General features: G+C 37.8%; 1 pseudogene; it reads right to left on the bottom strand.

The window, feature by feature from the left end:
• Positions 1-30,571: 30,571 nt before the first annotated feature.
• Positions 30,572-31,778, bottom strand: LOC149174088 (diacylglycerol O-acyltransferase 3-like; annotated as a pseudogene).
• Between the last annotated feature and the right edge of the window lie 40,311 nt (positions 31,779-72,089).

The following is a 72,089-nucleotide window of genomic DNA, read 5'->3' as shown; positions in this document are numbered from 1 at the left end:
TGCCATACCCTCAACAACAACAACCTCCTCCACAAAATCAAAATTCTCAACTCTCCCAGCAGAAGTCAAATCAACTTCCCTCTCAGCCATTACCAAATCCGAATAATAGGAACCCTCAAAATGCTTACATGATGGAAGGTCAACCATTCCCTACCTATATGGTTGTTCCTCTCAATGAAGTACAACTCAGATCAGGTAGAATCCTAGACCAACCTTCTACAAGTGTTCAACAACCAAGCATTTTTGAGGAAGAATCTCTCAAAGCCAATAAAGGTTCTGAAGTATCACTTCAAAACCAAAATATCCAAAAAGAAAAAGAAAAAGAATCACCTCTACAACTCCCATAGTTGAGCAACCTACATCTTTAGCTACACCTCCTTTTCCTGAAAGGTTACAAATTGACAAAGGAGTGGAAAAGCAAATTTGGTTGCCTGACTATAGCTTTCTAGATGAATTGAAGAATGTCTGTATCAAGATCCCCTTGTTACAAGCCATTAAGGAAATTCCCATTCTAGCAAAGACAATAAAGGAGTTGAGTTTGAAGAAAACAGTAAAAAGAACCAGAGATACCAAAAGGATACATCTAGTTGGAAAAATTGCAGACATTATGATGGGTAAGATTACCATGCAAAAGTATGTGGATCTCGGTAGCCCTATTGTCAAAACTCATATTAATGGGGTTGAAATCCCAAATACTTTGATTGACTTAGGAGCCGCTATCAACATCATGAGTAGACAGACCATGGATCAGTTAAAGCTTCCTAACCTTCTCTTTACACCTACTTTGCTGCAACTTGTAGATAGATCAATCATTAAACCTGATGGTGTATTGGAAGACATTCCAGTCTCTCTAGATTCTTGGGAATATCCAGTTGATTTTATGATTTTAACTCCCAAGAACAATCTAGGAGGACATCCTCTTATCTTAGGAAGACCTTGGCTAGCAACAACTGATGCCTTCATCAGTTGTAGGTCTGGAGACATGTATATATCAGATGGTAATTCTACCAAGAAATTCAACTTGTATCCTCCAGCAAAGGCAATAACAGAAATAGGAGAAGATGAGTGGGTTGATGATGAGGATACTATTCAACTTGTTCTAACCATCTCTGAAATTAGTGAGGATAGTCAAATTCTAAATACATTAGAAAATTTTGAAATACCTTTAGAATATGACTCTACACAGTTTCAGTTAGATGCAGACATTGAATATCTCTCCTCTAGACAGATGTCTCTCTTCTCAATGGAAGAGTTTGGTAGTTCTACAGTTGAAATCCTCCCAGGAAAAACATTGAACATTAACAAAAACTTGGGAAGACCACAACAAGAAGAATTAACTAAACTGTTGCAAAAACATTCCACTGCCTTTGCATGGGAATACACTGACATGAAAGGAATCGATCCTAAGACTTGTATTCATCACATCTATATTGAAGAAAACAACAGACCTATTAGGCAACCACAAAGAAGGATGAATCCAAACCTTAGGGAAATCGTGAAAGAAGAACTCCAGAAATTGCTCAAGGTAAACTTCATTTACCCCATTTCAGATAGCCAATGGGTTTCTCCCTTGGTTATAGTGCCCAAAAAGAATGGTAAATGGAGAGTTTGCATTGATTATCGAGAATTGAACAAGGCAACCTTAAAGGATCATTTCCCTCTACCTTTTATTGATCAGGTACTAGACACTTTAGCAGGTAAAAAGTATTTCTCATTCTTGGATGGTTTTAGTGGGTATAATCAAATTCAGGTAGCACCTGAAGATCAAGACAAAACCACATTTACTTGTCCTTGGGGAACTTTTGCCTACCGAGTACTCCCTTTTGGATTGTGCAATGCACCCGCTACATTTCAAAGGGCTCTACTAGGAATCTTTTCAGATCTGATTCATGATTGTGTAGAGGTATACATGGACGATTTCACAGTTTATGGTAATACATTTGAAGAAGCTTTGGAAAATTTGGAAAAAGTACTGGTAAGATGTAAGGAAACAAATCTTTCTTTAAGTCATGAAAAGTGTTTTATGATGTTTACTGAAGGGATTGTTTTAGGACATCATATTTCAGGAGATGGGATTAAGGTTGATAGATCCAAAGTTGAAGTCATCTCTAAGTTACCTGTTCCAAATTGCCAGAAGGATGTTAGAAGTTTTCTTGGGTTTACTGGGTATTACAGAAGATTTATTGAAAACTTCACTAAGATAGCATCCCCTCTTTTCAAATTGCTTACCAAGGACTGTGAGTTCAAATGGGATCCTGAGTGTCAATCTGCCTTTGAAGCTTTAAAGACTAGAATGTCTGAAGCACCCATCTTAAGGGGGCCAAATTGGAAACTCCCTTTCCACATTTCTACTGATGCTTCAGATACAGCTCTAGGAGCTGTTTTGGGACAAAAGGATTTGATCCCTTATGCCATTTATTACACAAGTAAAAATTTGACTCCCACTGAGTTAAATTATACTGTTACAGAAAAAGAGTTCTTAGCTGTGGTACATGCAATCAACAAGTTTAGACACTACATAACCGGCTATGAAACCTTTGTCCATACTGATCACTCTGCCATAAGATATTTAAAGAACAAACCCGTCACTAATGGTAGAGTTACAAGATGGCTTTTACTTTTACAAGAATTCAACATTACTGTGTTAGATAGACCTGGAAAGTAGAACACAGTAGCTGATTTCTTGTCTAGAATCCAAAACACTAATGAAGATTCTCCAGTAGAAGATAAGTTTCCAGATGAATACTTGTTTGCAGTGACTACCAAGAATCCTTGGTATGCAGATATGGCTAATTATCTTGTTACAGGGAAGCTTCCTCTACACTTATTTCCTAATGAGAAAAGGAAAATCATTCAGGAGAGTGCACATTATTCTTGGATTTCTAATGAATTGTTCAAAACAGGGCCGGATTGTATAATCAGAAGGTGTGTTCGGGAAGATGAAATGCCTGACATCCTTAAGGCATGTCATGATGAACCATGCGACGGGCACTTTGCTGACAAGAGGACAGCCTATAAAATCCTCTCTCTAGGATATTATTGGCCTTCTCTCTTTAAAGATGCAAAGCAGTATGTTAGAAGGTGTGACAGCTGCCAAAGAGTTGGGAAACCAACTCCTTCAAATGAAATGCCTCTACAGCCTCAGGTATGCATCGAACCCTTTGAGAAATGGGCTCTAGATTTTGTTGGACCAATTAATCCACCATCAAAGCAAAAGAAGTATATACTGGTTTGTACTGATTATGTTACTAAGTGGGTAGAAGCGAAAGCATTGCCTTCTGCCACTGAAAATTCAGTTGTTCAATTTCTTTTTGAGGATATTTTCACTCGTTTTGGTGTCCCAAGGGAAATTGTAACAGATCAGGGCAGCCAATTTACATCTAAATTGATGGAGAAGCTGATGGAGGAATATAAGATCAAGCACAGAACATCTACTCCATATCATCCACAGTCAAATGGCCAAGTGGAATCTACCAATAAAGTTCTTGAAGGCATTATCACCAAGACTGTTCATCTTCATAGAAGAGATTGGGCGGAAAGGCTCCCTGAAGCCTTATGGGCCTATAGAACTACATGGAAGAACACAACAGGACATTCTCCCTATGAACTTGTTTATGGGAAGGAAGTCCTGCTTCCTATTGAGTTCCAAATCAAGACCTTCAAGATGGCAGTCCAATTGGGAATGAGCCTCTCAGAAGCCCAAAAACACAGAATGGACCAGCTAAATGAGCTAGATGAAATAAGACAAGATGCAATTCTAAGGACCGATCTAGTTCAGCACCAAAGATCTAAATGGCATGATCATCATATCAAAGAAAGAAAGTTTCAGAAAGGAGATTGGGCTTTATTGTTTGATTCAAAGTTCAAAGACTTCAAAGGAAAGTTTCAAACTCATTGGCTTGGGCCATATGAGATTGATGAAGTCTTTAGCAATGGAGCAGTTCGAGTGAAAACTATTGATGAATTTCATACTCCTCTTATTGTGAATGGCCATCGCTTGAAAATCTACCAAAAGCCATTCTCAAAAGAAGAGTTTGTCAAGTTGTTTAAAGAAGATTCTGCAATCAGGTTGGTGGAGAAGGATTCTTCTCCTCCATCAGCCTAATCTTTGGTTTTTGAAAAAAAAAAAAAAAAAAAAAAAAAAAAAAAAGAAAGAAAGAAAGAAAAAAAAAGAAGAAAAAATGTATGAGCCTGAAAACCAATCTCTGATTGGCAGTCTCATGCAAAAAACCTGAGGTGAAAATCAGGGTCACCTGACACCTCATGTTTTCCAAAAGAAAAAATTCTCTTTCTCTCCTTATTCCATCTCATTTTCATCATTACCACCATTTCATCCACCATTTCATTCATTTTCACTCCACTTCATTTTTTCATCCATCCATCCGTTCACTACATTCCATTCCATCAATAAAGTCATTTTTAGATAGCTAAAGTTGTTTTTGTGCAGCTGGAGGTTACCACTGCAGTTTCCGCAGCTGTTTGGCAATTCTGCAGCCATTCAGCCATTCCGCAGCCCTCTGCACCTGCATAAGAAAAACACAGTCTGTTTGAAATTTTTTTTTACAGTTCAGAAGTCATCAACAATAAATGGGAAAGAGTCATGCAACAACAATAAATCAATGAAGGGTTAGTGGCAAATCATCAAAAGCAAATCCAAGCACGGATCTGAGGTATGATTTAAATCCTAAACTTACGGTTATCTCATTTTGCAAAGTTTTCTGGGTTATGTTTTTTGCCACTAAATGTAATGATTACCAGTTTTCCCTATCATGCGACCATACATCCACGTATTTCCCAAATCTATCAGTCCTTGATTACCACGATTTTGAAATTCACTTGCGGCTGCTTCTTTCATTAAGGCTTTCGTACCTAAGTGACGTAGCCTACTGTACTACGTCTCTCAATGACATAATCCCGTAGCCAAGTGTAAATCTACGCCCGAAACCTAAGGACCTAGCCGTTTCTACTCATCATTTCATAACCCTTCTACCCTCCTACGCTCATATCATTCCATTCACGCTGTTTCATTTCCACGCTGTGCTCACTATGCTGCCACCATTAACCATACTCTGTTTTATTCCTCTCTGCTAATTCTGATCACCAGTGAAAGTTTGTTACGGCTGTATCAAGAGTCAAGAGCCATAATCCTCTATGTTAAGGCCGTAAATCCACTGTGTCAAGGCCGTAAATTTACTGTGTTAAGGCTATTGCTGAAGCCGTGTAACCTCCTTTTCCACAAAGTTCTAGAACAGAGCCGTGAATTTACTGTGTTAAGGCCACTATTGAAGCCGTGTTTTAGAACAGAGCCGTAGAGCCAATGGGGAAACTCTTAAGGGCAGAACCAGAGGGTTCAAAATTTCTGGAGGGATATCCTCAGGTTAAAGAAGCGTTGCAAAAAGCAAACTGGCTACAATGCATCCAGAAGTTCAGAGGTTACCACAAAGAGGTTACGAAGGCCTTTGCACGGTCCTTTAGAGATAAAGATAATCAAGTGGAGATAGGGGATTTAAAGTTCACAGTCACTGAGAGCAGCATAGCACAAGCTACCTCACTCCCACAGACTGGAGAAAGATGGTTTAAGAACCGGTCAGTTCAAGATCAACAGTGGAAGCAAATCTTAAAGAACCCAGGTATGGATACCAGCATCTTTACAAAAGGGATTCCTGTTTCTTATGTTAAGGAAGAATGGACAACTTTACTCTTATTAGTGCAAAAATTCTTCACTTGTGAGGGAAGATTTGGAGTCTTATATGTTTACCATGCAAAGGTCATGATGCATTTCCTAGGAGATGATATTAACCTTCCATATTTTCTACTCTCAAGTCTTAGAAAAATGTGTTCAATTGTCCAAAGGAACCCAAGAAACATTGAATCACATCTGTATCATCATGGTCTTATTAAGATGCTAGTTGAAGAACAGTTGAAAGCAAAAAGAGATACCTGGGAGAGATTTCTTGTGAGAAACCATTTTGAAGAAGCAGGAGAAACCTCTGTGCCTAGAAATAGTAGAAGAAAAAGAAAAGAGGCTACCCCTGAAACTGTTGTCCAAGAGGAAACTGTCCAAGAACAGATTGAAGAAGAAATTGATGTACATCATTCTGAACATGAAATTGATCTTGAGCCTGCTGTGGACATTGATCAAACAGCTCAAAGAGTCATCACAGAAACCCTTTCAGAACTTGCCAAAGAAGTTGCTCAAAAGAGAATAGAGAGAAGGAAGAAACAAAAGAAAGATAAAGGCAAAGCTGTAGTCCAAGAAACCTACCTCACTCCTGAGCATTCTAGTGAGGAAGACACTCAGCCCTTAGCTCAAAGAATGGCCAAACTCCATGAAACTACCCTTTCCAAAAAGGTGGAAAAACAGAAGCAAAAGGTACAAAAAGAAAAACAGAGCACTACCACCGTGAGAAGGTGCAGAAGGATACAAGATAAAGTAGGGGCCACAAAAGGTAAAAAGTCACTCATCATTGACTTGAGCACACCTGAAAAGGTTGTGACAAGCCCTCCACACGCTGAGTATGTTGAGACTAGTCCTCCACGTGAGGAGAGTCCTTTTGAGCATGAACCTGAGCATGAACATGGATCTGAATTTGAGTATGAACCGAGTCCAAAGAAGTCACCTGAGGTTGACCCGGATCAGCAGAAAGTTTATAATTATCTGGAGACGTTGGAGCAAGCAGCTGCTGGCCCAAGCAATGTTCAACCTTTGGAGCAACAAGTTCACTCATTAAAACAGGAAATTTTTGAGATTGAGGTTCTAAATCGCCATATCATGCAAGAAAATGAAAAATTGAAAGAGCAAGCTAAAATGGATAAGATGATCCAAGATAACACCATGCTTCATATGGGTCTGTGGCAAAAGGAAAACAAAAAGCTCAAGAAAAGATGCAGGAAATTAAACAGAGCTTTGATCAATTTAAAATTCAGATGTCTGATGAAAAGACCAAGAGTCAATGTGGCCACACAGAGGAAGAAGAGGAGATTAGATGTCTTGGCAGAGGCATCACAGCAGGTTGATTAAGCAGTGTTTTTGCATGAGGACATGCAATGCCCTCGTAGTGGGGGTATGTAGAGCCTCTAACTTACACCTCATCATCCACTATTACCTACTATTTTTCATCACTTACCTCTCTCTTTTGCCTCATTTTCATTGTAAAACCACCCAGATCATTACATTAGATGCCATTAAGCATGATCAAGTGAGCTTTGCTAATGTGTGACTGTTTTGTTTAGATTTTGACATATTTACAGGCATTCCGTAGCCATCTGCTGATTCCGCAGACATCTGATGATCCTGCAGCCTTTTTGTTAATCTCAAGGTTCCACGTGTCATTTTGCCAAATGAGTCACATGGGCACTTAGGAATCAAGGTGCTCGAGGTTCCTGTGCTATTTGTTCAGCCATCCACGTCATCTGTACCTCCGGTCAACAAGGGTCAAGTTACGGTCAACAAAGGCAGCTTAACGGTGATGCGTAAGCTGTTGGGTCACGTCAGTTCAAACGGTGACTTGTCCGTGTTACGCGGGTTGTGGGGGACATAACCCAACTCTGGATTCAATGCCCATAACGACCAGAACCTCCAGCTCATCCACGCAGGCTTATGACGTGTTATTGAACCTTAATTACGCATGACAGTTAGTTTATTTTTCAGTTTTAGCTGTACGCATTAGGCTATCTTTCAGATGCCTATAAAAACTTGCGTCTGCGTACGCTTATGTTACTTTTTAGTTGCTGTGTTTTATGAACTTGTTATAATTTTAGTGCATTCCAAGACTCTGTTTTAATAGTGCTGTTCTAGCACTCTTGACTGTAATTTTCTGCACATGGAGTAATAGAAGCAGTGCTGTTCTGAAGTTTTCAATTCCTTGAGTCTTCTTTGGGTTATATGAATGGAGGGCCCCTGTTCATGTTAGCCTTGTATAGTATTTTATGTTCAGCATTTCCTTATTTCCATTCAGCATTTCCTTTTCCTGACACATGTACAGCGTAATTTACTTTCATGTTATTTCATTTCCAGCCTTTATTTTAAGCTGATCAGCATTGTTCTTTTGCAGGTTTTTAACCCGGGATTGCTTTTGTGTTTGTGTATTTGCTTTATATCTAGTGGTAGTTTCAGTTGACAGATTCAAAGTTGCTGCCTTTACTTTATTTTCATAGCTGATTTTTAGTTTTATTTCTCAAATCTGTCTGCTAACATATGAATGGTCTCTTTATTATAAATTGTCTATCTTTTAGAGATCAGAATACTAATAACTTGCAGCTGGCTTTGGGTACTTTTTAGACTAATCTTTAACTACTTTCTAATCGTGCTTTACACAGTACTATGTGTTAGAGGCAGAGAGTTAGAAAGAGCAAAACATTATAACTAGTCTTTAAAGTAGATTTTTCTCATTTTTTTATCATTTCTTAGACTTATCTTTAGCTACTTCCTAATCGTGTCTTACACAGTACTATGTGTTAGAGGTAGAGAGTTAGGAAGAGATAAACATTATCATTGGTCTTTTAAGTGATTTTCTTACCTTTTATTTGCAGCAGCATGAATGGTGTCTAATGCCATTAGAAAGTGGTTCTCTGCTTTCAGTTCATTTTAATTTATTTATTTCCTTCAAGCTTTTCCTTTTCAGCAAGTAGTTAGAAACCACTAATCACACACCTTTACTCATCTAGAATTCACCTTACACACACCATCACTCATCTGTTTATAAATACATCACTCCATCTTAGGAAGATAAATTAACCACAAACAACACCCCAAACGACAAAAAGCTCTAAGAGGTTGCTTAAGTACATATAGTACACCTTCACTTCATCAGCTTACGAGCCCCGGGTTGACAATTAATGACATCAATTTAGGAACACTAAATTGACTAAACACATTGTGCATTGATTTCAGTGTAAGCACAAAAACTTTTTGACAATGTACATTGATTTTTGTGTTATAGTAATTCAACCTATTAATTTTGGAGAGAAAGAGAGAAAAGGTATGATGTTTACTACAATAGCTCGAGCTAAATATTTAAATGGTTTACAATTTAACTTGTCCTTTTCATATACTCGATATAAAAAGATGACAAAAGTAACAAGGGTGACAGTAAGAATAGTAGAAGAAAATAGTTTGAGATTAATCACAATGAATACTATTTGTAATTAAAAATATTTTTATTATTCACATTTTCTATCATTCAACACTATTACATTGTCACTTTACATTCAAAATTTTTATTTCATCATTTTTCATCATTAAAATTATTAACAATATTTATAAGCAAATTTAAAATTAAAATGACCAGATTAATCCGAGACATATTTAGGATATTTAAAATGATTATATCAATATTAGATGAATTTACATATTATTTATAAAATTGATCATGTGTTCGTTAGATTTTCTTTGGCCGCACACTACTAAAACCAGCGTAGATCCATCTTAACTTCGGATCTATCAAGTGCCGAGATATATCAAATCTCTCGAGGTGCAAACCTTTCGTCAAGTTTTGCACTGAAAAAAATAGGTTTGCACCTTGATATATTTGATCCCTCTCGGTGCTTGATAGATCCAGAGTTAGGATGGATCTAGGCTAGTTCTTACCTCCATTTATGAGCTAAAACCGTTTAACCAGTATAGGATGGTTTTGAGGTGTCAAAAGGAGAAAAATGGAGTAGGATATAATGAAAAGTAGCAGGATAAGGTTTCAAAAAGGGTGACAAAAATAGGGCCCAACAAACTTGTTTTTTTCTTTTTGAAAACATTTAAAGTTTGCATTTTAAACATATTCAGTCAACTCAATATGTGAGTGCAAGTTTGTTGGAATTGGCCACTCTAATAAATGCTTCTTTGTGAAGACGAGAAAACTCCAAGGTAAAGATTGAACCATATAGACAATTGTTGACCTGTGCTAAGGAGGGAAATCGTGACTTGTCTATGCCTGGATGACAACTAATAGTTTGATGATTATTAAGTTTATAGTTGTGAAATATCTTTGTCAAGTAGTTTTTGATGTCTTCCAGTTTTGGTTATAAATGTAGAAATTCCTTGTAGATTCAAACTGCTTATATAATTTTCTAAACAAAAGACGTGAATCTACTCTACTCATAAACGGAAACAATTAATCAATCAAGAAATCACAAAGAATACAAGAGAAAGAATTCAATCAACACATTGCACAATGATTTCCTAGGGGAATCCATAGCTAAAAACCCCTGCAATATGTATATTGCATTAGTAATAAAATATGAGAAGATGGCAATGCTTTGCTCGATCCCGAATAACCTCTGCACTATCTCTATCTGTCTCACAACTTCCTAGACAAGCCTAGCCCAATACTTAACTAAATTTTTGTTTGCACAAGTCCCTATTGCGTTTTTTCCTTGGGAATTAGCCCCCTATTAATTAAGGAAATTCCTCAATATGAATTATGCAATCCTCATAGGCCTTCCTTTGACTGCTTTCACCATATGTACAATTCAGATAATTATACAACTGATAGTACACTTACCTGAACTCCAATCTCAACTGGGTAACTCTCAGAACTCACATGCATGAGTTATTTATGAGTGAATCATCAGTTAACTGGTTGAACACATGAAACAACACCCCATTATCTGACCTCCTACTAGTTCCTCCATAAGTTGGAACTAGTTTAACATACATTAACTCAATTAAACTGAATTAATTAATTACAACTCAAAATAAACTCAACTAGGGCTCCTATAAAGTAGGAGACACTCTACATGACTCTAGTTAGACCCTCAACTCGAATTAATTAAGCCAAATAAGTCAATTTAACTTAGTTACTTCTATAATTTTTCTTGTGATGTGGAATTACAATTTTATTCCTAATTTAATTCAAGGGCAAAATTAAATTAGCGTTTTCTTGTTGCATTTTCAATACTTGCTCTCAACAAGAAAGGGATTACCAAATACCCCATTCGTGCATCTATGGAACTCGAATTTTCCTCTTGACAGTGCCTTAGTCAATATTTCTGCATCCTATTCCTTTGTAGGAATGTACTCCAACAACATAATTCTCCTTTATACACAATCTTGTAGATGGTGATACTGGATGTTAATATGCTTGGACCAATCATGAAAAATTGGATTCTCAGAGAGTTTGATACAACTTTGATTGTCACAGTAAGTCACTGTAGGATCCGTCTGTTGAACAAACAACCCAACAAGGATCTTCCTCATCTAGATAGCCTCACAAGCTGCTTGACTAGCATCCATGTACTCTGCTTATGTTGAACTGAGTGCAATTTATCTCCGCTTCCTGTTGTACCAAGAAATTGTTGCTGACCCAATACTGAAGATTCCCCCTAAAGTGCTCTACTTGACGGATGGACTCCCAGATCAATCTACATCTATGAAGCCTTGCAACTTCACTCTCTCTGTCCATCTGTACCAAAGACCAAACTGAGTGGTGCCTCCGAGGTATCTCAACACATGTTTAGTTGCCTTCCAATAGAGTTTGGTTGGCTTAACCATTTCTTGACTAAGATAGTTTACTGAAAAACATATGTCCCATAGTGTGTTCACCAAATACATAAGTGAACCCACAATTTTCCTGTAAATAGTAGCCTCCACTACTTCTCTTTAAGTAGCATCTTCCTTCCTCCAATTCCCTACTAGAGGAGTCTCTATGGGTTTGCTGCTCTCCATGTGGAATATCTTCAGTATCTCGTTGGCATACTAGCCCCGAGAGATAAACAGTTCCTCATCTCCTTGCCATACTTCCATACCAAGGAAATAATGCATGAGCTCCAGGTCCTTCATCTTGAATTCTCTTGTAAGATCCTTTTTGCAAGATTTTACCAACTTCTCATCACCTGTTAGAATTAAATCATTAACATATAATACTATAATCAACAATTTACCTTCAACCACAATATGGTAAATATCTGCATCTGCTTCACTTTTGGTGAAGCCTAACAAGGTGAAATAACTGTTAATCCTGGTGTACCAAGCACGGGGTGCTTGTTTCAATACATACAATGCTCGCTTGATTCTGCACACACGTGACTCTCTGTTGAAGGTCTCAAATCCTTCTGGCTGCTCAATGTACACCTCTTCCTCAATCACTATGTTGGGGAATGTTGTCTTCACATCCACCTGATGTATATTCCATCCCATATGTGCTAAAAGTGCTAGAATAGATTTGATTGAAGAGTGCCTTGTTTTTGGAGCAAAGGTCTTCTCGCAATCAATTCCCTCCACCTGAGAGAACCCTCTAGCCACAAATCTGGCCTTGTGTTTCTTCACACTCCCATCTGTTGCTTGCTTTACCTTGTAAATCCATCTGGAACTCACCACTGACTTGTCTGATGGTCTTGGGACCACTTCCAAAACATTGTTTCTGATAATGGAGTCTACCATGGCATTAACCCATACTGATTACTGCACTTCTTCCTCGAATGAGGATGGTTCAATCTCTACACTCTCGCTCATCATATCCATGTATCCAGTGTACCGATCTGGTGACCTCCTCTTCCTGCGCTGTGATGTGGGTGCTCCCACATTCTCTCTAGCACCATGCATCAATTTTTCAACCTCTTTGGTGTGCTTCCTTCCATCTCCGGAAGTCTTTGCATGAGAGGGTGCTTCAACTCTTTGCTCCTCTGCATGGGGTTGCTCCACATCATCTTGAGGTTCTTCCTTTGGAGTTAAAATCTCCTCATCTACATGTAACTAAAGCTCCCACTCAAGGGAAGATATCATGGCCTTCTCTTCATCAAACTTCACATCTCTACGAACCACTGTCATCTCGTGATATGAAAGATACACCTGATAGTTGTGAGGTGTATCAATGTACCCCAAAAATATGCCCAACTCAACTATTGGTTCTAACTTTTTCCTTGCATCCTTGGTAACATGACAGTAAAATGATGAAATAAAGATCCTAAAGTGTGCCACATTTGGTTTCTTACCTGAAAAGGCTTCTTATGGTGTACTCATCTTGAGAATTCAATGAAGATTCCTATCCTGCACATATACAACTGTGTTGCATGCTTCAGCCCACAAGTGCAATGTTAGGCCCTGATCATGTAACATTTCTTATGAAACTCCCACAATACTTATGTTGTTCCTTTTAGCCACCCCATTATGTTGTGGGTTATGGGGTGCTATTTACTCTCGTCAAATGCCTTCTGATGCACAATTTTTTTTGAATTCATTCGACACATATTCTCCATTGTTATCTCTCTTGAGAGGCTTCACTTTCCTGCCAGTGTCTTTCTCAACAAGTGCTTTAGATTAAAAAATTTAGAGAACGTCTGATATTTCTTTTGGATGAAGAAAATCTAGCACTTACGTGAGAAATCATCCACAAATGTTACATAATACTTGTGCTTAGCTCTGGACGCTGTCAAGAACGGTCCACACACATTTGAGTGAACTCTTTCAAGGATCACTTGCGCTCGATTGTCCTTAACATGAAAGGTGGCTTTAATGTACTTCCCCATTGTACACCCTTTACATGTATCTCTCTGCTCTATTTCACCATTGGGAAGTCCTATAGAAATCTACTACATGATCTTCAAAGCTTCGTGGTACAAGTGGCCTAATCTTCTATGCCACAATTCACCAATCTCTCGGCTTTGCACCTTCTCTTATTTTGTGTTTAATGCTGCATAATCTTCTACATCCATTTTGTAGAGGTTCTTCACTCAAACCCCGATCTACTTCACTTGTCCAGAGGCTATGTGACGAAGGAAAGCCTTTCCTTTGCTAAATATCACATCATAGCCACAATCCTACAACATAGAAACTGAAACCAAATTCTTCTTCAGACCTAGAACATACATGACATCTTTTAATGTGAGAGGAGAATTAAAATCCCTCTGAAAAGTAATAGTACCGATGTCAATCGCACTATACCTTCCATCATCTCCCATTTCAATTTGCATATGGAGGTACTTCTCCTCCAATTCATTGAAGAATTATTTATTTACGGTCATTTGGAATGAGGCTCCACCATCCAGATACCACACACTACCCATCATTAATGTCACCATGCAAGAAATGAGGGTGAAATCCAACTCGAATTGTGAAGCAAGAGCTTCACCTGCCACTCCTCCTGAAGGATTCTTGTCGGCCTTCTTGTGTGGACACTTTGTGGCATAGTGTCCTAGCTCATCACAGTGAAAATTTTTAATCTTCAACAAGTCTATCTTCTTGCCACCTTGACTAGAATCTCCTTTGGATTGGAATTTATTTCGTTTCCCTTTCTCCACCTTTCTGGCTAAGGCACAATTATCCTCATCATCATGCTTGGATGAGGTTCCATCTCTGGTGCTCCGCCTTATCTCTTCTTGCACCAAGTCAGACAACAAACACTCCCACTCTAGTATCTTCTCCCTCCCATTTACCAAATTATGCTAGTTATGCCAGCTCTTGGGAAGGCCTAGAAGTGCAAGCTTGACCAAATCATCTTTAGCAACTGTAATACCAACACTCCTAAGCTCATCCCGACATAGGGTGAACTTGCTCAAGTACTGTGGTATTGTGTCGCCCTTCTCCATCTTGATTTTCTGAAGCTTGTCCTTCAGTGCCAGCTTCTTGTGGTCATTTTTGTTCTAAAATAGGTCTGTCAAAGCCTTCCACATTGCATATGGAGTCTCCTTCCCATGGAGGTTTGAGAAAATATGATCTCGAACTCCTTCTAGTATGATCCTTCTCGCCTTTGCAACACATTTCCTCCACTCTACTAGATCTTGAGCATCAGTTGCTGGAGGCTTAGGGATATCTTTGTCTGTGAATTCGTTCATCCTGTTGTCTTCCAACACTACCTCCATCTTGTCCTTCCAAGAAATATAGTTCAAAATACCCTTAAGGGCATATTCGAGTCTTAATCCGTAGAACGACATCTTGTTGGCTTGAAAGAATGATACTGCAAATTTGATTTCACATACAAAAGATAAACTTGTATTCTTCTCTTCTAGAGTGATTTCTGCTTTTCTACCATGTAGAAATTCCTTGTAGATTCAAAATTTTTATGTAATTTGCTAAAAAAAAGACTTGAATGTACTCTACTCATCAGCGAAAACACTTAATCGATTAAGAAATCATGAAGCATACAAGAGAAAACATTCAATCAACACATTACACAATGATTTCCTAGGGAAAGCCATAGCTAAAATCCCCTGCTATCTGTATATTTCATTAGTCAAAAAATGTGAGAAGATTACAATGCTTTGCTCAAGCCCAAGCAACCTCTGCATTATCTCTATATGTCTCACAACTTCCTAGACAAGCCTAGTCCAATACTTAACCAAATTTTTGTTTGCACAAGTCCCTATTGCATTGTTTCCTTGGGAATTACCCCCTATTAATTAAGGAAATTCCTCAATATGAATTGCACAATCCTCATATGCCTTCCTCTGACTGCTTGCACCATCTGTATAATTCAGATAATTATACAACTTCATTCAAACCCTTGGAGACTATTAAACAAAGAATGAAATCGGTCAAGGACAACTAGGAGGAACTCCAACAGAAAGGTGTTTATATTATCAACTATTCTTGTGGAGAACACTATATTGGGGAAATAGGCAGGTCAGTCAGGATCAGACTCAAAGAGCATGGTGCAGATATCTGTAATGAGAGAACTCATTCTTCAGCTTTAGCTGAGCATGCAGGCAAGACAAACCACCAAATATGCCTTGAAGACACAAAGGTCATTGCCAATGAAAAACAACATTTTAAGCGTAAAGTTCGTGAGGCACTTGAGATCATAAAACACCCACATAACCTCAATAGGGATGGAGGCTTGGAAATTAGCAGAAATTGGACCTCACTTCTCACCCCCATTGATTAAAATGGCGCTCCCTTTCACATCACCCTTACCACTCTTCATCATTCCCCTACCCCTCACAATTAGCCCCTTATCACACTCACCCCTCCTCTCAAATATAATCATGCTCTCCCTTTAGTATCTTAACCCTCTTCCCTCTTTTTTCCTTCCTTTCATTGACCCTTCTCTAGGTCAAACCAACTCCTCTCCTAACCATAAAAATAACATTAAGCATTATAATGAAAAAATGTGTTTTCAATATAGTAACTAGACTTCATATTAAATATAATTAAGATTCAATTTATAATACATTAACAATAATCTAATAACATAAAAACATATGATGTTAGAATCTAATTATTAATAATACATTAAACTCCTACAAATTAAACTATTAAAATTAATTAAATAAAATATTTTTTTTGAAAAATAAAAACTTATTACAATAATTTAAAAAAACCTAAAAACATAATAATTTTAAGGAAAACCTAGAAACAAGCTAATTGCATAAACTTAAACTAATCAATAATCAAAATATTAAGAGAAACAATTTACTAAACACCTCTCCTTTAAACATAGATAAATAAAAACTTAATTAGAATAAAAAAATTAAAAATAAATAGGCAATTTATTAAAGTAAATAAACTTATTACATTAGTTGAATAAACAAACTAATAACATTAATTTAAATTAAGTAATAATTCAAAATTAAGAAAATCAATTTACAAACCCAAATAATTGTATTTACTTAGAATAAATTTAAAGAATCTTTATAATAAGATTAAGAACATAAGGGGAGAGATATAATCAATAATGAACCTAATTTAATAAATTATTAAAACAAATTAAGTATTATAAGAAAAATTATATAAATTAGTAATTTATTAACAATAAGATAATAATAATGAATTAAAATTAAATTATTTAGATGGTCGGCTTCCCAACTTGACAACCATATTTATTACTCCCACTCCTCTTCTTTGTAAATCAGTCTTGATGATGAGTCTTGGTCTAGACTTGAAACGTCCACAAATTAAAGATGAAGACTATGGAATCTTCGAATTCAATTTCTCAAAAACCACACCACATAAATATGCAAACCATTAATTATACAACTGATAGTACACTGCACTAAACTCCAATCTCAACTGGGTAACTCTCAGATCTGACATGCATGAGTTCTTTATGAGTGAATCATCAATTAACTGGTTGAACACATGATGCAGTATCCCACTGTTTGACCTCCTACTAGTTCCTCCATCAATTGGAATTAGTTTAACTGAATTTAACTAAGTTAAACTGAATTAATTAATTACAACTCAAAATAAACTCAACCAGGGCTCCAATAAAGTAGGAGACACTCTACATGACTCTAGTTAGATCCTCAACTCGAATTAATGGAGCCAATTAAGTCAATTTAACTTAGTTAACTCGTATAAGTTGTCTTGTGATGTGGAATTACAATTTTATTTGTAATTTAATTCAAGGACAAAATTAAATTAGGATTTTCTTGTTGCATTTTCAACAATAAAAAAGGTTGGCGGTTCTTACACTAGAAGCCCTCGTATCAAAACATCGATTATTGTGTGTTAGTAAGGTCGAGTTGTTTGATCAAATTTTGAACACATTCAATATCCAGACCTCCATCCTAGCAATTAACAGATAGTCGAAAGTGAAATATCCAACAGATGGTGGTTGGTCCATATGATGGTTCATTACTTACGACTCTTATCATCGATTCTTGTGTGTTAGTAAGGTCAAGTTGTTTGATCAAATTTTGAACACATTCAATATCCAGACCTCCATCCTAGCAATTAACAAATAGTCGAAAGTGAAATATCCAACAGATGGTGGTTGGTCCATATGATGGTTCATTACTTACGACTCTTATCGCAGAAGCCCCAACGAGTCGAGGTGCCAATATTGTTGATATTGCAAAGTTCATTAACACTGGTAATAGGCCGTTATGTTTAAAATGGAGGTCAATTGAGAGCTCAAAGATTTGGTGGTGAAAGAGCGGTGTTTGTGAGATTCTAGAGTGGATGTGAGTGTTGATGAAGACCATTCAAACATATAAGTTATTAATCCCTATGTATGAGTTGTACTTGTGATCTAGATGTGTTGTAGTCAGTGATCTATATACTATATATATGTAACCATTGAGATCAATAAAATATAGTTTTTGATTTCTGTGTCTAATTGTTCTCTCTGCTCATCTCTCTCGGTTTTCCTAATAACACTTTGAAAGGCAACAACCTAGACATAATCATTGTAAGAATCAACAAGGTATTCCACAATTTAAATATTGGGAAATGACTTGTATGGATGCTTTGGCCTTTGTTTTTATTTTTCAGCTGGTAAAAGCTTTCCATTATTTTGGATGTTCTTTCATAATTTTTGTATTTGGGTTAATGGTTGGGTGTTGTGGATGCCATTTTGTATTTCAATAATTGAAATTTAGTTTTTTAGATTTTCCTATTTGGAATTTAGCTATTAAAAATAATCATTAGAAATATAGTGGAAGAAAACATCAATAATTATCAAACAATTTGGATCAAATTAAATGAAAAAAAAAAAAAAATATTTTTATTAAAAGATATCTACGTTTGATTGTAAATTTTACTTAAAAAATTATAACAACTCCCTTTTATATACTTAATTTTAAGAGTAGATTAAAAAAAGTTAAATAATCATAATTATTTCACTTTATTATTATTATTATTAAATTTAGATTATTTTAAATTCCTTATTCCATTCCTTTTTATCTATCCAAAGCTATATGATTTTCAAAATTTATATATATATATATTTAAATTAAATGAAAAATAATGTTAATTAAATTTTATGAAATTTGTAAATAATAAATAATTTACGTAAACAATAAAAAAGAAATACTATTATTATTATTTAAAAACTAAATTATGCGTACCCTTTAAGTCTATTTAGTTAATTTATAGATAGCATTACAAATTAAAATCAATATTTTGTATTAAATTAATATTTTTTAAATTTCAAAAATAAAATATTTTACTAGATAAGTTAGGTGGAGATTAGGTCCAGCTAAACTAGAAGTATTATATATTCATTAAAATAGTTTTTATCATTTATTCGTTAAAATAGTTTTTATCTCCATAATTATTTTCTACCATTTAATCTGTGATTTGATCAAAATCAGCGGAAACACAAACTAATTACTGATAATCTTCCGAGCCAACAAATTGGTTGACTTCTGATTCTTTGGTTGATTTCTGAAAAGACACAGAATAATAGCTCAAAATAAACGATTTAGGATAATGTTTAAACTAAGTTATGTAATCCCTCACAAATTAGTTAGAAAATTTTATGTTCTGAGTTATTAGAATTAGGGCAGCAAATTAATAGATGTAGTCAGTTATTATTTAACAAATTATTAGGGGCAGTAGATTAGCAAATTTTGTGTTCGGAATTATCAGAATTAGAGCAGCAAATTAATAGATGTAGTCAGTTATCATTCAACAAATTAGTAGGAGTAGATTAGTGAGATAATGGATAATCAAATTAGAAATATGTAGGCTATATAATAATGTATTCATTGAAGTCAACAATTTTCTGAATCTGGAGGGGAGGAGAATGGCGATGGTGTCGGCTAGGGTTTGCGCAGGCAGGGCTCGTTCTGTAGCCGCATCGGCTCCCAAGCCAGGATCAGAAACTGGAAGCGGCCCAGGGTATGGATCAACAGTAATCTTTGCTGAGAAGCCGTCTGCGGCCTCAGAGAAACGGTTAACCTTGCCTCAGATATGCCCAGTTCTGTGCGGCCGCGTCCATGTAGGGTTTTTGATCACATGGAAACTAAAGATATCGGATCGGGAGCGAAATATAAGACTCCAACAGGACTGTGAGGCGAGGGCTTCAACAGAAACTCACCCTTTTACGTGGATCCGCGAGGAGGGAGATCACCGGCGAGAAATCAAAGGCCCAAACTACCGTCGGGCTGTATGGCGTTTAGGGGTCAGGGCTCGTCAAACTCAGATCGAATGGGAAAACGGCAGGAGGGGACTGCATGTTGCAGATCCGCGCTCCCCTTCATCGCATGGACCCAACCTTGATAATTTTGGCTTGGATCTACACGATCTAGCCTTTATCCGAGCACAGATTGACCCCAGGCAGCAGAACGAAGGCACAAATCATAGATCGAGCGTTTTGTTGACAGATCTAGACAGGCACAAGGAAAAACGAATCAAAACAGAGCCAGATCTGGAACCTTGCCTTCAGCCAGAGCAGGTAACAAATTCTTGTTTTCAGATTTTGATTAACCCCCCACAGGGGAAAACTCGCCTAGTTTGGGTTCATGCAGGAGACACCCCTTTGCAGTTGAAACAAAAAATATGGGCTGAACTGGGTTACCCAGTCCAGATCCAACATCTGGTCAGTGGTAGGCGGTCCCTCCAGGAGGGTAGATCGCTGGAAAGCTATGAGATTGGGCCAGGATCAACCATTACGTTAAACTTCAGATTGAAAGGAGGGGCTCCGCCTCAGGGACAGACAAGCTCCTCAGGGACAGATAAGGGGAAAAAAACAGTAGCCCAGCACCAACCCAAGGGAGGGTTATCCTACAAAAACATCTTGCAGGGCAGCAGGAATTCAGGGCCCGCCCCAGACCAAGGTGGACACATACCCAGGCCATACATTGTAGACCAGTCAGAGCAAACTCCAGCTTTAAACTTAGATTCGTCAGGGATCGATGACTTCGTAAAGTCCTATGAAACACAAGCATTAATTTGCCGTTTCAACAGTTTCTGGCCTAAACCCATGGATTTATTCCACTGGATCTTCACCAGCTGGACCATGGAATGTGATATTCACCTCTGCTCAAAGGGTTTCTTCATAGTAAGATTTACATCCAAGGAAGTCAGAGATACAGTCATCAGTGCTGGGCCATGGTTCTGGGGAACATCGGGGCTGTTTATGACCCCATGGTTCCCAGATTTTGATCCAAATAAAACGACTATAACCAAAATGCCAGTGTGGGTTAGACTGTACAATCTTCCACTGCACTTTTGGAATGAACGAGTGCTGGAAGGCATTGGGAACAGCATAGGGAAATATATCAAAACAGATCTAGAAAGGATCGATGAAAGGATCTACACCTTCGCACGTATCTGTGTGGAAGTAGATTTAAGTAAAGGGCTGCCGGACAATATAAGGCTGATCTACAAACAACAGAACTGGTTACAGGTACTAGACTATGAAAACACCGCTTTCAGATGTAGGCTCTGTAGGCAGACAGGACACTTACAAAGATCATGTCCAGAAGTTAAGAATAAAAAGAAGCAGAAAGGGAAGCAGAAAAAAGGATGGCAATTTTCACACTCAGATTCAGAGGACGAAGAATCAGAAGCAGCAGAGGAAGAGACCCCAGCAGAAAAGACCGAGGTACCTCAAGAAATGGAGAATCAGAAGGAAATCCCATCAGAAAACAAGGCAGAGAAGTCGAGTATGGATTTGAGCACGGGAGGCATCAAACGGCACCACCACTCAGATACTTCAGATTCAGACAAAGAAAATGGCCCACAGATTGCAGAAACACAATTAGTCATTGCTTCGATCGAGCCCACTCCAGGAGAGTGGCGTAAGGTCGAAAAGAAAAAGGGGAGAAAAACTTGAAGCGTGAGTTCTACTCACTGCCGGAATTCAGTTTTTTGCCCCTTTCCTTTCTCTTTCCTTCTTTTCTTTCTTCTTATTCTTTGTGCACGTTAGTCCTCTAACGTTGCGTGGGGTGCGAAAGCACTCGAGCCCGTGTGGTAGCTTACGGAATGCTTCATTGCATCTGCTAGTGTAACTTTTCATTATCTTTTTTAATAAAAAGTTACCGTTTTTTTCCTTGGAAAAAAATAATAACGTATTCATTGCTCCTATGGATATATGAGATTCCAATGAGAGTTTAGCTCATGGATTGAGAATCAAATTTCTCTTGTTTTTGTTCATTAGTTTTGTTTATGTTTTCATATGTATGCTCTTCATGGATTTAACATGTGGTATCAGAGCTAGGTTAAGAGAGTTGATTTATATGTAAAGTGTGTGTTGTTGGCACGAGGTTTCAAAAGTTCGTGAAAGTCATTGGCAAAAGTTTTCATAATTTTGTGAAGCCTGTGCAGAATCAAGTTATTGGTGGGAGTGCTCATCAATTAGCAGCGATGGCCAACAATATGAATATTTCTCAGCCACAAATACGAGTGTTTAAAAGTGAGAACTTTGGTTTTTGTAGCATTAAGATGAAAACATTATTTCTCTCACAAGATTTGTGGGATTTCGTAGAAAATGGATACACAAAACCAGATGCTCAAACACTTGCCTGCTAGACTCAATACCAAATAACACAGCTGAAGGAAAATCATAAAAAAGATTCAAAGACTCTCTTCCTACTACAACAAGCAGTGCATGATTCTATTTTTCCAAGACTAGTTGGAGTAACAAAATCAAAGGAGGCATGGGATGCTTTGTAGCGAGCATATCAAGGAACTGATAAGGTAAAAATTGTTAAGTTGCGGTCCTTAAGAAGAGAATTTGAAACTTTGTGCATGCAAAACTCTGAATCTATTCAAGATTTTCTCACTAGAGTTATGGGTATAGTGAATGAAATTAGGTCTTATGGGGAAGATTTAAAAAATCAAAAAATTGTTGAGAATATTTTAAGAAGTTTGCCTGCAAAGTTTGATGGGATTGTTATTGTTATTGAGGAGTCTAAGGATCTAACTCAGTTGTCTGTGAATGAGCTAATGGGGTCTCTTCAATCTCATGAGCAAAGAATCAATAGATCTTGTGAAAAATCTATTGAGCAAGCTTTTCAAGCAAGAGGAAATATTTTCAAAGACAAAAGTGGTTCCTCTCATGAGGAAAGCCAGAACACTTCTGGAAGAGGAAGAGGAAGAGGACAAACATACAGAGGAGGCAGAGGTCGAGGAAGATTTTTTCTGCAAACAACAAAGGAAGAGGTAATGATGACAATGAAGAAAGTAAAAGATTTAATAAATCTCAAGTTCAACATTTTTATTGTAAAAGATTTGGCCATTATGAACGAAATTGTTGGAAAAAACAAAAACAAGAAGCTAATTTTTCTGAAGAAAAAGAAGAGGTTGGTAATTTATTCTTGACTTGTGATTCAACTAATAATGTTTCCAAAGAGGTGTGGCTTATGGATAGTGGTTGCAACAATTACATGACATGAAGCAAAGATGGATTTGTGTAGATAGATGAATCTACAAATTCTAATGTACTACTGGGAGATGACAAGCCAATTGAAGCTAAAGGTAAGGGAACAATTGTTGTGAAGACAAAACAAGGAAAACTAAAGCACATTAATGATGTTTTATATATTCCTGGTCTAGCAAATAATTTGTTGAGTGTGGGGAAACTCTTTGAAAAGGGATATTTAATTTTTTTCAAGGACAAGCAATGCATAATCTATGATAAAGATGATCACAGTAAAATTATTGCTAAGACTAATATGCTGGAAAATAGAATTTTTGCTTTCAATCTCCCTTGTGAAGAAAGTAAAACATTGAATGTTGCTTATGATGATAGTTCCTCACTATGACACAAAGTATGGAAATTTGAATATGAAAGGATTGAAATTGTTATATAACAAGAAAATGGTTAAAGGGTTACCACTTATTGGTTTTATTGATAAAGTTTGTGAAGGGTGTATTCTTGGTAAGCAACATAGAGATTCATTTCCAATAGGAAAATCATTTAGAGCAAGTAAACTATTGGAGCTAGTGCATTCAGATATATGTGGTCCTATGCAAAATTTGTCTCTAAACAAAAATAAGTATTTCATTATTTTTGTGGATGATTTTAGTAGAAGAACATGGGTATATTTCATTAAAGAAAAATCTGATGGATTTGTCATATTTCTACAATTTAAAGCTCTTGTGGAAAAATAAAGTGGTTATTGTCTAAAAACATTACACACAGATAGAGGGGGAGAATTGACTTCTAATAAGTTTGATTCTTATTGTAAAATGAATGGCATTCAAAGGAAATTGACAACTAGTTATACTCCCCAACAGAATGGCATCGCTGAACATAAGAATAGAACATTTGTTGAGATGGATAGGAGCATGATGAAAGGTAAAAACCTTCCAAACATTTTTTGGGCTGAAGCTGTAGCTACATCTGTTTATTTTCTTAATAGATGCCCAACAAGAAGTGTGCAAAATATTACCCCTTATGAAGCATGGTGTGGAAGAAAACCTAATATTTCTCATTTAAGAGTCTTTGGTTGCATTGCCTATGCTCACGTTCCTACTGAAAAGAGAAGAAAGCTTGATGATAAAAGTGTGAAATGCATTTTTATTGGATATTGTGAGGAAACCAAAAGTTATAGGTTGTACAATCCACAAACTGAAAAATTAATGATTAGTCGTGATGTGTTCTTTGATGAGAAAGAAGAATGGCAATGGAATCATGATGTGCAACGACAAACTCCAAGTATTGTTGTACAAGAAGATGAATATTGTTAGCCTCACTCTCTTAAAAATCAATAATAAATTCAATTATTAAATTAAATAAATAAAATCATGAGAATTCCTCAAACTAAGGAGTCTAGTTTGGATGAGAGATTCTCTCCAACTAGCTCTCCTAAATTAGTGTGTAAGTTGAGAAATTGTCTCAACCAAGTGAGACTAATATAGACATACTATCTTAAGACCACTTACTCATGTATTTAAATGTATTATTAAATTTTTTGAACAATTGTGAATTACATGAGCATGAGAGACCACATGATGGCTCTCTGCGTTTTCCGCCAATTTAATTTTTGTGTTAATTTGTTGTGCATATGGTTATATGGCTTTGTAATTCTTATTCATGTGGTATCAGAGCCCATAGTTTGCTCTTGGGATTAAGATAACGAGAAGGTCTATTTGCAGCTGCGTTGTTGAGTGTTTTGTGTTATGAGGGTCAAATGCTAGGGTCTGTTTCATCTCCTAATCGTATCAAACCACATATTTTGCATTGATTTTTTTTTAGCCTTCTCTTAATTCCTTCTTGCGTGCTGCCCACTCTCACGCTCTGCGAGTTCAACTTGATCCTCTACGTGCCCAGATTCCTCATGAGCCTCTACGCTGCCGCAAGTCGGCATTCCTCCCTACAACATCCTCACCCCTAGTAACCTACGCTGCCAGTCCTCCTCCAACGCCGATGATGGAGAGCTTGTGGTGTGGGATATCAGCAAAGAGCCCTTCAATTTGGCAGGCCAAACTCCTCCAATTGTAGTAGAGGTGGACAATTTTCACTCCAACGACAATTTTGGGTTGCAGGAATTCAATGGTGGAATTGCCACTGCTTCCAAGGATTCGTCAGTGGGGCTTTGTAGTTTGCGAGACTCTATCATTGAAGTGGACAGAACCTTTTCTGGACATCACTGCGGGCCTATCACAGGAATTTGCTTTAGAGATTTGGATATTTTGGCTGATTGTGGAGCCGACAATAGGATTTGTATCCTGGATCTTCGCCAGTCAAACTCCTGTACACTTACCATTGAATCTTACCACTATACTAGTGTGAATGTAGTGGAGTGGTGCCCATCTCAGGAAAATCTTCTTTTGCCTATAGTAAAGACCCTGGAATACTTCTTTACGATGTTAGGAGTCTTGAACAACCCCTTTACAAGATTCAAGGACATGTGGATTGAATGCTTAGGATATGTTCTCAAATTTACAGGCCTGCATTCGTCGACTTTCATTATGGGCGAATGAGTTCCAAGATTTTATAGGAATGTGAATACGGGTGCAAGAAATAATATGACAAGGAATGCATGTCTTCTCGAATTGATTGTTAGGAGGCATATTCCACGAGGTGGCCAAACGATCAGGACCAACATTGCCTTGAACAAAAACAGTGACAAAAAAAAAAAAAAAAAAAAAACGTTATAGAATAATGATTTTCCTTGTTATATTTGGTATTTTATTCAACATGTCTTTGCATGCCCGACAGTTGTATTCTCCTGCTAAATGTTTCACATTTTCACTTCATTGTTCCTATGGTACATGGCACAATATTTTCTAAGAATTGCTTAAATTTGGGTTCTAGAATTACACGACTTTGTGGAGAGATAAGGTATATTTAGTATTTGGACTGATAAGGGCTTTTTGGAGTAATAAGTGATTTTTCCAATTTCGGAGTTGTAAGGGTGTAGTTGATTGTTTATGTACTCAATACTAAATAAAAACACATCTTTTTGGTGGTGATTGTGTCCTAGATCCGCCCGAAATTGAATAAGTGGATCTTAGGTACACCATGTGTATGTTGGTGATGGCACATGATTCTTGATATTGTTTTTGTTTTGTGTCTGGTTTTGACACTAACCTTCATGTGGTATCTTTCTAATATGGTACACAAGTAGCATACAACACATGAACGACTTGCATGCACATAATCATTTTCATTCAAGCTTATGTAATCAAGAAAACTGCAAGCAATCAAGAAGCAAAAATACATAATCAAGTTGTCAACAACATTTCTGCATCAACATCCAATCAAGCTGTCATCTACATCAACAATTTTCGCAACAATTCAACAACAATTTTTTCGCAATTGCACTTGCACCTTAATAAGATCAATACAAAACTGCAACTTGCAAATCATCATTTGTAAGTTGGTTTGTAATCAAAGTCAAATTAAGTTGAATTGTAAGGGTGCATTCTCAGTTGAAACCGACACCCACGCTTTGAATTGATAGGGAATCAATTAAACCCAGTGAATTCATTGTTTTTAACTAAGTCATTCAAATCATTGTAAGCATTTCTCTTGAGTGCAAGTTCGATAGTATTCGACACCCTTCTTTTGATCAATCAAGAGTGTGAGTTCAAGCAAGTGAAAATCTCACAACATCAAGCGAGCGTGGAAGCAAGCAAGTGTGAGTTCAAACAATTAATTGTTAAAACAAGTTCAAGCGAACGTGCAACAATCAACCAAACATCAAGCGAGCGAGTTCTACAAATCCAACGAGTATTAAAAGCAAGCGAGCGTGAGTTCTAGCCAGTTGACATGGTGAAAAGACTTTAGTTATTAATGATTCTTAACAATTTGATCCTCTGAAATGCTAAAGACATGGTGCAAATCAGCAAATCAACTCTTGTTGATATTCAAGTGCATATTCAACATGCACATGAAACGATTGAGTTCCTTCAACTGGAGTCGCAACTGCAGAGAAATGAGTTGCAAGAGAAGCATGTTGCTTCCAAGTCTTTGACCAATCCAGAGACAACTGATCATTCAACTTCATTCATCCAACCAGCTTCAAGTGTTGAAGTTGTTCCAGTTCAACTTTCTTCCAAACCCATCATCAAGCCATGGGAAGAAATTCAAAGTAATCGAAATCGATGCGGCTTAGGATATGTCAAAGATAACGAAAACTTACATATCCCTGATTATTCAAAGCCCATTCAGTTCATTAGTGCCGGATTACTTGAACAAATCACCTTAGCAAGTTTTCAACAACTTGCAAACAAATAGAAATGCACACAAACTCAAGTTGCAGACAAATAGACATACGTGCAAACTGAAGTTGCAGCCAAACCAAAATGCCTTCATTGTCAAAGAATCAGTCATCTGGAAAATCAATGTTTTGATCTCCATCCTTGTAGCCATTGCGACAAGTCAAATCATACATCAGAGAAATGCTGCAACCAACGATAGTCAGCCAGATTGAAGATAAATTATTCATGAATTGATCCCTGGGAATGGTCATCCACAGCTAGAAGATTGTCCAAGTTCTACAATCGAATTCACTCACACATAGTGCAACCAACAGTGAAAATGAAGATGGTACTCTCGTGCAGTTGAACGGGGGAGTACACCAGTGAAACACTCCTACACTTACCAGGAGGGAGTTCAGGTATATTTTGGAGAAAATTGCCTCTCCTTTCAACTGACAAAGGGGGGAAGTGTAAATGAAATTGACAAGAGGTTGTCAGACTGAAATTCTCGACAACATTAGTGAAGTAGCCAGTGGGCATCTCCATCAGCCAGTAGGCGATCATCATCAACAAATACGCCAGTGGGTGTTCATCTAATTGTGTCAGTGGACACTGGATGTTGTTTTCAAGCAAAGGACAGTTGAATCCTTTTGTGGCTTGGCACATGATGAAGTTGTTAAGCAACATTAAGAGATGAATCAGTCATGCAGCTGACTCATGGTCTCTTCATATTGTAGTTTCTTCAACATCCAACTTTGGTGGTTTTTCAGGCAAATGTTTTTTGAGGATCAACTTGAGAACTTGGAAGATGGTTCCTTGTTCGTTTTTTATTTATCATTGAGGGGGTCAATGTTAGCTTCACTCTCTTAAAAATCAATAATAAATCCAATTATTAAATTAAATAAATAAAATCATGAGAATTCCTCAAACTAAGGAGTCTAGTTTGGATGAGAGATTCTCTCCAACTAGCTCTCCTAAATTAGTGTGTAAGTTGAGAAATTGTCTCAACCAAGTGAGTCTAAGATAGACGCACTATCTTAAAACCACTTACTCATGTATTTAAATGTATTATTAAATTTTTTGAACAATGTGAATTACATGAGCATGAGAGGCCACATGATGGCTCTCTGCCTTTTCCTCCAGTTTAAATTTTTGTGTTAATTTGTTGTGCATATGGTTATATGGCTTTGTGATTCTTCTTCAAATATTTTGTTTCTGCAAATCCATCCAGTAACCAAAATACTTCAGAGGCCACATCCACTCCATCATCGTCAGCTACTTCAAGTATTTGTTTCAAGTCCAACTCCTCCTTCGAAAAAGATAAAATCTTTAAATGAAATTTATGGTTATGCTAATTTTGCTTTGATGTCTCAGATTGAAGTAGAACCAAGATGTTTTAAAGATGCAATAGAAGAGTTATTTTGGTGCAAGGCAATGGATGAAGAGATGGCAGCGATTAAAAAGAATGAAACATGGGATGTTGTGGATCCTCCTACTGGAAAAGAAGTCATTAGGGTGAAATGGTTGTATAAAACCAAGTATGCAGCTGATGGATCAATACAAAGGCACAAAGCAAGGTTAGTAACAAAGGGATATGCTCAACAACCAGGTATTGACTACAACGAAACATATGCTCATGTTGCAAGATTTGACGCAATCAAAACTGTTTTGGCATTGGAAACACAATATAAATGGTTAGTTTATCAATTTGATGTTAAATTAGCATTTCTAAATAGTGAGTTGAAAGAAGATGTATATGTTTACCAACCCCAAGGATATGAAGAAGCAAGAAATGAACACAAAGTCTACAAACTGAAAAAGGCTCTTTATGGGCTTAAACAAACTCCAAGAGCATGGTACAATAGAATTGACACTTATTTTTTGAAAAAGGGGTTTAATAGAAGTGAAAATGAACACACATTATACATCAAGTCAAATGGTAATGATATAATAATTGTGTGCGTATATATAGATGAGTTGATATACACATCTTCAAGTGATTTGTTAGTGGAAGAGTTCAGGCACGCTAAGATGATTGAATTGGGTTTGCTCCATTATTTCTTGGCATAGAAGTGACACAAATGAATGATGAAAATTTTATTTCACAAGTAAAATATGTTTCAAGTCTTCTTAAAAATTGGAAAATGGGAAATTGTAAACTCATGAGCACACCCATGAATACAAATGATTTCTTTTTTGTAGAAGATGGAACTGAAAAGGTAGATGCTCAATCCTATAGGAGTCTAGTAGGAAGCTTTTTGTATCCTACTACAACTAGGCCTAATATTATGCATGCAGTAGGCTTGATTTCTAGATTCACGCAAAGTCCAAGTAAGATTCATTTTGGAGCAGCAAAAAGAATTTTGAGGTATCTCTCTGGAACAAGAAATTATGGAATTTGGTATACTTCATCAAATAATTTTGGGTTGGTTGGTTATACAGATAGTGATTGGGTTGGATCTTTTGATGATATAAAAAGAACTTTAGGTTATGTATTCAACCTTGGATTAGGGGCAGTATTATGGTGTTAAAAGAAGAAACCAACTATTTCAGTGTCTTCCACAGAGACAAAGTATATTGCAGCAGCAACAACAACATGTGAAGCAATTTGGTTGAAGAAAGTATTGTTAAATCTAAAACAAGAACAAAAATATGCCACAACTATTTACTGTGATAACTTTTCTACCATTGCCATAACAAAAAATCCAGTGTTTCATAATTGCACCAAACACATTGATATCAAATATCATTTCATAAGAGACAGTGGCAAAAGGAGAAATTAAAATGAAGTTTTGTACAACAAATGGTCAATTTGCAAATATATTTACCAACGCACTACCAAAAAGAAAAGTTTCAATACATGAAGGATATGTTTGGGATGACCTCATTAAGCATTAAGGGGGAGTGTTGAGGATAATGCTTAAACTAAGCTATATAATCGGTGACAAATTAGCCAACAAATTTTGTGTTCTAAGTTATCAGAATTAGACCAGCAAATTAATAGATGTAGTGAGTTATCATTCAACAAATTATTAGGGGTAGTAGATTAGTTAGATAATAGATAATCAAATTAGAAATATGTCGGTTATATAATAATGTATTCATTACTTGTATGGATATATGAGATTCCAATAAAAATTCAACAGCTCAGAGAATCGAACTTCTCTTGTTTTTGTTCATTAATTTTCATATATATGCTCTTAATAAATTTAACACAAACATACTTACAAGGCAATAGAATAAATCTACAATTCCTAAGGCCCCTAATCTTTGGGCTTCCCTGATATCCAATTTGGAGATAAGGGATAGTAATATATACTACTATTAGTTGGGGATGACGAGACCAGTGGTTGTTTGGTGTTCTTTTGGTGATTAAGGTTGTTGCACATTGAACCCAAACTGCTGAGCAAGAATCAGATCCACATCCTCGATGTCAACGCCCATATGCACTACTCCTCTGCTGACATGAAAGCCCTCTTCCTCTGTTTGTACTCGAATATTTGGGGCATTTCGGCACTTGCCCATGCACTTGCACCCCACTGTCTCAACCTCACAACCCATCCCTGATTTACTTATTCTCTCTTCAAACACCTCCAACAACATCTTGGATCCTGACTTCTTGCACTTCCCACCCATACAAACTTTATCACACTCTTCGCCTCATGCACTGGAATACCCAACCCTAAGTTCAACCCCAATCTATCACTAGTCTCTACAAATTCCACATGCTGATCCTTTTCATCTCCATTAACCTCCGCTACATTCGGAGGATTTTCTACCAACACCCACTGGTATGGCTCAGGGGCCTTTAAAACTCTTCCCATCTGCTCTGTCGGATGGAGCAGAGCCATGTCAACCATCTCCCTCCCATGGTGGGAGGAGCACAATGAGAATGGTGAGTCTTCACAACAGCCCTTGTTTTTCCTTTGCTTTTCAGCTAATTTCAATGCCTTTTTCTAGGCTTTCAGCTGCCTTTTCCTCTCCTTGCACTCCGCTTTGGCTTGTTCTAATTGCCTCATCAAGGAACTCACGACATCCTGCTCAATACCCATCCTATGGAATTTTAGTAAATCTATACCATTCATCATATTGAGTTATTTGATTTACAGATTAGTATTTCAAGAAGAGGAAAAATGGTTCAAATTACAGAGAGAATTTCTGGTTTGACTTACTCTGTAAGGGATACATCTTCACCTTCCGGGAACGTAGATAGCATAGAAAGATTTTTGGATAAGAATTGTAATAGCTTCATCCTCTTCTTTTTTGTTAAACACCCATCAAACAGATCAGATAGATGCTTCAATTTCTGCTTCTCTAATTTACTTTTCATCCCACAATATGGTTGAGATGTTACATGATAAGATTGGACGTGATTCCGATCGGAAAACACAAGCCGAGAAACAGGTTGTCGGTTTGACGATAAAGAAACAGGAGCCAAGCCATCTGCAACATAATTAGTATTGATATCTCTTGAGTCGTTACTTAGAAAGGGAACCAGAGCTCCACTGCGTGCAGGCATGGCAGACTCCATTCTACTAATGGCAGAAGTGTCCTCAGACACATAATTTTATTAATCAGAAAAACAATTACATAATTGATTTTGCAAGAGTTTACACCCGAACAACCAAACACTCTTGCAATGAGCTATTTATAAGCTCCATGTCCTAACTACCTCTAATTATGGATCACTTATTAAATAACAAGTGTTCATTTACATTAAATGCTATTCAAACCAACTAGCTAACTAATCTCCTAAAATAGAGCCTAAGATACGACACATTTGGAGAGTCATATCTTGTTACAACAATATACTAATTTCTAATTGTCTCCATTAAATAATTAATCATTCTAGAATAATAATTATTAATTTAATTTCTTAAATTAATAATTATTTTATTTCAATTTTATAACCTATGATAATAAATTATTTTTGGATCATCTAACATTCCCCCCTATGATCCAAAGATACATTACAACAGATACCAAGTTCATCCCTGAACTTAGTAAATTTTATTCTGCCAAGCGGTTTCGTGAAAATGTCAGAGATCTGATCTTCGGAAGGACAATAAACTGGCTTGAGGACATCTTTGGCAATGAGAAATCTGATATGATGATACTTGGTGTCCACATGCTTTGTCTTTGAATGAAAAACTGGGTTCTTGGCAAGTTTGATGGCTGACTGGCTGTCAATGAATAATGATGTAGCTTCTGCCTGAGAAATTCCCAAGTCCTGCAAAATTCGGCGCAACCAAACAATTTCACATGCTGCTTCCCATGCTGAAATGTACTCTGCTTCTGCTGAAGAAGTGGACACTGTAGCTTGTTTCTTACAACTCCAAGATACTGCTGCTGACCCCATATTCATTAAATAACCTGATGTTGATTCTCGATCATCAATACTCCCAGCAAAGTCGGCATCGGAATATCCACCAAGTACAAAATTTTTAGTCTTTGTATAAAGAAGACCAAAATCTTTTGTTCCTTGGATATATCGAAGAACTCTTTTGGCTGCATTCCAGTGGCTGTCTCGTGGTTCCTACATAAAACGTGAAAGAATACTGACTGCATAAGATAGATCAGGATGAGTATTTGTCAAATAAATCAAGCTGCCAATCAACTGTCTGTAAGTTGTACTGTCCACCTTTCCCCCCCCTTCAAATTTTAAAAGTTTCAAGTTTTTCTCCATGGGGGTGAGAACGGGCTTGCAATATTGCATGCCAAATCACTGAAGAACCTCTGCGGCATACTTACTCTGAGAAATGAAAATATGATGTGGATGTTGGAAGACTTCAACTCCAAGATAGTAGTGAAGTAATCCCAAATTTGTCATCTTAAAACCTGCATGTAACTCCTTTTTCACCTGTGCAATATGATCATCATGATTGCCAGTGATGATCAAATCATCTACATACATAACAAGAATTACCAGATATTTTCCCTGTTGTCACACATACAAAGTATCATCAGATTCACTTCGTTGAAAGCCAACTTTCTTAAGGTATTCATCCATCTTTGCATACCAAGCTTGGGGAGCTTGTTTTAATCCATATAAAGCCTTGATCAATTTGCAGACTTTATGTTCTTGTCCTTCAACTTCAAAACCTGGTGGTTGGGTCATATACACTTCTTCCTGTAAATCCCCGTTGAGAAAAGCACTTTTCACATCCATTTGATGAACTTTCCATCCTTTTTGAGCGGCCAATGCAAGTGTTAATCGGATGGTGTTCCATTTAGCTGTTGGAGCAAAAGTTTCTTCATAATCAATGCCTTCCTGCTGCGCAAAACCCTTTGCGACAAGTCATGCTTTATACTTTTCAAGTTCACCCTTCTGATTATACTTAATTCTGTAAACCCATTTACATCCTATGGGTTTAATATTTGCTGGACAATCAACAAGTTTCCAAGTGTTGTTATCAATTACTGCGTGATATTCTTAAACCATAGCCTGTTGCCATTCTTTATGTTTTACTGCTTCTTTGTATGTGGAAGGTTCAGTAACATCATTTGCTATCAAGGCAAAATTGCCTTCACTTCTATGTGCCCTTCTGGTGCCAGTTTTATTTTGTTCATCAGGCTTTACATCTTTCAAAAGTTGAACTGCCCATTTCAGAAGTTGGTGCTCACTTGTTTGTGCTTCTGTAAAGTCCCCATCATTGTAAAGAGGATTAATATAAACTGATGTACGTCGTTCAGGTGAAGAATGTGGAGACTCACTGTCAGAAGAACTGCTGCTGCTTGGAGATGTGGATGAACTGCTAGAAGACCCAAATGATGTTGTTGATGTAGATGGGCTGGATGACTCATCTTCAGAGGAAGGAAAATCAAGTTCATACCAATTTGGTGAAGTTGGTTGACTTTGCATTTTACCATTTCTTTTAGTTCCTTTAGTTTCTAACTTGTGAAGAAGATTTTCAATTTCTTCAGCACTCTTACTCTCTGTTTCATCAAAAATGACATCCCTGCTCACAATGAATTTTCCATTGGTCAAAAGACGATACCCTTTCTTGTCGTCAGAATAGCCAATCATTATGCATTTTAAACTTCTTGAGTCAAGCTTAGTTCATTTTTCTTTCGGAACTAAGGCATAACACACTGAACCAAAAACTCTAAGATGTTTAACTCGAGGTTTGAAACCAAACCAAGCTTCATAAGGTGTGATTCCGTCTAAAGAAGCAATTGGAGATCTGTTTCTTAAGTAGACAGTTGTATGAATTGCTTCCGCCCAATATGTTGGACTTAACCTCTTGAAGGTTAACATGGATCTCGCCATTCCTAACAAAGTGCGATTCATTCTTTCGACTACTCCATTTTGTTGTGGAGTGTAAACATTAGTAAGATGTCGTCTTCTGCCATTTTCACTGCAATAAGTTTTGAATTCATTCAAAGTGAATTCTCCCCCATTATTTGCCCGGAGAGTACCTATTTTTTCTCTGACTTCATTTTCAACAAGTTGGCGAAAAATTTTAAACTTATCAAATGCTTCTGACTTGTTCTTCAAGAAGTAAACCCAAGTCATTCTGCTGAAATCATCAATGAATAGTAAGAAATATTTACAACCGCCAAATGAAGTTTGTAGTGGACCACAAACATCACTGTGAACTAGTTGTAGCCGCCTGTTTGCACACCATGAACTTGTTGGAAAACTTTCTCGATTTTGTTTGCCATAAATGCAAGCTTCACATTTTGCATTTTCCCTTTTGAATGTGGGAAGTCCTTTAACCATTCCTTGTTTCTGCAATTGAGAAAGACTCTCAAAATTCAAATGTCCATATCTTACATGCCATAGTCTTATAGGTGAAATACCTGTAGTCACTGCCCCTGTAAAATCAGAATGCCTTGGAATAACTGTCCCTTTCATTCGTAACAGTTTTCCATCTTCATAACCTGTCATGACTGTTTTCAAGTTCCGTTTCACTGAATTAATCTTCACTAAACCATCTTCCATAATCACCTGATGTCCTGCTTGTCGAATCGTGACTAAAGAGAGCAAATTTTTCTTAAAACTGGGTACATACCATACATTGGAAATCATTTTTTCTCCAATGCCAGGGAGAAAAAATTTTACTGCTCCTTTGCCATAAGGAGTATGTTTTGTATCATCAGCAAGAAAAATGGAATTAAGTTGGCAATCTTGAAAATTCCAAAAAAAATCACGTCGACAAGTCATGTGCTGAGTTGCCCCGGAATCCAAGATCCAGGCATCTTCGTAGTCACTTCTAAGATAGGATGAAATTTGTGATGCTGGTGAGGAAGTAAAAACATATTCGGAGTTATCTTCATCTTGATCATTTGCAAATTGTGCTGAATGCTGCTAAAACTTGGGAATTTTATTAAGTGATGTTCGACAATCTTCAGCATAATGGCCAACTTTGTTACATCTTCGACACACAATTTGACTTAAGTCTCTTCCTCTTCCTGAAGATTGTCCTCTGCCTCTGCTTTGACTTCTATTTTGAGATTGTCCTCTACCTTGATTATTATATCCTTGTTCTTGAAAATTGCCTCTTCCTTGGTTGTTTCCTCTACCTTGAAAATTATTTCTTCCTCCTCTGTTAAAATTGTTTCCTCTGCTTTGGCTTCGACCTCGATTATGTGCTGCTTGATTCTGATTCCATCTGCCTCTTCCTCGAGAACTATCTGCTGATGACTTACTGGTGCTGGCCTCTGTGAGAAAAACATCTTCACCAACTTTCTTCTTCTTCCCAAAAGTTTTATCATGTTGACTCAACATTTCACAAAGCTCATCAAACTTTAGTTTCTCTAATTTCCCAGTTACTTGTAGAGTCTCTAAAAAATGCGTATAGGAAGAAGGAAGCCCAGCAATTACAATTGTGACCATAAAGCTATCATCAATTGCGGGAAAACCAGCATTAATAATTTCTTGCCTGATATTCTTAAGTCTTGAGAGATATTCAAGAACATCACCGCCTTCAGTTAATTTTTGTTGCAACAATTTTAATTGTAGATCGACTTTCTTTGATTCAGGCTGAGTATCAAAGAGGTCTTTAAAAGTTTTCAAAGCAGTCCATGCATCTATAACATTTTCTATATGGACATACATTTCATCATTCACAGAAGATTTAATAAGAGCTAAGGCTTTAGCATTCTTGATTTCCCATTTTGCTAGTGCAGCTGCATCTGTGGGTTTATTCGGCTTAACATCTCCATGACATATACCCTGCCATAATTCATTGTAAATGAGAGTGCTTTCGATGAGTCGATGCCATGTTTTAAATGATTTTGTGCCTTCAAGTTTGTCGGAATCAGAAAACAAATTAATCAACTTAGACATTTTAGCGTTGAAGCGTCGCACCAAGAATCAGAACAGAAATGACAAGATAGTCAACACAACACGCAAAAAACATGATCTATCGGGGCTTGGCCTTGACCCTCGAATAGTCGTCAAAACAGGAGACAATTGACTGAGCTTTGCACTTGGCTCTAGTCAATTTCTCAAATTTTTACAAGGCAACTTTCAAAATTTGACTTTTTACAATGGTGCTTTTGCACAATATGGTAAAAAAGAAATTACCCCCCCTCAAAGTAAAATTACTTTGAGTTACAATGTGATGATCCCAATTAAAAAATAGCTTCTTGAAAACAAATTACCAAACACACCTTATCTCTCCAAGTTACAAATAAAACTCCTTATTACTCCAAAAAAAAAAATATTTCAAAACATCACCCTTATTACTCCAGAAAACTTCATCTCTCCTTTAAAAAAAAAAACTTATCTCGCCATTACAAAAAAAAGCATCGAATGTCTGTGCCCCCAACGAACACATTATTCAATTGTTCCTGAAATTGTTACAGGGTCGTCGTCGTTTCGCCAACTATCGAAGGATGAGTTGTTTCCTGTAATCCCGAGGACCTTTTTATCTCCCCATGATTAAGCCATTGGACTTTACAGATTTTTACGCTGGACACAAAAACCCTACTTCAAAAAGCCAGTTCTCTTCTTGTCGGTTTTCTCTCAGCTTACTAAAGTTCACTTGATAGTCAGGTTTTCTCCCCTGGGTTTTCTAAATTCCTCTCATCAACAGAAAATCCCAATGAAAATTTTTCGATTCTTGAGAAGCCCGCTTTTACTGGAGTTTTCTTGCTTCCTGGGGTCTCCCTCTGGTTTTCTGAGTTCTTTGTTGTGATAGAAAACGTGTAACTGAATCTTCGATACGTGATCGACGAGTCACCTCCTCATGTACTCGGCATTTTGATTGGTTCTTTGCCTGGTGTCGGTCCCTGGAGTGGTTCCCATAATAATTCGTACCCTTACTCTTTACCGAGCAAAGCAGTGGTCGCCCCTTGGCTCCATCGCCTAAAGATTAGCCGTTTAACACTCTCGCGCACCTTCCTGTCGTCTACTTGCCCTCAGGGTCGGAATTGCAAAATGTAACAGTCGATTTCAGTTTACAAGGGTTCCTTGTTTCTCTGTTCCACGCATCAATCCGAGGCTTAGAGATGTCAACTACTACGACTTCAATAGCGGCCGGATCAAAGCTGTTCTTCTTATTACTCAGCTGAAAATGTACTATAAAACCGTTTTTTCTTGGGGTTTTGGCTTTCCACACAAATCACAAGTATTCGCGTGGCGGATTGTGTTCAAACATCAAACTTAAGAAACCAGTGAGAATAAATACTCGTGTAGCAGAAATTTTTACAATTGATTTTTAGATTTAAAAAATCTAAAATCACAAAAATACTAATTTTTATTTGAACATAAAACTGGACAAATTCATACCAATCATTTGCTGATCAATTCCATGGAGTTTTCCAAAAACTTGTAGAGCTAGAATCTCCTCTTCACATCCACTGCAGCATTACTGAAGCTCTGATACCACAATAATGGCAGAAGTGTCCTCAGACACATAATTTTATTAATCAGAAAAACAATTACATAATTGATTTTCCAAGAGTTTACACCCGAACAACCAAACACTCTTGCAATGAGCTATTTATAAGCTCCATGTCCTAACTACCTCTAATTATGGATCACTTATTAAATAACAAGTGTCCATTTACATTAAATGCTATTCAAACCAACTAGCTAACTAATCTTCTAAAATAGAGCCTAAGATACGACACATTTGGAGAGTCATATCTTGTTACAACAATATACTAATTTCTAATTGTCTCCATTAAATAATTAATCATTCTAGAATAATAATTATTAATTTAATTTCTTAAATTAATAATTATTTTATTTCAATTTTATAACCTATGATAATAAATTATTTTTGGATCATCTAACATCTACTAATTAAACTCAATGAAAACAATCAATTAACTGAGACTCTGAAGTCCTCAGCTCAATGAATTATTATGTGTCCCTCACAGAAGGCCGAACAGAGCAAACTCCCTCAAATTCCCACTTCAGCAAGCTTTTATAAATAAATATTTTCCCGGACATGGTGAACGATGATTCCCACTTCAACAAGCTTTTATGGATAAATATTTTCCCGGACATGGTGAACGATGGCTGCTGCTCGCCGCGTGATTACATAGAGTCTACACAATCGGAGTCGTCATTGGCCTCGGAGAACACGCTCTGCTATGATGCATATGCCGTCGGATTAAAAAAACTGACCTTTCGAGGGCCAAAGGGGATGCCAAATCAAATGCCGCTTGGACTCAAAGTTGACTGAGGAATACGAATGGTCGATGTGGACTCCATGTATGAAGCGGATGAGATGACATGGCATCGTTTTCGCAAATTATGATGAAAGAATTTATGGATGGTTTACTCATGTGAAGTGGTGGTGAATATTATATGGTATTTCTTTCGTATAAGAATATCAAGCTTGTTCGTAACAGTTGACGGAGCGGGGGAGTTAAAAGGAAGGTGGGTTGGGTTATGGGTTCCAACGGCCATTACAAATTTTCTGTTACTAACAAACCGGAAAAATTGTGACTAGGGTTTGATGGAATAGTGGATGTTGAACTAACCCAAGTTCAAATTTCAACACCTCTTGTAACGTCACAATTCTATTTATTGAGTATCCACACATCAATTCGTACTGTCTCCTCTAAAAAAATGCTAATGCCATCTAAAAAGGAAACGTTATAGGTAGTGATGTCATTTTCTATCATTTTTAATATGAATTTACTTTTATTTTTAATGTTATTATTTAACCATGTCTTTAACAAATTTATAAAACTATTAAAAACTTACTTTATATATTCTTCGCATATATTCTTCGGTGAAAGAGTACTCTATATATTCTTCGCATATATTCTTCGGTGAAAGAGTTTTGAGGCTCGGTGAAAGAGTTAAACACGTACTTTATATATTCTTCATATATATTCTTCGGTGAAAGAGTTTTGAGGCTCGGTGAAAGAGTTAAAAACATACTCTATATATTCTTCGCATATATTCTTCGGTGAAAGAGTTCTGAGGCTCGGTGAAAGAGTTAAACACGTACTCTATATATACTTCGTTGAAAGAGTCTTGAGGCTCGGTGAAAAAGTTAAACACGTACTTTATATATTCTTCGCATACATTCTTCAGTGAAAGAATTCTGAGGCTCGGTGAAAGAGTTAAAAACGTACTCTATATATTCTTCACATATATTCTTCGATCTGCGGGCTGGGGTGGACACGGGCGATCTACAGTTAGGTTTGCTGATATCAGGTGCACACATTCCTTATCTTTTTCTTTTTCTAATACATATTTTCTCATATAATTTCAAGTATGAATATTTCACCACAGTTACCAAAGATTACCAAGGGCAGACCTAGCACAATTACTCTACAAGGCCTTTATGAGTATATAGAGTTTTTAGAGAAACGTAGAGAAGAAAGAGAAGCCAAGCTACAAAAAGAGTTAGAAGCCATGCTGGAAAATAAATTTGCATCTCTTGAAGACACGATCCAAAAACAAATAGAAACTAAAATAGAACTACTGGAGAATAAAATGGAGGCAATGGAGACTAGATTGCAGGTTATAGAAAAACAAAACCAAGATACTAACCAATGAGACTGAATGAGACTGAATGAGACCCCAATGCAGGATCCTAACTTGGGAATTCAGTAAATCCACACCCAGTTGAAAAACTTATGCCTTGAGATGCAGAGTCTGAAACAGGATAGGACAACTCGACTAGAAGTGTGCGAAGAGGTGTGGTGCGTAAAATGCAAGGGTCAGGGTCATGACAAAGACCACTGCCCGGTGTTCGAGAATTACCTCGCGAGAGGAGGACCGATGCCATTAATGCTAGAAGTGCAAGTGGGACATAGTGCGACGCCTGCTTTGTGGTGTGCGATTTGTCAAATAGGAGGGAAACACGCTACAGACAACTGTCATTTGCTACAGAAGTATACATAGAATTCGTAACAGTTGTTCTGTAGATTTTGTAGGTCAATAGGACATGATGAGTGCACTTGTAGAAGTTATGAATTAATGATGGATAGAACTCCCACCTATAGAGTTCAGTCCGAATCGAGGCCCCTAGACCTGAATGCAGGAGTGGCGCAAACAAGATTTCAGGGACGCAGACGAGGCCGAGGTGGAGGAGGACCTGGAAGAGGTCGCGAACAGCTGATATGATACAATTGCGGAAGGCCAGGACATTATGCTTGCAATTGTACAAATCCAACATGCCCATCATTTCTGTATTATACCTTGTTTGATCATGAGATGGAGGATTTTCCTATGCTGGTAGCTAGGATATGCAACAAGGGAGCACTACCACCTCCCCCGACTCAGAACCTTCAGATGATGAGGTCTGAGCTGCGAGGGGAAGATCCAAATGTGAACATTGTGCTCTGAAGTGGAATCGCGATGGGAAATGATAAAGGCAAACAACCTGAAGATAGTACTTGGGTTCACAAGGCTCCGACGAAAGAAGCAAAGTTTGATTTGGAGCGCGCTAAGGAAACCTTCATGGAAGCTAAAAAGAGCTTCGCTGATGCCTCCACTTTAGGAAGAAAAGATAGACCGGAGCCGGAAATGGATCCATATATGCTTACGACATTCTTGGAAACATGCATGAAGCTACTGTGAAAAAGTGAGGCTGTAAAGGGACTACGAGAACTCATTAAAAGTTGCGCTGGGATCACACCAGCAGAACCGCACGTAGTTCAAAATATTGGAAAGCATAAGACAAGGACAAGGAGAGAAATGAGGCTAATCGCACAAATTGGAGAATATGAGATGGACCAATTAATTCTGGACTTAGGATCGGACGCGAACATTCTGCCGAAGCAGACATGGGAGTGCATGGGGAGGCCTATGCTGCAGTGGTCTCCTATTCAGCTACGAATGGCGAACCAATAGAAGATAATACCCCTGGGGCGATTGAAGGGAATCACCATGGATATTGAGGGAGCGAGCTCGCTAGCCGACTTTGAGGTGATAGAGATTGTTGATGACAGCAATCCATACCCCGCGCTCTTAGGAATTGATTGGGCCACTGACATGAACGGGGCGATTAATATGAAGAAGCGCAAGATGTTTTTTTAGAAGAAGTCTTTGCGCATAGTTATACCGTTGGACCCTACTGAGGGATCGCGTTATACAGAGCCGATGCGCGACTATGAAAGCGATGACGATTTGGACTGCATCTACAGGATAACCGTGTGAGAGCAGGGCCCACGGATGGACGAATATCATGGGAGCGTGAAAGATCCTACACTTCAGATTCGGATGAGGAGATAGAATGATGGAAAAACCTGTTACATGAGGTAACCATGCTTAATTGTAACATGATGACAAGGTCACTGTGCTTCGTATCAACAGAAGTGAGAGATCTCCCTACTTATGATGGATTAGGTGAGGTAGATGCTTTCTTGGACAAATTCAAAAGGGAGGTGCTGGAAAAACAATGTTTCTAGGCCTTGAATTGGGTATTGCACGCTACGCCCACGAGGTGGAAAGGTATGCACAAACAGAGCTTTGAAGACTGGTGTGCATGTATGAGGGTGATGCACTCACGGTTTGGGAAACCTATATTGTGATTGGTAGATAAATACAATGGATGGGATGGTCTATGCGCGCACCTGTCCAGGTGGGTACATGCATATGGTAAACAACCTGTGCAGATACACATGAACTGCGTGTTGGGAAATACGGTCAATAAGCATGTGTTGGGGGGGAAAATGCGCGAACAATTCCTCAAGTTGGAATGACAATGTGTGGAGAGAATGAGCACGCATAAGATTATCCACACGGAAGCATTTAACGAAGTGTGCGAAGCATTGAACAAGGTATGTAATGCGCAATGAAGTGATTGGGACCTGCGCGTACTAGCAGTCTTATGGGCTTATAGGACAACGTTCAAGAAACTGACAATACAAATGCCTTCTAGGCTGGCCTATGGAGCGAACGCTGTAATGTCAATGGAGTATATCATGCCTAGTCTGTGCATAGCAGCGCCCACGGATATGACGGTTCGCGGAGCCTTGGAAGAAGGGATCACGTAGTTGGAAGAGCTCGAAGAAGAATGCTTGGGACCTGATGAAGAGATCTAGCAGGGTAATCTTAGGCTCCAAGAACTCATGAATGAAAGAGTTCCGTTGAGGGAGAAAAGTGCCATGGTGTAAGCAAAAGTAAAGAAGCTTGAGGAAGGAATACATAAGGACTTTCTTGATAAGAAAACTGCGGCGATAAAACAAGATGCGCACAGTTACGTTGACGAATTCGGAGACTACCACTGAGAATTGATCAGTTTGATACCTTGGATTGGACCATATGTTACTAAGGGGACCACAGATGGCGGCGCGATGCAGTTGGTAAAATGCGTGATGCAGTTGGTGAAGCCAACTAGCAGACCCTTCCCAGGAGAAGTAAGAGATAGTCGGTTGAAGCCGCATATAGGTGGCCCGACCACCTGACTAACCGTGGGCAGCATAGTCTTAGCGCCCCAGGCAGTTGAAAGGAGGTGAGGGACTACAAACTACTCTGCCTGGGAGCTGCACGATGTTAGGGCTGCATGCAGGAGCAAAGTGTCACATGGTCTGTGCTAGCGCAAGGTTAGATGCGCTGCCATGCGGGTCAGCTGGAAAGTGACCATTATAGTCACTATTAACGATGTGACTCTTGGTTTGAGACCAAATGGAGTGGGCAACAGGCATTTAAGGTAGGATTTATGGGCTAGATTTGGGAAAATATGCCTCCATGGGAGCATTAATGAATTGGATTTGGGGGGAATAGTCGAATTTGAATTCAAAAGGCACTATAAATTGCAAAGGGCTGCCCAGCAAACAACACTTGGCCATTTGAGAATTGAGCTAGTGCACGCACAGAGATCTATGAACCCAAATCTGTTTGATTTTTTGAAGTCAAAGGCATTGTTTGAGCACTTACCTGAGCTGTCGAGAGATTTGTGGGACAACAGTATGACCACACTAGAGGAAGCCATGGATATCGGTGAGATGACCGCTGAAGAGGCCGCGCACCCCATGACAATAAGTGATGCCCCTGAGAGTGCCAGGATAGTCACAGAAATTCCTAAATCACCGCGCACGCCGAGACCCAAGAAAGATAAGCAACCCATGGTTCCGATGCGCGTGTCTCCTAGAAACCTGCTGCGAACTAAACTGACCATGGAAGAAAAGGGGAAAGTGGTTAATGTGGAAACCGATGAAGAGGAGGAATACCTTGAGGAAATCTTGGTCTAAGAGGAGGAGGACAAAGAATTGGAGGAGGAATCCCAGGGTCAGACCCTCTAACCAGGCTGCCAGCGTATGTTCCTCCGTGAAAATGGAAAGCAAGGGTACCTAAGGATCTCGATGGAAGCAAGAGCTCTCTGCAGAATCCTCTACTACCTGTCGATATTGTTTTTGAAGGAGCACACTTGGGACGGGTGCCGGGTCTAAATTTTGAAGACTGGGATCTCGCGGACCATGAGAAATTCACACACTTGACAACCTCACAGCTCATGAGGCCGAAGAAAAACACTGCAGCGGGAGTCATAGAGTTGGAGCCGCACAAGTGGTTGCGCAGAGTAGAGAAAGCAGGGTTGTTAAACCTACTCTGGGTGCCGCATTACCATCGCACCCCAGTAACTATCTTTGTCATCAGGCAGCTGCTCTGCCTGGTGCATGATGGGTGTTTGTGGCTAGAGGAGCCCATCCCCATCACAGACCACCTGATTCATAGAATTACCTGACTCCCTTGTAAGGGGGAGGACCCCGTGGATATTTCGGGGGGGAAGAGCAATGACTTGGCCATCGCGGAGGCCATGAAGGAAAAATTAAAGATGGAGAAGAAGAAGAAAGGGTACACTATCTCCAATATCAACAACAAGTTAGCCAGAGTTGCCACCAAGATACTAGCTAGCAAGTTTATGCAGAAGTGCCGCATGGATGAGGTGCCCGCGCCGGTGATAGCACTTGCCGCGCAGTGCGCGGAGGGGGTCCAGTTTAACTGGTCCAAGTACTTATGCAAGGAGTTCCTGGAGAATTTTCGCGAGGCACAGGAACAGGGGAAGACCTTCTACTATGCATGGCTTACGTTGTCCATAGTGCTGGTGGCTTGGGAATTTCCTGAGGACAACCAGTTCCCCACAATTGCACGGGATCTTCCAGAGGCAGTGAAGTACGCTTCATTGTGGGCCACTAAAGACGCGCAGAGGATCCGAGACAATAATATATTCTGGGTGTTCATGGAGATGAACATTAGAATGGGGATTAACTGCAAGCTGTGGTTATCACCCACTGTCTATAATAGTCTACAAAGCTTCGCGGAGTTGAAGGTGGACTCCCATCACGTGTATGTCAAGGCGCACAAGGACCCTGCGAAGAAGTAGAATAAGCTCCCATACCTAGCCACAGACGATGTCATATTTGTCGTACTTGAGTCGTGATCGTTCAAGTGGCGCACTCCAACCATCTCCATGTTGGAAATAGAGAATCGACTGCACAAAAGAAGAAGAAGGAGGAAAAACAGTGGATGGCACAGTTGGTAGAGAAAATAAGAAAAGGGGCAACACCAACAAAGGCGTAGGAGTCATGGGACGCTGCGAAAGAAGTAACAGAACAACAGAAGGCAGCCGCAGAACAACAACAGGCAACAGAGAAGGAGCGCGAGGGCCATAATTCGATGTCGCCTGAGGAAGAGCCTAAGATAGAGGAAGAGCCTGAGATAGAGGAAGGTGGTGTAGCCCCATAAACAACGTCTACACAGTTGAAGCGCCAACGCCTAAGAGAGTAGGTGGGGTCGCGGAAGAAGTCAAAAGCCTCCAAGACTTCTTTTGACCCGATCACCCTCACTGAGGGGGATATACATGACATAGGGGAGACGGTGCACAACCTCACCACGGAGGCCCTCCAACAGTTCGCGCAGGAAAATCAGATGGCATTAGGGTCCCTCTCCGCACAGATATAGGAGTTGTAGGTGCACACTCCTCAGGCTAGTACTATGTCAACCAGCCTCGCAGTAGGAACAACCGTAGCTGAGGAAATGCTACATGCACACATGAACAATACTACAGTGCTGCCAGAGAGGGCATTGGTTACAAAAAACGGGGCCAACAGGCCTACGGTTAGTGCACTAAAAGGAGTGGGGATCAACATGGTTGTGATCCCTTAGGAGACGCTCTATGTTCTGCAGGACAAAGTAACTGCAGAACTACGGCTGAGGAGGGCTGCGCGCTCCAGGTAATAAGTGAGCAGCGAATTAACATGGAGAAACTGAGCCTGCAACGCGATGAGGTCGTAGTGCAGAACCGACAGATTGTGCAGGTGGTTGAAGAAGCCTGCCAGATGGTCCCTAAGTTGGCCATCCCAGCAGAAGCGCTAATAGAGGCACGCATATGGAGGTTAGCAGCAGGGGTGTGTGAGGCGCGAGAAGAAACGGCTAAGGTTCAGCTGGAGCTGAACCTTCAGATAGCTAAGCTGTAGTTGAAGGCGCAACCTTTAATGCCACCAGAGGTGAGGGAACAGTGTGCCAGCGCCATCGCAACAGAAATAGAGGAGATCAGCAGTACAATGAAGGACTGTACCAAACTTTTGGAAGAGTTGTTTGAGGTCGTCACCACTCTGCAGGAGGACCCAAACATACAACACTTGGAAACAGAGGCACATGAGCTGCAACAAAGATATGATGATATAAAAGGGATTGCGCAAACGGTGGCCCTTACATAAAGGCTCGCGTGGATGCAACAGGGAAAAGCGCTTAAGAAGTAGGTAGACGCGGCACGACATAAGGAAGCGGTTTTGAAGGCGTGCATCCAACCATGGATCGATGAGGCCTTCGTCATTACAGCCTCCCAAGCTCGCGCAGATGCAGGGAACGAAGGAGCAGATGCAAGGAAGCAGTTTAGATACAACGGTCTCTGAACAACGTGTGCAGGAGGTACAACAGGCAGTTGCTCAGTGCATTGCCGATATTGCAGCAGTTCAGGCAGAGTTGGGAGGTCTCCATGTGAAGATCTTCGCACCGACAGAGTGACTCGAGGGCCAGTCACGATGTTTGTGTTGGGGGCCTGTTGGGCGTGGGATGCCTTAAGGGAAGTTTTGGGGCTTAAAGCCCAAATTTTAACTAAATCCGATAGGCTCCACATTTTGTACGCGTGGAGCACGAACTTGTAAATGAGTCATAGGGTTGTCTGCCCTCATTTTTGTAAATGTAATGTCGGCTTTAGAGATCCACCCATGGTCTGCAAACCATGGAATTGTATAAATAGAGCAAGGCTTTAAGTTGTAAATCACCGAAGATCAATTGATGAATGCATGATGAAGAATTGAGTCTTATCTAAGTGTAGAGTCAAGTCTTGGGTCGTAGAGTAGGAGAAGGCTCTGCAAATGAGTGCGTAGAGGCCTAGTAGTTAACAACTGAGTGCGCAGATCCTTGCAGCTAAGTGCATGAATCCCTGCAGCTGAGTGCATAGGGCGAGTCGAGTCTGTAACTTTTGGAGAAGTAATAAAGAGAAGTTTCATATCATTTATGTGTATCTTTTCCTGTTTTATGCATTGAGTATATTGGGTATGAATTGCAATTTTATTGTTTATATGCGCGAACTTATATGATGATGTTGACTAAGAGAATATAAGACAAAGTATCTGTTTACGCGAAGTTAACCAACAATTATAAGAAGATAAGTAAGATCCGTGGTGTAACTTGGGGAATTAGCATAGATCGATGCCTTAGCAGCGTGAAGGCAATTATAACAGATCGTGAAGGCCTCGCAGGTCAGGGCAGTGCGCAAAGTAACCTGAGCGAAGGTATTCACAGTTGTACTAAATCAACCCCTTAGACATCTCAAGGGTGCAGAAACTTGGTTCTAACATCCCCCCATACTTCTTCGGGTGAGACCTCAGTCTATGCTGCGCAGGTTATTGCCGAAAGGGCTAGTAGTGTAGGGATTTGTTTAGCTAATTAACTCCGAACCTAGGTCAGGCCCCCTCAAGCCAACACTTTTGATGCACATTTCCGGTTAGGCGATAGGATATAATTTTTGACTAGGAGTATATGTTGAGCCCAAATATAAAATGAACACTCACATGTTTTTTATGTTGGCTGTCTCTGTTCTTTTTTCTATTGCACTCTAGACATTTTTTTTCGTGTTCTGGACTAAAAGTGTCAGGTTCTATGCTAGTTGATGTGTCTGTTTTTTGGTTAAGTTGTATTATGTAGAATTCTGAATTATGTGGATGATTTGGATTAATGATAGTTGATGAAAAATTATGTAAACTTTGATATAAATATTTAATCAGAGTTCAATTTTTTTTTTGTGGAAAAAAAGATCTAGAAGTTTGTCTCTCAAAAGCAATTGAACCATAGTTGGATGGTTGAACTCATGTTCACAATTTGGACTATAAGTTGTTCCCCTTCAAATGTAAAGGTTTTCACAAGTACATTCATTTTGTTAAAAGTTGTTCAAATAGGGATTCACTTTCCTATAAGGAAACAACGGACGAATGTTATGCTCCACACTCACATTAGTGTATAAGGTGCATATTTCTTTTATTTTATGTGTTGTTGCATATAGTGGATTTCATTAGGTTTTTGAAAAAAGAGAAGACCTAAGTAGGCATATCAAAATTCAAGTTGAACCAATTCAAAACCTAAACAAAACACTTGAAAGCTTAAGTCAAAACAAATTCTTAACTTTAGAGACCATCTAAAAGGAGAAAGATTCAAACCCAATAAAGTGTTAGGGTGGTTCAAGTAAACTTGACTTGGTCAAGTTACCTACTATTTTTTAGATAGGTTTATTAAAACCCATGGGTTTTCCCATGGTTTCCATCTCTAATGTAGCCTCTTTAAAGGCAAAGAGACTCCATGTTAATTCATCTTGGTGACTAGTGGGATCCCAACAACGATGTATTTAGACACCACCACTTCTCTTGGTGTTTTGTGACCCTAATAAATGTTATCAGAGCTGGAAAGTATAAATGGCGTTGAAAAGTGAGGTCAAGGTATGGATCGGGCAAGATATAACAAGTTAGAGAGTGGTCTTATGGATGGGAAATTGGAGATGGAGTTAATGGTTTGAAGATAGTGTAGGAGCCAACATGTTATGAGAGTTGCAATGTCGTGATAACACCAACAATGAAAACCCTAAGGGGTTTATTCTAAGGGAGGTGTATTTCCCCAAGAAGTTATAAGACTTTGTTAGGCATGTACATGTAGTGTAGTGGTGCATGGAGTCATCAACTAGATAGGTACCGAGGTGACAAGTGTATTGATATCCTTGCTTGAGGGGGGAATGTGAGATCTCAAGTGAGATGGTTGATAAATAATTGGGACTAGGTTAATCTCTCGAGTCAAATTTAATGGGGGATTGTTAGGGTGGTTTAGGTAAAACCTACTCAATCCATTTAGCTATTGTTTTTGAGCTCCAAGATTATTAAAACCCATGGTATTCATATCTAATGTAGCTTATTTAAAGGAAAAAATAATCCATGCTAATTCGTCCTTGTAACCAGTGGGATACCAACAATAGTGTCTTTAGACACCACCACCGAGATCTCCCGAGTCAAGCTTAATGGGGGGATTGTTAGGGTGGTTCAGGTAAACTTGACTCAATCAAGTTACCTGTCGTTTTTGAGCTCTGGTTTAATCAAAACTCATGGTTTTCCCATGGTATTCATCTCTAGTATATCTCATTTAAAGGCGAAAAGACTTCGTGGTAATTCTTCACGGTGACCAATGGGATCCCAACAATGGTGCCTTTAGATCACCACTTCACTTGATATTTCGTGATCATAATAAAAAGGAACCCCATCATTCCTTTTTTTAGATAGATCTCATAAAGTACACAGTTGCAAAGAAAATGTCTTCTACTAATCACAAGAAAATCAATAAAAACACAAAGGAAGGGGCAAATATAGAAAAAATATCCACATAGCTAAACCCTGGAATTGAAAGATGGGGAGATTTAAGAGGCAAGACAAAATAACTCAATCTATATTTCACCAATAAATAGTTGGAAATCTAATGTTTCTCCATTGTAAATAGTCACAAGAAGAACATATCTAAAAATCTCTACATACTATTCCAATTAGAAGAACAAAAAAGCTCAAAAACCCTAATTGAAATTTTTAAAATTATTTTTATTGCCTCGAGAGGTGCTCTCTAGCCTAGTATGGAATATATGTTGTAATGTCATATTATGTAAACATTTTGACTCGGTCATATTACATAATAATAAAATTTAAATTAAGAAAAATAAGTAAAATTTACAGTTGTAATTAAGAAGTATTAAAATAAAATTTACCATTGGCAATTTTTTACCTCAAGTTTTGAGAATCCATGGTTTTTCCAATGATATTCTTAAGTAATATAGCCTTTTTAAATGTGTGTGTGTGTGTGTGTGTATAGTCAATCTAGATCCATCTTAATTTTAGATTTATCAAGAGTTGAGAGGAATGAAATCTCTCGAGGTGTAAACATTTCTTCAAATTTTATGATTTGCACTTTGAAAAATTTGATCAAATCTCTCAAGCTGCAAACATTTCTTCAAATTTTGTGATTTACACTTTGGAAAATTTGATCAAATCTCTCCAGATGCAAACATTTCTTCAAATTTTGTGATTTACACTTTGAAAAATTTAATTTCTCATAAATCTAAATTTAAAATAAATCTAGAATGATATATATTTTTATATCATCAATTTTATAAAATAACTTACAAAAATATAATAATATATCTTCCTTTTCATTAATATTATAAAAAAAAAACAAAAAAAATTGATGTCATATTTTTTACATCTGGAATTCTTATATATCTAAATGTATAAAAAAAATACATAATATGAACCCTGCACCCTTTAAAAAATTATGTAATACTCTCTAACCATGTACTTATTAGTTACTTTGTATAATTACCATAATGAAAAGATTGCGTATATCATTCTTATTATTAGCATTTTCTAATTATTAAAAAAATTGAGAGGAGTACATAAGGAATCTGATTATTGCCTTTACACTACATCACTGGGATGTTTTGCTAGTATATGGATTGACCAATGTATTTATGCTTTGCGCGCCAATAGAGCGCAGAAGATGTGAATTAGAAGCAAAACATTGATGCCAATTCTTAAGCCTATAATTATTTAGGAGGTATAAGGATGGATAAATAATATAGTAACACTTTAATGACTTGATATCATTTTAATGATGTCAAAATCGAAGGTGGTTGCCTTCTTTTCCTTATCACATACGCAACAAGGACCTTTAGAAAGGTAAATATATTTCATTATATCGTTTCTGCCAGCGATGTGAAACCATGTGGAAGAACCAAAATTATACCTATCATTTGTTCCATTATCATTGTTTTTTCAAACTCAATATCCATCATGCTTTTGGATACTTTGTTTGCACAGAGCTTGATTTGTTAGATTATCACTATGTAAAATGAGTATAATGAAATATCATTGTCAATTATTACCCAAACATGGTCACGAATATCAAAGTAATTTAACTTGATGAGTGCCATCAATGGTAATGATAACTTTGATCAAATCAGATATTTTAATAATGTATACATACATGACATTACTTTATTTATAAGAATCGAAACAATCGAAACACTAAAGAGAAATGTGTGAAAATCACAGCATAGAGTGCTTGTGGATTCCGAAACACTATTTAAATTATTGGAATTAAATTAACAGGACAAACCCAAATTATATATATATATATATAGATAATTTTTTAATTCAGGTTAATTATATGAGTGAGAAGCTTTTTTTCCACAACGATCTGAAAATAGAGGTTGTTATGTGATTAGACAGAGGCTATATGAGCAGACTTGGATAGTTTAATTTTTTCCATGGTGACTCCTATTCTTAACCTCTCCTATGGGATTTGAATAATGACATGATAAAAACTAAAATTCACACAAACCAATTGATTTACATCTAGTAAGTCCAATATAATTAAACCCTTATAGAATTGAATTTTGACCAATAATAATTATATAAATATATTTTTTAAAAATATATATATTTTACATAAAAAATATTTTATTCATATTATAAAAATTAATATTCCAAAAATGTGAGGGAATATTATTATACCATATAGAATATCTCCTCCTTTAAAATATGTATATACTCATTATCTTTAGAATATGCCACACCCAAAAAAAATGTCGGCCAACCTTTTTGTACCCAAAATTTGTTTTAAAAACTATTGTAAAATATTTTATTTATATTATAAAAATTAATATTCTAAAAATATAAGAGAATATTATTATACCATATAGAATATCTCTTCCTTTATCGCACCAAAAAAATGTATAGAAAGCGATTGAAGATATCTTTTTTCGTTATTATCAATGGAAGAAGTAGTTTTTTTGAAAAAAAGAAAAGAAATGATTGGTCCAGGCCCTTAACACACGTGGCATTTAAATTATTTAAATCCATAATAGGATTGGTCCTCCAATTGAAGTTCGTTGTCTCCGCTGCTAGATATACATAATCGCAGACGCAAGCAGTAGCGAACCTTTATAAAGATAATCTAACTTTCATTCCCTGCCACCACTCTTACAACGATACATGGAAGAATCCACTTGATTATTAAAATGGAATACAACCAAAATCCAAGTATCAAGGTTCTACATACGGAAGCGTTATATCTCAATAGAGTTAACCATGACAACCATATTCCAGCGCTGGCCCACCCATCATTGTTGTTGAATGCTTAGACCAATAATGTATGTTTGCTTTCTCCCTTAAAACACTTACCACAAGCATATTGATATATCAATATCAACAATACAAATACTTTGATTGCAAGTCACTAGGAAAGGATATTGATATATCAATATCAACAATACAGATACTTTGATTGCAAGTCACTCCGCTTCCCTGGGTTTCAGAAGTGTAAATACATTAGCGAGGTGTGGAGTTACGTATACTTGTCAATTACGACCTAAAAATAGACGAAAATACATTAAATATATATCGCCTCAAGGATAAGTCACACTTGCTTCTAGCATATCACATTCCAATAATTTTGAAAGGCAACAACCTACACTTCATCATTATTTATAGATTGTTATTACGAGTCCTAAGGTGTCATCTAGAAGCTGTTGTTGTTAAGAATTTATAGTGCAAACTATTTTGCCTTTCATTAAGCAAATATGATATTACACATATACATGAGTATTGTTTCAAGATAGGAAAATTATTTTGGACACACAATCTGTTGGTTGAGAGAATATCTCAACCACACACAAATCTAGGAACGTAGTTAGGAATAGAGTTCTCTAGTTAAAAAGAATCACATTTGAGACAAGTAGGAATTACATATTCCAACACACTCCCTTAATGAGTACTTGTCTTAATATCAATATGCAAAGTCTAGTTGTGGTCAAACATAAAAGAATATGTTGATGTCCATATAAAAGAGCAACCATCCACCAAAATGCATGGGTGCTAACCACTGCAACCGCTAGTCTTGTAGGATGTCCTTCGCATACATGGTTCTATCAACCATTATAATTGCATAAATGTCCCTGTACCTGCACTTGCAAATCCCCCTCCAATATTATCATGTGTTTTATCGGATTACCCATAACCATGCTCTGGGTTTTATCGGATCACCCTCAACCATGCCTCCAAGGGCTCTCAGCCACCAAGGCTCAACTCAGCCATAAAGGCTCTCTAGCCACTCTGGGCCACAAATCTGCCACTAAGGCACTCCAGCCACTCTAGGCCACAAACCTGCCACTAGGGCACTCCAACCACTAAGCCTCACCAAAGACCCGACTCAACTAGGTCGAGGGTTTTCTCGGCTAACCCTAAACCATACCAATAGTGATCTCTGTCCCACTTCACTCTTACATGTGGCTTCTAGCTTACCACAAACCGACATTGCAAATACAAAGTGGTTTTAGATTACCACGAACTGTATGGGGATACACATGCCTTACAAGGCTTACAACACAACTCCAACTTTTGGAGTTACCAGGTACATACATTACAAAGACCACTACAAAACATCTTAGACTTGCTTACTAATACACATGTGATTCACATTACAACATAATAGAGTCTATTCCACAAACACAAACAAACTCACACTTTCACCTAACTGTCCATCATCGTTTAGTCATTATTGCTGCTCATTTCACATCTTGGACATCTTTTTCTTTTTCAATTAAATCTTGGAACTCCATGCTTAACTTGTCGTCATTTGTTAGAGTCGCGAATTATAACAAAATAAATTTACCTAAATTAAGTTAGCTAGGCTCAATAAGGCATAATAATTTTATCCATGATTCCAAGACATAAAAAAAATTAAAATTTCAAATTAACAAAACATCAAATTTCTCTATCTCTACCCACAAATGATTTTAGATCACTATCTGAAAAACAATCACACCACAGTCAACTCTCCACCTAGGTGAGACTACATGCTCACTGTACCACAGTAAGCTCTCCACCACCTGCTGATCCAGGTCACACATCGTTGGCCGATCCAGGTTGCACAAACCCAACCACATGCTTGCTTCAAAAACGTTGATCTCAACTTTTAAAGATTCACGCAGACAAATGAATCAGCTCTGTAGGCAGACTCCATTGGTTCTTTTCCAAGCATGTAGTCACAGAAGACTCTTCACCGAGTTCCATAGGGATGACGAGAAGTCATGCATATAATGATCTACTTTGCTCTCCATGCTTTCCTTCACTCCTGGAGTCTCCTTGCAATATGACTGCAGAGAATGATCAAGAAACAAGATCTTCTGAAAGGCAATCCAGCACTTCTGCAAATGTTCATGATGTGTCCTGCCGCTCCATATCGATGGAACCTAACACTAATTTAACGGTACACCATCTTCATCAGATTTGATGTGGCAACAGCTCAGATTGTCCTGATTCTTCTGATCAACTATCTGAAATGGTTGGTCTCATGGAGGAGTCTTCATATATGAACAATCTCATGCGAAACGACCTGAGGATTTATGTGAATAAGATTTCCAGAGCTGCACATTTCTCAGCACCCAACATCAGATGTGATCAGATTAGTGCAATACTAGACCAACAGCCAGGGATTCAACAGCTGCCAGGCTTACATCCCCCTATATTATACAATCCACACATGCCTCTACCATCTCACTGTTCAAATCTGGGATTTTCCACAGATCCATATTTTCCTTCTTTCCACTCTTCAGACATGGTTTCAAAGCAACGACCGCTATTGTCAACACATCATGGAAATTATCAATGGGTTCTGCGCCCATGGTGACATAACGCAGGAAAAAATACTGCGATGGATACAGATCTATGCTTCGACGTTACGATCGCCACAAACACTTCTCCATGCTCTCACGCTGGCACAGATTTAACTCGACAAACCTTCGCTGGTCCTCATCACACGGCTAGTAATCCTCACCCAGTCACCTTCTCCCAAACGTAGGTGGAGCTCATCCCACTTCTGTCGCGCACGAAAAGGCACCAACAGGCACCATCGTCGCCCTCACAACTGCTATTTGATCTACAAAGGCACAATCAGGCACCAATGCTGCTATGGGAAAATCCACAACATGAACAGGTAGAATCAACGCTCCTAACTGGCCAACCATTTGAGGCAGCCAGTTTCTTCAGTCTGCATGCTTGCAGAGACGTCAACATATTCTATCATTTCTAGATTTTGCGTGTAGAACAAGAGGACCTGTCGTGTAGAATGCAGGAAACTATTCCTTCATATACAACACTGGGATCTCGCACTCGACATGTAGATCCATGAGGGCTGGGATTGTAACAGGGACTGTAACTGCTACTTCACCTCATAGTTATATGCAACCTCTGCAACGAATTGTTGACCCAACTCATTTCCCATCGATGGTATGAATCAAACTAGATGTGAGAGTAATGATTGTTGGAGTCTGCAAACTTTTCATGCGGAGCGTTGTACTTAGGATGGACAAGCCAAAAAAATGAATCAACAAACAAACTCTTTATTTCCCTCGGCCTAGGACCAAGCTTCCTCAGCCCAAGACGGGCCAGGCCCTCAGGGCTCTGATACCATGTTAAGAACCGATAGTGCAAACTATATTGTCTTTCATTAAGAAAATATGATATTACATATATACATGAGTATTGTCTTAAGATAGGAAAAATATCTTAGACACACAATCTGTTGGTTGAGAGAATATCTCAACCATACACAAATCTAGGAACATATTTTGGAACATACTTCTCTAGTTAGAAAGAATCACAACTGAGACAAGGAGGAATTACATATTCCAACAGTTGTTTCCTATGTATGAGTTGTAGTTGTGATCTAGATGTGCCGTAGTCAGTGATCTATATATTATAAATATGTAACCATTGATATCAATAAAATATAGTGTGTGAGTTGTGTGTCTAATTGTTCTCTTTGTTCACTTCTCCAGATTTTTCTAATATGGTATCAGAGTGGGTACTCACTTGACTCCCTTAAGGGAGGGCTAGAAAGATGTAATACCGCCTTGAGTTTATTGCTTTGTAAACAAATTAGGATAGAGTGTGTGGGATCAAATTAATTTAATGTGTGAAATTTTTGTGTTATGTATGCTGGTGTGTTTTGTGTGGATCGTTGATCTATGTGGAGATGCAAAGTGATTACCAGGTGGAATCCCCATAGAGCTCGCAAATCTTCTATCATTTGTTAAGCGAGGGATGGATATAGCCATGTGGGAGAAATATAGATAAAATTTTGCAAGTCGATCAATCTGGACCATGCATGCAGAGTGGTGATTCTTTGTGGCATGTCGTTGTGGATCGTTTGATTTATTTTTCCGAACCAGGGATGGTGTGAAAGTAGTTGGAATACAAGTTTGATTTATAAAATTTATTCTCTTGACATTTTTAAAGAAAATCGCATGAATTGGCCATATTTCTTTTGATTTGTGAAAGCACTAATTTTTTTAGCCTTATTTTAAGGTTATTTTAATAATTGGTTTGAGATATATTTTATTGGTGTGAGGATTTTTTTGCGTTGGCTTTGAGATTTGGGAAGATGGCAATATATTATATATTTCATGGTGGAGACAACAACATAAATAGAGTTTAGTAATTCATGATAAAGTGCACACTCCACTGCTACTACACACCTGCTAACTTGTTTGGATATGCCTAAGTCCATGCAGTCCAGGGTCAACTCAATCCCACGGAGGTGCAGTTGTTTTACAACTTAGCTCGATGTTTGAATTGGTGCGGTGACCATAGATTTGAAGCAAAAAATATTGTTAAGGTTTTTAAATTCTCTTTAATTCCCTATATTTTTAAATGTCAATCCGGAATTTGTAATCTTAGAGTTGCAAAATATTATGGTTCATATCCAAGTTCACTATCTATTCTCAAACTAGTACTAAATTAAGTACCAAATGTTCTTTCCAATCTCTGTCCCTAATTCGAAATCATCCCATTACTTACTAAAAGTCTACTGAAGTAAAGAAGCCTATTATGTCTTCCTAATAACACACACAATTCAATCACTAATTTAACAATCATACATATAATTCATGCTTGAAAGCCTTACTAGAAACAAACTCAATAACACCATAACCTAATTTCAAAATTCAATTCAAGTAATCAATATCTTCACACAAAACTAACCCCAAGGTCAAACTAGAAAGTGAAAATCAATCTCATCAATGCTATTAAACTCAAAGATTCATTCACAACTCTCTAATTTCATAAATCCATTTGAAGTTGATTGAAGAACAAAATAAATGATCTACAATCCATACACAATCCTATGGAAACTCTCAGATATTAAACATTGGTTGCAGAGACTTTCACTGAAAATTTTGATGCATAGACAATAAGGTATTTCATTTTCGATCAAAGGCTTTGTCTCAGTCTTAAGACTGTGTAAAAACTCGACCTTCAGAAATCCAATTTGAATTAAAACATATTCATTCAATCTCAGCAATGCTTGACAAAAGAAAAAGCCTACAAACTCAAGAAATTCCTATAAAAATAATTTCACAAACTTAAGCAATTTAAATGGAAATCTTCCTTTTGATAATCAATCATCAACTGAAAGTTTGAAAGACAAAACATTCAAAAGATTTAAAAGTTGTTCGATTACACTTATAAGTACCAAATATATAATAACCACAACAAACAAATATTCCAAGTGCAATTACTCTATACTAATCCCCACACACTTCCTATCTAACTAAAATCAATTGCAAGACTTGACTAGACTTGACTGAATTCGATGGTGGACCCTTACCACGACCTCTTTTTTTTTTTTTTTTTTTTTTTTTTTTCAGAGAGAAAAACCATCATAGATTATATTAAGAAAATATAATAAACTGAATACATAGCAAGCATCCAGCAGAATCCTGATACTGATAAGTTTCAGGTGTGTCCAAACTGCTGATTACCAGATACCAAAGAAAGTATTTCCTGTCAGTCCAATTACTTACAGATTTTTCATTTTCAAATCAAACACATATTCCTTGATAAACTGAGATGATTTCAAAGATTTTGACTTCCACAAAAAACAAAAACAAACAGACTAGGAGACTCATATTGAGCGAACAAGGACCGAAATCAGCCAATAAGGTCGTGATTTGCCGATATGTGAAACAGAATAGAGTCCAGAGGCACCCTTGAATCTTGAAAAATGTGAGCATTCCTCCATTTCCATAAGAACCAGCAGACAAGAACAAACAAGGATCGCCAAGATAAACTCTGCTCACTCCACCATTTGAACCCTTCCTGTACAGAAGGGAAAACCCGGTAAGGAAAACCAAAAGAAAAAGACAGTTCATACCAGATATGAAGAGATGAAGCACATTGGAAGAACATATGAACATTTGACTCGGTCGCATTCTGACACATGGTGCATCTTCCCGGACCCTGCCATCCTTTCTTTTGAAGGACCTCCCATGTAAGGTTCATGTTCGAAAAAACCAGCCACGAGAATAAGATCATTTTGAGTGGGCATGCCACCTTCCATAGACTAGGAGGAAAGATCAGATCAGAGTTAGACGATGGGCTTGATGACATTGCAGCATATAAATCCTTAACACAAAGAGGTTGAGAATATCTCGGAAGAGCCCATGCCAGAACGTCCCTTGTGCCTGAACGATGAATCCCCACTCCGATAAGGCTTTGAACAACTGACATCCAAAGGGGGCGCATGGGGAGAGGCAAAAATAAGTCCTCCCCATCCTTCCAAACAGGATATGTGAATGACCAAGATTTAATCAACTTATCCCAAGTAAATATACCCTTTGAGTGGAAAAAGGAGATCAATCTAGGAGGGAAAGAGGAACCCAAAGCATTTACAATTGAATCAAACCCAATGAGGATGCTTGAGCCCGAGAAAATCCTCCATCGTAAATTTTCCATGAAGAAAGGCTGTATTTTCCTTAAGCTTAACCAGATAGCAGACCCTCTTTTAATGCCCAAAGATTTCCTTCTGTACCAGAACTCCATGCTTCTTCCTTTTAAATATTTTCTGTTGATGACTCTGCTCCACGGACCCTAGCCATAGATATCTCTATGAAGAGATTTACAAAGGAGGGCTTTCCCAAATGTCCTCATATGAATAAGACCCCAGCCCCCTACCTTCTTCAACTTGGAGATAGATTCCATCTTTACTAAGTGAATCTTTGACTGATAAGATCTTCCTCCCCATAAAAAATTGGCAGCTAAAGAACACATTTTGTGAATAATAGAAGCGGGGAGAAGATAAAGGTGGGCCCAATAAACCGCTAGTTGAGATAGAACGGCCTGCACCAGGATAAATCTGCCAGCTAATGATAAGAATCTCGACTCCCATCCTGATATTTTTTTGTAGAAGCGATCAATTAACCATTGCCAATCCTGTTTGTGATTGCCTTTTGCTTTCAGGTTAAAACCCAGATATTTGAAGCCTTCCTTAATTGATGCCTGGTTGATGCCGATCAGAGCTGCAATCCATTGAACGATCTCCATATTAGACTCGTTGTGATACAACAAAGATTTGTCCCTGTTGATGACCAGTCCAGATGCTGACTGAAACTTTACAAGGATATCATTGAGGCAATACCAGGTTGTCGTGCAAAGCATGGCGAAAATGAGGACATCGTTGACAAAGAGATTATGAGATAGGAATATATCCTTACAGATCTTGATCGGCCTACATCTTAGTTCTGACACAGCTTTGTTGATCTGAATGCTGAGAGAGTTCATCACTAGGATAAATAGCAGAGGGGAGAGGGGACAACCCTGACAAAGTCCCCTCTCCGCTAGGAAAAAGGATGATGGAATTCCATTTATAATGACTGAATATTTAACATTTTTGACACACGCCATTATCCAGTTGATACCTTGTGATCTCAGCCCAATTTTGGCCAGCAGAATTCTTAAGAAGCCCCAGTCAACACAATCATATGCTTTTTTCAAATCTATCTTTAGAATAGCCGCCTCAATATTGTTTGACAACATTGAGAATAAACACTCCTGTGTCATAGCTACAGCGTCCAGTATGTTCCTGTCTTTTAGAAATGCATGCTGATCCCTTGTGATAAAGGAGTTTAGAACAGGCTTCATCCTCTCCGCTATGATTTTTGAGATGATTTTAAACAAAATATTGCATAAGGCAATAGGCCTGTAGTCATGAAAAGAATCTGTTCGATCCTTTTTCGGAATAAGAGCGATGAACGTGGAATATAAGGCACTGTTGATATTTCCGGACATATGGGAAGCCTCCACCATCCCCAACAAATCCGCTTTGAACATATCGTAGAAATGTGAGAAGAATTCAATTGGCCATCCATCTGGCCCGGGACTTTTGTCCTTTTTGAAAGCTTTGATAGCAGCTTGGAGCTCCTCTTCCATTATGGGCTTAAAAAAATTATCATTTGCTGCCTCGTCGAACATCTCTGGCATCGATTCCACAACCCATAAGATATCATTAATGTTACCCTGTTGCCTTTTATATTGATTCTGAAAGAACCTTGTAGCTTCTACAGAGATGTCATGCTGTGAGAAAAGGAACCCTCCATTACCATCTTCGATCTTCCAGATAGAGTTTTTTCTCCTTCTAGCATTTGCAAAATTATGAAAAAACTTCGAGTTCCGATCCCCCTCCCTGAGCCAGGTCGCTCTGCTTTTAAGCCTCCATGAGGCTCTTCCTTTAACAGTAGCATTTGCTTCTTTTTTTCCAAATTTCTGACATGGTTCTTTTGCTCAAAAGTCAAGCAATCTGGATTTGCTGAGTTGATAAAAATTCCTATCTCATTTTGGATATCTTTCAGCTCCTGTTTATCCCTCTTTTTCTTTCGGATTTGCCAATCCTTTGCTACAACCCTCAGACTTTGAATCTTTTCCCGGAAAGTAGTGAAAAGGGCCATATCAGATTCTTGTAGTTCCTTCCACTTTTTGGTTATAGATTCAATGAAAGATTGGTCTTCTAAAAAGATCCTGTTAAACTCAAAGGAATAACCCAACTTATAGTTCTTTTCCTTCCATTCAAGGAAAATAGGCCTATGATCCGAGGTGAAATCATTCCCAGTGTGAGAATACGGCATTCCCCATTTGGCGATGATGCTAGCATTAATAATAAAACGGTCGATCCTTTTTGCAATGTAGGCTTGCCCCGTCCTGCTGTTATCCCAAGTAGGCATCAATCTTTCAGGCATGATATCCACTAAGTTCCTACTTAGAAATTCCTTTCGGAGTTTGTCAGCCAGAGGATCTTTTTTCCTACAGTTACCCCAACACTCATCAGGTCTTAAAGTCACATTTAGATCTCTCGCAATCATCAACAACTCAATGTCAAGGATTTCCGAGGCAAACAACCTTTCCCAGAAAGGGAGCGTGTTCCTGTAAGGAACATAAACATTCAGAATGTTGAGAACAAGAGCGTGGCCCCTGATTGATGCCGAGATTAGAATTCCGGCGCAACATTTAAAAGCCTTAGCTTTTATCCAGACTGGATCCCACAGGACTGCCAAGCCCCCAGACAAACTAGATCACCACAATAAGTTACAAATTAAAGACACATCTATTTATAAGTATAAAATATGATATCACTTATATTAATAGTCTTCAATATCACTTATATTAATAGTATTCAATAAAGCATACAGATTAAAGACACATAAATTTATAAGTATAAAATACGATATCACTTATATTAATAGTATTCAATAAAGCATGAGTACAACAGTTCCAAATTGAATTAAAACAAAGTCATATAGTGTTCACAGTCACAATTCTTCTCGCTAACTCCTATCACCGATGCTTGGCCCTCTTAAAAATATTTACGAGCTAGGTTAGTTGTAACTAAATAATCAAGAAAAATAATGCAAGTATGATCTGTGCTTAATTAAGATAACCCAGATTCTTAAGGATCACTTGTTGATTCTATCATATCTGCAACAATCTGATTGTAGCACTATCTTTATGCTGAAGGCGTTATTGTTGTTATTACGAACATGGGAAGTCGCCTTGAAATGTTCATTGGTTTTACTGGTGCCAATCCTAGAATAAGATACCAAATGGAGTACAGAATTAGATGCTGAATGGAGCAAAAAATTACGCACCGAATTTCTTAACCGAATGGATTACATGGTTAGATGCTGAATGGAGCACAAAATTAGGTACTGAATTTCTTCATAATGCACTTCACCGAATGGAGCACAAAATTAGGTACCGATTTTCTTGGTAATGCACTTCGAGCTAGATGATGAATCACGAGTGATCTGTCAATACATTCAAGTCACCATCCTCATTTTTAGGAATTCTAGTGTAAGTCCGTGAAAGTGATTCAAAAGAGTATGAATTTGTTTACATTCAAGTTACCATCCTCATATTTAAGAATCCTATCAATAAGTGAGTCAAAGTGATTCAAAAGAGTATGAATTCGTTTACATTCAAGTCACCATCCTCATATTTAGGAATCTTAGCAATAAGTCAATAAAAGTGATTCAAAAGAGTATGGATTCGTATAGCATTTATTTGAATTAACTAAAAACATGTAAACACAAAATTAATTGTGATTGCGTCTAGAGGCTCTACACCCCAGTGTGGAGTAGATCTCATCTAAATGTAAACATAAATGTAAATTTAAGGTAATGTTTAACATTTAATATTTTTAATTTAATATTGGCTCTATTTAAATCAATTTAATTATTATTATGTATAAACACAATATAATTTTATAATATAAAAAAGTTTACTAACACTCTAAAAACAAGTATGGTAAATAAAAAAAAAAAAAACTTTTTTATATTTATTCGAGAGGTATGGTAAATAAATAAAAATATAAATAAACTAGAGGTATGGTAAATAAATAAATCTTTTTTTATATTTACTCCATAAACCTCTTTATATTTATGAAAACTCAAGAAAGAGGTTTTATTTAGGTGAAGCCTATGGGCCTAATACCATGGGACAAATAATTATTAATACCATAGGCCAAATACCATGTTTATAAAAGAGGTATGGTAAATAAATAAATATAAAATAGGTCTAAAGAAATATGGTAAACAAATAAAGATATATCAAATATGATTAGAAATCAACATCTAATTATATACCAAGTTTATGGGCTAAATACCATGGTAAATAAAAGAGATATGATAAATAAATAAAAATATAAATAAAGCAGAGGTACGGTAAATGGATAAAACATTTTTATATTTACTCCACAAACTTCTTTATACTTACTAACACTAAAAAAAGATGTTTTATTTAGGTGAAGCCTATGGGCCAAATGGGGTGGCAAGCTAAGTGGGCTTGATTGTGGGGAAAACTCCACAATTAAGGGCGCTTGAGACAGAGGCGATTTGGGATGGGTGACCTCATCTAGGCTTGATTGTGCGGAAAACTCCACAATTAATGGAACTTGGGCCAGAGGTGATCTGGGATGGGTGAGCTCCAGGATGATTGACATTGTGATTCATTTCACTAATTTCAATCCCACTTCTTCACCCCTGTGAGCATCACCCAATGCTAGAGTATCAAGTGGACTATTACTACCTCTCATGAAAATAGTCATAGATGAATGACTTATTTAATCCAGTTGAATCCCCCAAAAAATGATATCTAATAAAAGATTGTTATTAAATCTAATATTCATATTAATATATTAATATTATTAAATTTAATAAATTTGGATTAATACAATGTTAAATTTGCTATATTATAATATATATTAATATATCATGATATTGATTAACTCTAAATATATATGGGAGGGAATAACAAAGAAATAGAGTGATAGAGGTGGAGAGATAAGGGGAGTGACAAGGGAGAAATGGAGAGACACTAAAAGAGAGGGGAGAGGAAAGAAGAGAGATAGAGGGAGAGGAGAGAGAGAAATAGAGAAGGGTAAGAGAGAGAGAGGGAGACACAAAGATGGAGGGGGGGGAGAGAAGGAGAGAGGGAGGGAGATAGTGAGAGGATTGGAGGGTAGAGAGAGAGAGTGATGGGGGAAGAAAGAGGAAGATATGAGATAAAGGGAGAGAGAGGACTTGTGAGAGAGGATGAGAGAGGGAGGGATAGAGAGATGGAGTTGAAGGGGGAGAGAGGGAGGGAAGAAGAAAGACATAGAGTGAGAAGTGGAGAGAGAGAGAGAGGGAATGGCAAGGGAGAGAGAGAGAGAGTGATGGGGTAAGGGAGAGGGAGGTAGGATAGAAAGGAAGAAAGAGAGATAAGACTTGAGAGAGAGGAGGAGAGTGATGGGGGAAGAGAGAGAGAGAGAGAGAAAAGAAGTATGAGAAAGCGGACTTGAGAGAGAGGAGGAGAGAGGGAGGGATATGGAGGTAGAGTTGGAGGGGAAGAGAGGGAGGGAAGAAGAAATACATAGAGAGTGAGAAGTGGAGAGAGAGAGGAAGTGTTAAGGGAGAGATGGAGAGAAAGTGTGTATGTTTGGGGGTGAGATAAAGAGACAAAGAAGTAAAGATTGAGAGAATGGGGGAGAAAAGGAGAGAGGAGAGAGGGGGGGATATAGTAACATAATTGGAGGGTGAAGAGAGAGAGATAGATAGGATGTGAGAGAATTGAGAGAGGGAGGGAAAGAGAGGAGTTGAAGGGGGAGAGAGAGGGAGGTAAGAAGAAAGAAATAGAGAGAGAAAGGTGGAGAAAGAGAGAGAGAGAGGATAACAAGGGGGAAGAGAGATAGAAGCAGGGGATAGGTAGAGATGGGGAAGAGAGAGAGAGAGAGAGAGGGATAGATAGATACACTAGAGAAATAAAGTGTATGTTTTATGGGTGATATAGAGAGACAAATGGAGATAGAGATATATATGGAAAGTGAAGAGAGGGAAGGACAAATAGATTGAAAGATATGAAGTGAGAGAGAATGCATGTTTGGTGGGTTGAGAGAGAGAGACAAAGAAGGAGAGATGGAGGGAGATATAGATATAGATGGAGAGGGGAGAGAGGGAATAAGATTTCTTGCACTAGATGCATTGATTTTAGTGTGTATGGAGATTTCTAATCCTATTTGATTTCTTGCACTATATGCATTGATTTTAGTGTAGATGTTGATTTCTAATGATAGTTGATTACTTGCACTAGATGCATTGATTTCAGTGTAGATGGTGATTTCTAATCCTATTTGATTGCTTTCACTGGATGCATTGATTTCAATGTAGATGTTGATTTCTAATAATATTTGATTGCTTGCACTAGATGCATTGATTTCAATGTAGATGATTTCTAATCCTATTTGATTGCTTGCACTAAATGCATTTATTTTAGTGTACATGGTGATTTCTAATCCTTTTTTATTGCTTGCACTAGATGCATTGATTTCAATGTAGATGTTCGTTTATAATCCTATTTGCTTACTTGCACTAGATGCATTGATTTTAGTGTAGATGTTAGTTTATAATCCTATTTGCTTACTTGCACTAGATGCATTGATTTCAGTGTAGATGTTAGTTTATAATCCTATTTGCTTACTTTCACTAGATGCATTCATTTGAGTGAATGTTGATTTCTAATCCTATTGGATTGCTTGATTTAGATGCATTGATTTAAGTGTGCATGTTGTTTTCTAATCTTATTTGATTTCTTGAATTAGATGCATTTATTTTGGTGTAGATGTTGGTTCCTAATTTGATGTAATTGGATGTATGATGGTAAATTAATTTTAAAGTGATTGGATTAACATTGTGCATTGATTTTAGTGTAAGAACAAAAAATTATTGACAATGTACATTGATTTTTGTGTTATAGTAATTCAACCTATTAATATTGGAGAGAAAGAGAGACAAGGTATGATGTTTACTACAATAGCTTGAGCTAAAAATTTAAATGGTGTACGATTTAACCTGTCCTTTTCGAATAATCAATATGAAAAGATGACAAAAGTAACAAGGGTGACAATAAGAATAGTAGAAGAAAATAGTTTGAGATTAATCACAGTGAAGACTATTTGTAATTGACTATATTCTTATTATTCACATTTTCTATCATTCAACACTACTACAGTGTCACTTTACATTCAAAATTTTTATTTCATCATTTTTCATCATTAACGTTATTAACAATATTTATAATCTCAACAAACTAAGGAAACTAAGCAAATTTAAAATTAAAATGACTAGATTAATCTGAGACATATTAAGCATATTTATAATGATTATATCAATATTAGATGAATTTACATCGTATTGATAAAATTAATCATATGTTCGTTAGATTTTCTTTGGCTGCACACAGCTGAAACCAACCTAGATCCATCTTAACTATGAATCTATCAAGCGTCGAGAGGGATTAAATCTCTCGAGGTGCAAACCTTGCCTCAAGTTTTGCACTGAAAAAAGAGGTTTGCACCTCGAGAGATTTGATCCCTCTCGGTGCTTGACAGATTCGGAGTTAAGATGGATCTAGGCTAGTTCTTACCTCCATTTATGGGCTAAAACCATTTAACCAGTATAGGATGGTTTTGAGGTGTCAAAAGGAGCAAAATGGAGTAGGATATAATGAAAAGTAGCAAGATAAGGTGTTAAAAAGGGTGACAAAAATAGGGCCCAACAAATATATTTTTTCTTTTTTAAAACATTTAAAGTTTGCATTTTAAACATATTGAGTCAGCTCAATATGTGAGTGCAAGTTTGTTGGAATTGGCCACTCTAACAAATGCTTCTTTGTGAAGACGAGAAAAATCCAAGATAAAGATTGAACCATAGAAACAAATTTTGGACTGTGCTAAGGAGGGACGTGGTGACTTTTCTATGCCTGGATGACAACTGATAGTTTGATGATTATTGAGTTTGTAGTTGTGAAATGTCTTTATCAAGTAGTTTTTGATTTCTTTCATTTCTGGTTATAAATGTAGAATTTCCTTGTAGATTCAAAATGCTTATATAATTTTCTAAAACAAAAGACTTGAATCTACTATATTCATCAGCGGAAAAAAATAATCGATCAAGAAATCAACAAGCATACAAGAGAAAGAATTTAATCAACACATTGCACAATGATTTCCTAGGGAAAGCCACAACTAAAAACCCCTACAATCTGTATATTTCATTAGTCATAAAATATGAGAAGATTAAAATGTTTTTCTCAAGCCTGAGCAACCTCTGCACTATCTCTATCTATCTCACAACTTCCTAGACAAGCCTAGCCCAATACTTAACCAAATTTTTGTTTGCACAAGTCCTTATTGCATTGTTTCCTTTGGAATTAGCCCTCTATTAATTAAGGAAATTCCTCAATATGAATTGTGCAATCCTCATAGGCCTTCCATCTGACTGCTTGCACCATCTGTACAATTAAGATAAATATACAACTGATAGTACACTTCCCTGAACTCTAATTTCAATTGGGTAACTCTCAGATCTGACATGCATGAGTTATTTATGAGTGAATCATCAGTTAACTGGTTGAACACATGAAGCAACACCCCATTCTCTGACCTCCTACTAGTTCCTCCATAAGTTGGAACTAGTTTAACTGACTTTAACTCAATTAAACTGAATTAATTAGTTACAACTCAAAGTAAACTCAAACATGGATCCTATAAAGTAGGAGACACTCTACATGACTCTAGTTAGACCCTCAACTCCAATTGAGCCAAATAAGTAAATTTAACTTGGTTAACTCGTATAAGTTGTCTTGTGATGTGGAATTACAATTTTATTCCTAATTTAATTTAAGGACAAAATTAAATTAGCATTTTCTTGTTGCATTTTAAATACTTTCTCTCAACAAGAAAGAGATTATCAAATACCCCAATCCTACCTCTATGGAACTTGAATTTTCCTATTGAGAGTGCCTTAGTCAAGATTTATACATCCTATTCCTATGTAGGAATGTACTCCAACAACATAATTCTCCTTTGCACACAATCTCGTAGATGGTGATACCTGATGTTGATATGCTTGGACCGATCATGAAAAATTGGATTCTCGGAGAGTTTGATACAACTCTGGTTGTCGCAGTAAATCACTATAGGATCCATCTACTAAACAAACAACCCAAGAGACAAACAATTCCTCATCTCCTTGCCATACTTCCATACGAAGGAAATATGCATGAGCCCCAGGTCCTTCATCTCAAATTCTCTTGCAAGATCCTTTTTGCAAGATTTTACCAGCTTCTCATCACCTGTTAGAATTAAATCATTGACATATAATACTATAATCAACAATTTACCTTCAACAACAATATGGTAACTTTTTGCATCTCCTTCACTTCTGGTGAAGCCCAACTTGGTGAAATAATTATTAATCCTGGTGTACCAAGCACGGGGTGCTTGTTTCAATCCATACAATGCTCACTTCAGTCTGCATACATGCGACTCTCTGTTGAAGGTCTCAAATCCTTTTGGATACTCAATTCACACCTCTTCCTCAATCAATCTATCGAGGAATTATGTCTTCACATCCACTTAAAGTATCTTCCATCCTGTATGTGCTAAAAGTGCTAGAATGGATCTGATTGAAGAGGACCTTGTTACTGGAGAAAAGGTCTTCTCGCAATCAATTCCCTCCACCTGAGGGAACCCTCTTGCCACAAATATGGCCATGTGTTTCTCCACACTCCCATATGTTGCTTGATTTACCTTGTAAAGCCATCTGGAACTCAGCACTAACTTGTCTGATGGTCTTGGGACCACTTCCCAAACATTGTTTCTGATAATGGAGTCATACTCCTCTACCATGTCATCAACCCATACTGATTTCTGCACTTCTTTCTCGAATGAGGATGGCTCAATCTCTACAATCTTGCTCATCAGATCCATGTATCCAGTGTATCGATCTGGTGACCTCCTCTTCCTGCGCTGTGATGTGGGTGCTGCCACATTCTCTCTAGCACCAAGCATCAAATTTTCAACCTCTCTGGAAGTCTTTGCATGAGTGGGTGCTTCCACTCTCTGCTCCTCTACATGTGGTTGCTCCACATCATCCTTAGGTTCTTCTTTTGGAGCTAAAGTCTCCTCATTTGCATGTAACTAAATCTCCCACTCAAGGGAACATATCATGGCATTCTCTTCATTGAACTTCACATCTCTACGAACCACTGTTATCCTGTGAGATGATAGATACACCCAGTAGTTGTGAGGTGTATCAGTGTACCCCAAAAATATTCCCAACTCAATTGTTGGTTTTACCTTTTTCCTTGCATCCTTGGTAACATGACAGTAAACTGATGAAACAAAGATCTTGAAGTGTGCCACATCTGGTTTCTTACCTGAAAAATATTCTTCTGGTGTACTCATCCTGAGAATCCGATGAAGACTCTTGTTCTGCACATATACAACTGTGTTGCATGCTTCAGCCCACAAGTGCAACAATAGGCCCTGATCACGTAACATTTCCCGTGAAACTTCCACAATACTTATGTTCTTCCTTTTAGCCACCCCATTCTGTTATGGGTTATGGGGTGCTATTAACTCCCTGTCAAATGCCTTCTGATGCACAAAAGTTTTAGAATTCATTTGACATATATTCTCCATCATTATCGCTCTTGAGAGGCTTCAATTTCCTGCCAGTGTCTTTCTCAACAAGTGATTTAGATTAAAAAAATTTAGAGAACGTCTAATCTTTCTTTTGGATGAAGAAAATCTAGCACTTACGCGAGAAATCATCTACAAATATTACATAATACTTGTGCTTAGCCCTGGACACTGTCAAGAACGGTCCATAGACATCTGAGTGAACTCTTTCAAGGATTGCTTGCGCTCGACTATCCTTAACATGAAACGTGGATTTAGTGTACTTCCCCAATGTACACCTTTTACATGTATCTCTCTACTCTATTGCACCCTTGGGAAGTCCTGTAGAAATATTTTGCATGATCTTCAAAGATTCATGGTGCAAGTGACCCAATCTTCTATGCCACAATTCACCGATGTCTCAACTTTTCACCTTCTCTTCTTTTTTGCTTAATGCTGCATAATCTTCTACATCCATTTTGTACAGGTTCTTCACTCGAACCCCAAACCACTTCACTTATCCTAAGGCTATGTGATGAAGGAAAGCCTTTCCTTTTCTAAATATCACATCATAGCCACAATCCTACAACATAGCAATTGAAACCAAATTCTTCTTAAGACCTAGAACATACATGACATCTTTTAATGTGAGAGGAGAATTAAACTCCCTTTGAAAAGTAATAGTACCAATGCCAATCACGTTATACATTCCATTGTCTCCGATTTCGATGTGCATATGGAGGTCCTTCTCCTTCAATTAACTGAAGAATTCTTTGTTTCCGGTAATTTGGAATGAGGCTCCACTATCTAGATACCACACACTACCCATCACTAATGCCACCATGCAAGAAATGAGGGTGAAATCCAACTCGAATTGTGAAGCAAGAGCTTCACCTACCACTCCTCCTGAAGGCTTCTTGTCAGCCTTCTTGTGTGGACACTTTGTGGCATAGTGTCCTAGCTCATGACAGTGAAAAAATGTAATCTTCGACAAGTTTATCTTCTTGCCACCCTTACTAGAATCTCCTTTGGATTGGAATTTCTTTCGTTTCACTCTCCGCCTTTCTAGCTAATGCACAATTATCCTCATCATCATGCGTGGATGAGGTTCCATTTTGGTGCTCCATCTGATCTCTTCTTGCACCAAGTCGGACAACAAACACTCCCACTCTGATAGCTTCTCCCTCCCATTTACCGAATTATGGTAGTTGTGCCAGCTCTTGGGAAGGCCTAGAAGTGGTAGGCTGACCAAATCATCTTTAGCAACTGTAATACCAACACTCCGAAGCTCATCTCCACATTGGGTGAACTTGCCCAAGTGTTGGGAACAGGTTCCCCTAAGGACAATTTTGGGGGCTAAAAGCCCATGTTTTCGGACAAATTTTGCAATAAAGTTGTAAAGTCTCCGCATTTTGTGGTCGCGGAGCGTGAAGGTGTCAAGAGTCATAAAGGGTTGTCCACCCTTATTTTGTAAAGTGTAAAGTCGGTTGTAAAGATTCACCCATGGTCCGCAGACCATGGGATTGTATAAAAAAGAGCTAAGTAAGTAAGCTCTAAGTAGTTGGTAGACAAGTTTTGGAGTCTTGGTAGAGAAGTCTAAGTGTTTGGGGTCTTAGCGTAGGTAGAGGCTCTAGAATTGAGTGCACAGAGGCCTAGGGTGGAAGTCTGTCACTGAGAGCACGGACCCCTACAAATGTGTGCGCAGGGCGTATAGAGTCTGTACTAATCTGAAGATATCAATAAAGAGAAGTATTTTGCAAATTTTGTGTATTTATTTCTTGTTAATGCATCTACTTATATTGTGTTTTGGGTTTAATTTACAATGTTTATGTGATGTGCAAATGTCTGTGACTGTATTGGTTAATTGAACGCAAGTAAGAATATCTGTTTACGTGACGCTAACAGTGTGATTAGTAAAATAAGTAAAACACTTAAGATAACTTGGGAACCTATACAATACGCTATCATAGTAGCATGGAAGTACCTGAATCACAGGATAAGGCTGCGCGAAGGTAAATCATACACCTTCACAAAGGTATTGAAGGGCAGAATAAAGGGTAGATTGACAGATCCCGAAAGCTTAGTCACCTGTGTGAAAGTAGGAATAGAGGGTATAAACCGACATCACGACCATCTTAGGGTGCAGAAACTTGGTTCCAACATCCCCCCATACTGCTTCGGGTGAGACTTCAGTCCGCGCTCTGTGGGATGATGCTAAAAGGGCCAGTAGTGTAGGGATTTGTTTTGCTAACTAACGTTGAACCTGGGTTAGGCCCCACAAAGCCAATATCAAGTACTGTGGTATTGTGTCGCCCTTCTCCATCTTGGGTTTCTGAAGCTTATCCTTCAGTGCCAGCTTCTTGTGGTCACTGCTGTTCCGAAATAGGAATGTCAAAGCCTTCCACATTGCATATGGAGTCTCCTTCATGTGGAGGTTTGAGAAAATATGATCTTGAACTCCTTCTAATATGATCCTTCTCGCCTTTGCAACACATTTCCTCCACTCTACTAGATCTTGAGCATCAGTTACTAGAGGCTTAGGAATATCTTTGTCTATGAATTCGT

This window comes from Pinus tabuliformis, chromosome 4_1 (genome assembly GCF_031772625.1).
Source record: "Pinus tabuliformis cultivar Carrire ecotype Pingquan chromosome 4_1, CPIR1, whole genome shotgun sequence".
In the NCBI taxonomy this organism is placed as follows: domain Eukaryota; kingdom Viridiplantae; phylum Streptophyta; class Pinopsida; order Pinales; family Pinaceae; genus Pinus; species Pinus tabuliformis.
Note: the sequence above shows the minus strand (reverse complement) of the source record. Positions and strands in the feature narration are given on the sequence as shown.